Below are 72,089 nucleotides of genomic sequence, written 5' to 3' on the forward strand. Positions count from 1 at the left end.
AGATCAAGATGAAGTGGTCCATTTCAAGTAGTTCAAGTCTTTCCCCATGGAGCCATTGAAATCAAGAACATGAAGAGTAGGGATGTGTTCAAAGTGAATGGCCACCGTTTGAAGCCCTACGTCTCGGCTAGCTTCAATGAAGAAGAGGAAGTCCTTTACTTTAAGAATGCTCCTTGTGCACCATAAAGGCAACCCAAGTGTTGGAGGTCTACAAAGGGGAGTTTTTCTTGACTCTTATCTTGTTTTAAATTTATTTATTTATGTTTTGTTGTTTTATGTGTTGTTGTTGTGTTTTGTGTTGTGTGTTGTGTGTTGTTTATCTTTCACTCTACGCATGAATTTTTCATTACAAAACTTTCAAAATCACTTTTTAACATTGAGTACAATGTTAGATTCAAGTGTGGGGGGAAGGTAACTTTTGTTGAAATTTTTTAATTTTTGTTGTTTAATAAGGGCTAAGAAGAGAATGAGCATGTTTAGGTCTTAGAAGTTCCTCTCTTGTTAATAGTGAGTTATGAGACCTTATTTGAATCTATTTACACAAACTTTGTCAATTTGATGCATTGTAATGAGAGAAGCATAGTAAGACTTGTGTAAAATAATTATGTCATATATGTGAGTTTTGAGCCTAATAGAAGTGCATATATTGTTCCTAACACTTTGTTCTTCATGTGTGATCAATCTTGTGCATATTGCATCTCTAGAACTTGCTTAACATCTCTCAAAGCTTTGTGTCATGTATGAATACATCTTGGAAATGATCTAGGCATTAGGAATCCACCATGGCCAAATGAGCATAATCCCTAAATATGTTATATCCATTAGATTGTCATTTTGTGCCTTTATGTTAGCCTTTCATTTCTTTCCACTACAAATGTCTTACCCTTTTGTTTAAACACTAGCCTTACCATTTTCAAGCTAACTAATGAGTAATATGAGATTGAGTTATGTTAAGGTGCTTGCAAAGAAATAAGTTTGGGGGTTTTGGGAAAAACAAGTGTGGGGGTGTTCTATGTATGCAAAAAAAAAAAAAAAAACAATCGTGATTGTGATTGCATGTCCAATTGTCTAACAGGGTGTGGATGTGATAACTTTGAAAATGCAACTGCATCTCTGGCTTGAAAGGATTGGATAAAAAAAAAGTGTTATTCAAGAAATAAAAAATGTTTTAGTTTAATTTTGGAGGAATGGTTTGAGGGTTGAGTTTTGGCAAGCATCTTAAAGTCTTTAAAGTTCTTAAATTTCAACAAGAGAATTGCTTATTATGTTTGTTTGGAATTTGTAATAACCTTTCCTTTTAATTTCTTTAACCCCTCACCCTAAACCCCATTACAACCTAATAAAAGTCCTTTTGATCCAAGATATTTTGTGCATGATTAGTAGTGGAGATGAGATTGAGTAGCAAGAATATGGAGGCATATGCACAACATTACATTGAGTGTATACACTAACCCTTAAACACTTGTGTCAAAATAGAGAGCATTCCAATGAGTGTTTGGTTATCCAAGTTTGAATTGCATATCTTATGAATGCATTGAATTGACATATGGTTTATAGTGTACACACTCACTCAAGCATGTGTTTCATGTCTTGTTATTAACACTAGAGGAAAATCTAGGAAATATTTTGTGCTTATGAAATTCATAGCTTTATCTTGTATTTTTCTTTATTGAGTGTTTTGTTTGCTCGAGGACGAGCAAAACCTAAGTTTGGGGGTATTTGATATGTTCATAAATTCACATCCTGTTATATTCCTCTTACTTAGTTTTTATAAGTTCATTTGATTCAAAGCTTTAAATTTCATTTAGTTTTGTGTTTTTAGATTCCGAGCAATAAAATGAGAAATTTCACCATTTATTCTCCTTAATAGATTTTAACATGAATTCAATTGGAGATAGAAGCTAACACTTTGAAGTTATTCTAGGTTAAACTTCGTGACATTTGAAGACTTCTAAGGTGTTCATTTTGAATTTCATAGTCAGCCCAAAACTGCACCCGAGGAGAACTGAGTCAGCTGCATTGTGTGGGGCATAACTTTTTGATTCGAGCTTGGATTGAGGCATATAATATATGGTTGGAAAGAAGACATCCAGGGCTTTCTATTGAAATATAAAACATAAATTTCTGAGTTGGTTAGGCCTTCCACTATGGTAAGACCCATTTTTTGTGACCCAAAACCCATTTTGGGTCACAAATAGTGCTGTGACCCAATTCTCACTACAATGGTGCTGTGACCCACCCATTTTGGGTCACAGTGTTTTATAGATATTTAAAATATGACTAATATTAATTATTTTATGTTTAATTTATAATTTATAATTTAAATTATAATAAAAACTAATCTATTGGTCTTATTTTAATGAGACCTTTAAAATAAGGTCAATATTGAATATATTTAAAATAAGAAAATTTCATAAATTAGACAACATAAGCCTTACAACATCGGGACTTCAACAAGCACAAACAATAAAAACAACACGATGATTTAAAGGAAAAACAAGAACAACACGATCACTAAAAGAAAAAACAAGAACAATACGATGATTTAAAGAAAAAACAACAACAACAACAACAACTGCATTCGACATGACAGAAAACGAAGCGAACTTCTTATTCGGAGTCCAATGATGAAGAATTGACACCCCCGTAATTATACTAATCTGAGATCTTCTGTTCGGTTTCACACTCATCACATGGTTGAATCGGAGGGTTCTTTCCGCAGGTGCATGGCACGGGTGGTTTGGGCTCTAGTAGGTGGTTCAACCATTGGTGGCGAAGATTTGGGTGGTTGGCTAGATCCTTGAGCTCCAATCTCATGCAAAATTCACACAAAGGGACCAAAATATCATCCGAACACTTGCAGAACCTCCAGTCTGGTTCTTTTGCACGCTCCATCATTAAACAATAATCGCACAATGGTGCAGCATAGTTAGGGAGGCACTTACACAAGCTTTGATCGCACTGTTGTTTGGAGCTCTTACCAGTGCCTTGCTTGGAGCTCTCACCAACGCCTTGCTTGGAGCTCTCACTGACACTTTTCTTGGAAGAGGAAGCCATTTCTAAACGATAGTTATGTGGATGTGTTGGCCTTATAGTTAAACCTTGGTATTTATAGGGAAAAAATCATGATAACTTGCCCATTGGATTCCCTGATGGATTCACAAACACTACTAAGAAATACCCCATTAGATATCAGTGAAACACCGATGTCTATTAGGTTTGTGACCGATAAGGGCAGACGCGATATCTAATGTACCTTATTTTCAATATCAGTTTTGGGCCGATGTCTATATCAAATTAGACATCCTATTTGTTAAATATCCGATATTGTTAATAAATAATATATATCGATTTTTCAAGTTTCCGCTATCTAAATGAACGGATTCCGATATGTAATATACTTTCAATATCATTATTTTTTCAAGAACTGACATTAAAAGGTATATTAAATATCTGTTTGGTTCTATTTTTCGATATTATAAACTCATCAAAAGCTATATTTGGTAGGTTGTTACATCACTTTTTTTATCAAAGCGATATATAATATTTTTAACACATCGAATTTGTAACTAAAACCGATATATATCTACACATTAGATATCTATTTGCTCGTTGTTTTAGATATTATAAGTCTCTTAAACATCATGTTTGAGTTAGAATGTGAAATAAAAATAACATTATATATCGGTATTATTTGTTATTTCGATGTATATACCTGTATAAATATCAGATTTAATACATATTAGATATCAGTGTTTAACTGATATTGTAAATGTTTTTGAATTAAAAAAAATAAAATAAAATGGGTTGTTAGATATTAATTTTTCCTGCCAATTTGTGCAATTTAAATGCTTCCATAAATTTCATCCAACATTCTCATACATTTCCGACATCCAATTTCAACCCATATTTAAGTTAACAAAAAAGAATTACAAATCCCTCTACAAGTAGGGATAACCATAATCCGTATATAACCCCCTAAGCAACTTAAAAAATCTACACAAAATATAAGGCATATATGACTAGTTCTAAATTATGCACACCTATGACTAATTGATAATTATTATCCAAAACCAATATAGATTTAATATAAGCAAAATTAAAAGGATTCATTTACATAGATAAAAGTTACCTAACTATACAGTAATATTCCTTAGTCCATAAAATTCTGAAGATTACTTCCACAGTTTCCATATCATGTCCTTTTATTGAGAGTGTAATACTTGGGGTCTCTTTCTTTAGCCTAGGGAGCTCAACTTCCTCAAAAGCCTGCAATTATTAAAAGAACTCATCACATTGGCACATTATCCACACATAGTTGAAAATTGTCATAGGACCAAAGCAGCTAGCAACACTAAAAAAACTTCTAACCACAACAAATGTATAACAAACTTATGATTGTATTTTATTCTCTTTATCACATATTTCAGTTAAAGAAATCATATAATAATTATAAAAAAAAAAAAAAAAAGACAGAACAAGCTAAAGGAATTTGAATGTGCACCAAACTAAAGGAATTGTCAAATAAAATAAAGGGATTAATGTCATTTTGCTCCCCAGACTATTACACATGTATCAGTTTGCTCCCCAGACTTCTAATTTGGAAAATTAAGGACCCTGACTTTTTCAATTTTGCCAATTAAGGTTATTCCATCAATTTATCAAGCAAAATTTAGCAAGAAATAAAAGAGGAAAAATGATGCATGAGAAAAAAATGATAAGATCTAATTGGAAGGGACCATTTTGCCCTCAAAGATTTGGATAAAAAATGTGTAAATTGACAAAAAAACCTCAATTGGAAAAATTGAAAAAGTCAGAGTCCTTAATTTTCCAAATTAGAAGTCTGGGGAGCAAACTGATACAAGTGTAATAGTCGGGGGAGCACCATGGTATTAATCCCTAAAATAAACAAGCTAACCTCATCTTCGCTGAATTTATTAGCACTACACATCCTCTTAATTAAAGAGTTCACAATCAGCTGTATATTTGATCAAAATAGCTAAATGAATGAAATTCATCAAACATTATTAATACCATAAATCAGTTCTAGACAACATCTAGAGTGATTCACGGAAAAAAAAAAACCTACCAGCAGAATCAAGAAGAAGAGCCCTGATGTAGGACTATAATCAACATTAAAACCAAATTCAAGATCATTAGAACTTACTTAGTTTTTTAATTGAGGTAGTTCTTCATTAATTAATTGCCACAAAACCAACTGCAAACCAACAACACTAAAACCAATAGGTTCATGTAACACTCGGAATAGACAGAATATTGTATATTTACACACTAAGAGCTTCCATTGGACCAAACGATGATCTAAATTTTACACTAATACAGAGTAACAGAACTAACAATGTTTCATATGAACTTAGCATTTGTGCAATTTTCCATCCAACTTCAGAACTTCCAATTTGCGACCACCCTCTAGTTTATCAAATCCAGTAACTCATGGTCCAGACCAATGGCACAACTTCAAATGACTGATTATTGTGCTCTATATATTCCATTCAGATATATTTCTTCACGTGTAGATTATCATATAGCTTGAAAAGTCTCATGCACACATTTAAGAAACACAAAAATGCCAAAATTAATATGATTATATGATCGTGTCAGCCATATTTTAGTATAATATGCATATGAACATACATATAAACTAGAAATCTAAGTAAAGAAGTAGAAGTAAATGCTCAATAAGATATTCAAGAAATCAAAGGATTGTCATCATATTCAATAAACTAAGAATGAATATTAGCAAGCTCACAACACAACTTTATCAAAGAAAAGAAGCTAAAAGACAAAATGTGTGAGCAGGATGCTTGCTTTATCTAAAATCTATAGTTGAATACTTGCAAATCACTCCTTTTCTTGATTGGAAGAAGAATAGCATCATAGACAAAGTTTGATTATTGTGATTCCATTGAGTAAAATAACATGAATAAAATCAGTATCCACTTTTCGTTTTCCATTTTTCTATTTTAAACATTTACAAACCTCAACAATACAAAACCCATCTGAGGATATCAAATCATCACCAAATATAATCGTCCTAGTTACAATGCCTTATCAAAGAGTATTGCAGCATGGTTAATCAAAAGCATTTCTTTACCTACTCCCCTTCTTTGGAACAGATACCCCATCTTTGGTGTAACGACCCGACCCAAAGTTGACTTTTAAAAATAATGGACTTTCGTCTTTGACTTTGGGCACGTTGAAAAGGTCTCGAGTCCACGAGTTCGTAGACACGCGGCACGCGTCAATCGGAGTTACGGTTTAAAAGATATGGGTGTTTGAAGCGAGGGGCAATTTCGTAAAATGGACAAATTGGGTTTTAAAATTTAATTTTTCTAGAAGTTTCTCCCTCTTTCTAGAATATTCTCTCTCTCATTATTTACATCTCTCTCCCCGCACTCTCTCTCTCCTCTCCCCCCGTGCCAGTCTCTCTCGCCCCTCACCCTCGCCGCGCCTGTCACCGGCGCGTCCGACGGCGGCTGGGCTCGGGTTTTGGCCTGCCGCCATCGCCTCCCTCCCCTCTCTCTCCCTATGGACTCCATTCCACTGGCCGATCACCCACGACGGAGAAACAACACAAAATAGGGCCGAGCCACCCCGCCGGCGATCTGTGTTTTTCGACGGAGTTGCGGCGCCGGACCACCTGGGTTCTCTTCCCCAGGCCACGGCGAGTCTGCCCATGACCTTCCCTCACGACGGTGACGCTCCACGACGACGATTCGACGCCACAAGGGTTGCGGCTGCACCACCGCGATTCCACTGTTCCGGCAGAAATTGGATGGCCGGACCTACTGGGCTTTGTTGCCCTCGTCATGGTGAGTTCAACCATGGTCTCCGTTCGTCCATACGAGGCTCCACGACGGAGCAATGAGCTCGGGAAGTCAAGCCAGCCGCCGGCTTCCGCCGCCGATTCCGGTGAAAATTGGCCATCGATCCAGTTGACAAAATCGATCCCCTAGGTACGAGTAATCTTTCCCCTAAGGTGTTGATGTTCAATTTTAAGATTTTAGAAATTCGATTTTATGGTTTATGTTATTTTCGAATATCTTGAAATTGGACTCAAATTCGTGTTGTTTTTGTGCAATTAAAGGTTCAATTATATGATTAGGATTGTTTGGAGTTGAATTTGGGTATTTTTAAGTTTGTGCCGCCGCTGCCACCGTCGGCTCCGCCACTTGTGGCGGCGGGTCGGGTGATTTTTCCTTGTCAATCAGCCTCCCCAGGACATCTAAAGGCCAATTCTAGGGTTTGTTTGCATATTGGTGAGTGTTTGTGTGTTGTTAGGGCTGGGCAGCCACCGTGCGTGGTGGTTACCGTCCATTTCTGTCGTTGAACGGAAGTTGTGAACTCTGAATATTTAAATGTTGGTTGTCTGGTCTTAACAGGTACATGGGCTCGGGAAATCTCATTCACGATGCCGTTATGCTGCCGGATTTGGTATCTGAGCAATGGCACCGTGAAGGATATTTCTGTCTTTTACGTAGATAAATTGTGAGTGAAACGTATCGGTCTTTTAATGTAGAGTACCGTTAATAAATCGTCGGTTTTGTGTGAGTTGATGCTTTATGTTAAAGGAAGCCCAGTATAGGGTTCAGACCATGAGAAGGAATTGACGAAAATTGAGACTAAGGGATTAAGTGAGGATTTAGCAATTATCATACAATAGACTGTGAGTAGGAATGACAAACAAGTGAGGAAGGGTCGTGAGTAGGGATCAATTTCAGAAGGTTTCAGTATAGTTCAGGGTAGACTGTGAGTGGATCCTTGGTTTTCGAAATGTTTTGTACGTTTTATAATTTAACTCTTTTCTTGATTTATTTGAGTATGGACAGTTTTCTGGAAAAAGGTTTTGGTATTATTTTGGGAAAGTTTTATTAATGAATTTCTGTCCTTTAGAAAATGAGTTTGAATCGAGCAGCTTTCACAATTTGAGAATAATTTTATTTAAGCGGATTTATGGAAAGATTTAAATTTCAGTTTTTATCTGGAGGAGTAGTTTTGAGAGGTGGTTGATTGAGATATACAGAAGCGGTTTCAAACCGCCATACTAGTACCCCCTTCAGCAGGTACATATTTGCTCTGCACTCGCCTAGAGATGACTCGGCGGTGTATGACCAGCACAGGTCCATAATTGCTCTGCACTCGCCTAGAGATGACTCGGCGGTGTATGACCAGCACAGGTACATAATTGCTCTGCACTCGCCTAGAGATGACTCGGCGGTGTATGACCAGCACAGGTACATAATTGCTCTGCACTCGCCTAGAGATGACTCGGCAGTGTATGACCAGCACAGGTATACAATTGCTCTGCACTCGCCTAGAGATGACTCGGCGGTGTATGACCAGCACAGGTGTATATTTGCTCTGCACTCGCCTAGAGATGACTCGGCGGTGTATGACCAGCACAGGTCCATAATTGCTCTGCACTCGCCTAGAGATGACTCGGCGGTGTATGACCAGCACAGGTACATAATTGTTCTGCACTCGCCTAGAGATGACTCGGCGGTGTATGACCAGCACAGGTACATAATTGCTCTGCACTCGCCTAGAGATGACTCGGCGGTGTATGACCAGCACAGGTACATAATTGCTCTGCACTCGCTTAGAGATGACTCGGCAGTGTATGACCAGCACAGGTATACAATTGCTCTGCACTCGCCTAGAGATGACTCGGCGGTGTATGACCAGCACAGGTGTATATTTGCTCTGCACTTGCCTAGAGATGACTCGGCAGTGTATGACCAGCAGTTTCCCGGGTACTAGTGTGGCGTGAGATTTCAGTTTGTGGAGCATTTTGAGAAATGAAATTACAACAGTAAATATTTTAAATGACAGTTTCAGTAGAGTTTTGTGTTTTTATTTCAGTTATTTTAACAGTTTTACAACTTGAAAATACTATTTAATCTTCAGAGTTCGAACCACAGATTTGAGATGACTTAAAAATGGATTTGAGAAATAGTTTTAAAGTTGGAGGGTTTCAAAGAGCGTCGTGAGTGAAATTGGATAGATGTTTGTTTGTACCGTGTGTTGTATGGCTTTTGTTCGTTAGGACTTGGGCTGGTTAGAACTTGGTAAGGTTTAGGCTTGAAGCTTGAGAAGGGAAGCGAGGGTGATTATGCCATGAGGTTATTAATTAGGATGTGAATGTTTGAGGTTGATGTTGAGGTTAATAGTAACGATTAGGCAATTGATTTGCAAGAATACTTTATTATTATTATTGATGAGATTTGATGTGCATATGAGGAGTTTTTGATTACCTTGATGCTTGGATGATTGGTGGTGGAATGTTTTGTGATTAAGTAATTATGGATATTTTGTGGATTGTTTTTGAGTTTAGGGATTGAGAAAATTATTGAGGACAATTATTATGTCACTTTACTCATACGAGCTCTAGTGAGCTTACCGGGTTTGTCGTATAACCTGGTACACCATGGATGTGATGTATGATTTGTGTTTTGCAGGTTAAGCAGGTTGAGAAAGCAGTGGGGAGAAGACGATGCAGTGGGACCCAGAGAGATTTATTTAATTGTTTTTACTAAGTGGTTTGTTTAAAATGTTTTTGACAGAATTATATTTACTTACGTTGTTGTGCATGGCTCAAAAGTAAGAGAAAACAGATTTAACAGTTTGATGTTCAGTATTTTCATGGGCCCGAGGTTCGGGGTGTTTCATTTGGACTTTTCACCTGCCATCCGCGAATGAATAAAAAGGTCCATACTTTTATTAAAGTGTCCCGATAATAATAGAAAAGTATTTTACTTATCCATAGCATGAAATGACATAATATGAAAGCAAAACACTAAGAACTGAAACTATCAAAACTGGAACAAAAGGCAACATAGAGTTCTTCAGATATACTAACCTTCAGAATCAGTCTTCACCTTCTCATTGGGATTGATTGTTCCTCCTCGAACAAATGCCTTCGACCCGGGTGCATTATCCCCTTGAAATGACTCTACGAACTCGGCGTACAATCGAGCTGTTTCATCCTCCGCTCTCTAAAATCAAAGGCCAAAACAAAAGTAATATGTCAGTAAATCTCTCTTCCACATAATCCCACCAGCTCTTGTTGTCCAATTTACTATCCTTGAGCATACAAACACACATTCTCATAGTGTTATTTTACAGTTAATTTTCAGTTGTCAAAATAAATCCAAACCCAGCATCATTTACTTAGTATTAACCATAAACCCAATTATGTTCATAGCCAGCATCAATCACAACCACTTACAAACAGAGTCTTTAAGCCAAATCGAAATTCATCATGGACTATTATGAAAACTCAAAATCGCAACAATAAAACAAAATGATACAAAGAATAAAATGACTAAACTTGGGATTCAGTACTAGTTCATTTTGGCAGGCTTCTTGTATAAACAGAATACAAATACAACACTTGCAAAGTAAGATAAACAGAATTTGTTTGGCATTACTACTGCAATTTTATTTTCCTCAAAAAATCTACAGATCAAAGCCTCTTATTTGATCTTCAGATCTACAAGCATATTAATACCCTCCTCTTTGATATGCAGATATGTGTTTTTGCTACTCAATGAATTTTGTGTGTGTGTGTGTGTGTATTTATTTATTTTTTTTTATGAGAAACAGAAACCTTTCATTAAACAAATGAAAGAGTACAAAACAATGGACAAGAAGTCCACTGAAATGGAATAAGTATCCAGCAACTTGCATTTGCATTATTCTTGGTCGAGCACTTGAGCTTTATATAGGGAATTTGATTGATGATGCTGCACTGTAAGTGTTGTGTTGTGTGAGTGTGAGTGACTGACCTGTTTCTTTTCACGGGCAAGATGCCAAATGGTGCCAGCACATATTCTCAAGCCTATTGCTGCGTTCTCTGGTATTCCTTGTAGCTATCACTTGCATATATGCACCCACACCACACCCTCTGTTAATTCTTTCTTTCTTATTTTTTGGTTGAGTTAGATTTTTGATTTTACACAAACCAAACAAGAGTTAATTAAAACAAACAGAGAAGGGCAAACTATTTAATATGTATAGCCAACAATATCACAACTACTCCAATTTAGTTTTATTCTTTGAATTAATTAAAGAATTCAATCAATTAGTTGATCATCTTGTGTGAGTTTGATTGACTCTGTCCTATTTCAATATTCAAATGCCTAGGAGACAATAATATCACAAGTCCATTTTACTTGTACTCTCTGAATTTAAGAATATATATGCATGTCTTCTGCCATATTGCAGGGGTAGGAAGAATGTTACCATCTTATTTTATGTTATTGCATGTTTTCTATAATTTGTAAACCAGTGGAGTACGTAGTACCAAGATTTTTTGCCCCCCACAAATCTCAAGTATATGCTCATCACTCATCTCACATCCCCATCCTCATCTCCTTTGTTGTTGCCATGTTTATTATTCACAATATCCTCTCTAATTCGTTTCCACACAAAAAGCTTTAAATCTCATTCAAGGCAATCAAATATGACATCAACTGAGAAAAATTTAGTGCTTTTCTCTATGAAAAAAGAATGCATTATATATGCATGAAAACAATCAAACATATTTGTTCCCCAAAAGGTTTTGCAGGACATGTGAGATTTTGAGGGCCACAAACAATAAATGAATGATAAAGTTAGCACGGGAGATGTATAAGCTTTATGAATTACAAAAATGAGCAATACAAAAGTTAGGAGCCCTAAGAAGAATACATCAACTGCCATACCACAGCCCCTTAATCATAAACTCCTCACCCCTATAACACTGATTCTCCCCAATCTGAGAATATTATAGAAAAGTATAACTCTCTAACAAGTCTCTACTAACAAGTTAATCTCAATGCGAAATCGAGTTAATCTCATATGAACACCAGAAATAAAAAAGGAGTTCTTACCTCCGGTCAGTGACTTTCTATCGAGAATCCCAAAACAAGATCCTTCAACTTCCTCAAATACCACTCGGAAAAACTGGACATTAACTCAGAAACGTTAGACTCCTAATGAAATTGTTCTAAGAAAATACAAGAAAACAAAAATAATAAAATCCCATTTAGTTCTGGGAGAGTATGAAACAGAAAAAAACAATAAGATTAAATAAAATAATTTCAATGGAAAGAGAAAGATAGGTACCTTCCGAGGTGGTTGCTCATTAAATAGGGATATTTGGCAAGAACGATGGTCTGAAGGGCGAGTCGTAGGATATGCTCTCGGCAGTCGATGGCTTCGTTCTGGGTAGAGACGGCGCGCCGCTGCCGGGATTTGAACCCCATTCTCTGTCCATATCTTCTCAGTTCTCACTTGCTAATTTAAAGAAGCAAATGAAGCATTAAATTCATAGAAAATTAACCCCTAATTTGAAGAAACAAATGCACCATATCCCTAATTTCATGAAGTATACAAACTTAAGAAATCCCTAATTTGAAAAAAAACCTAAACAATAGAAAATCCCAATTTTTAAACCCTAATTTCAGTAAAGAGAGAAGAGGACAGAGAAAAAGAGAGAACCCAGGATGAGATAGAGAAAAGATCGATGACAGAGAGAAAGAGAGAACCCAACTTACATTTTGGCTGCAACCCATGACGATGAGCGAGGCAGAGAGAGCACTTGAGGGTCGGCGCCGTCGCCAAAGTTAAATACGCGACGGCGACAACGACTGTGACTGTGAGAACGAGGGGTGGGTGAGAGGGAGAGAGAGAGAGAGAGAGAGAGCGCTCGGGCTGAGAGGGAGTGCTGAGAGTGTTTCTGTGTTTGTGTTTGAGATGGGAGTATCGGGTCTAAGTCTAAGTCAAAACCTTTAAGTTGTTCTAAAAATTTGTATATTGATTTTTAGTTGAAATAATTAATATCAGTTCAGGTTTAGATATCAGTTTTATAAAATTTTAATTTCTATCCAAAACTTAAGATATCGGATTTGAAAACTTGACGATATACAAATGTGTTTCGACGTCAGTTTTAAAAAACTAAAAATTCAATTGATAGAAAAAATTTTTACAATATCAATTTTTAAAAGATCGATATCTTTCTAGTGATATCTAATGGAGTATTTCCTAGTAGTGAAATACTCAAATCTCACATGTGAAGCAATAGTGTTGTGCATGGGATGGAGTGTGGAGTCAGTGTATAGTCTTGTCATTGGTTCAGTGAATTATTTTGCAAGCATGTGATGGTTGTGTCATGTCATGTCAGTTAAGAGAAATTAATGTCTTTATTTCATTTCACAAACTGCAACTGACAAACACAAACACACTTAAACAGCAAATACAAAGACAAATAACAAACTTCAGGATCAACAACGAAGATTAACCTAACATACGATAATGAGAACAACATTGATGAACCATGATTCCGATTTCAATGGGTTGGGGCAAGTGGTGGGTTCCCCTCTCGGATCCAGATGTACTCAATCAAATTGGTTTTTAGGGATTCGTTGATATTTCGGTCCCTAAGCAAATTCCGACGAATATTCATCTCAGGTAATGATGATGGAGCGACACCAGTCGGATATGGTTCTACACCTTCATATTCAGCTTCTGCCCTTCTAGTTCTTGCTTCTGGGTCTATTGGGTCATCCCTACAATCATCCTCAGGGCGCTCATCCTCCACGATCATATTGTGCAATATTATGCACGCCTTCATGATATACCCAAGCTCAATCGGACGCTAATAACGAGCAGGTCGTTTTATAATCTGCCACCTGCCTTTTAAAATTCCAAATGCCCTTTCCACATCCTTCCTGTATCCCTCCTGTCGAGCGGCAAACAACTTGTGGTGGGGAAGAACAGGACTGTGCAATGGAGTAATAAGAGTAGACCATTGAGGGTAGATCCCATATGCAAGATAGTATGGAATGGTGTAGTCTATCCCATTCACAGTGAATTTCACCCTGTCGTTCCGGCCAGAAATCATATCATCAAAGAGATGCGAACAGTCCAGCACTTTGATATCATTATTCGACCCAGGTATACCAAAATTTGCATGCCATATCCACGTGTCGTACCCTGCAACAGCTTCAAGGATAATTGTTGGAACACGATAATGCCCACGGTAAATAGCTTGCTCGGCCATTGGGCAATTTTGCCATACCCAATGCATGCAATCCAAGCTACCAATCATACCTGGAAATCCTCTACGGCTCCCCTTTCGCAAAAGTTTTCTCAAATCGGTCGGGGTAGGCCTCCGGAGATACTCCGGTCCGAAGACGTCAGTGATGGCTCTCACGAACTTCAAGAATGACTGTCGTATAATGGTTTGGCTAATGGTCATTGACTCTGAGACCAAATCATTCGGAATGCCATATGCCATCACCCGTAGTGCCACAGTCACCTTTTGGTGAGGTGTGCAACCCGCTCTACTGAAAGCGTCAACTTTTAGACGGAAATACTCATCCTGGAGGCAAACCACTTCGAGAATCCTATTGAATAGCGGTTGGTGCATGCGGTATCGCCTGCGGAAAGTCACAGTGTCCTCGATTGGCGATGGGATGAAGTAATTGTCCATGAGACGTTCGTGGGAGGCTTCTCGATTCCGGTGTGTGTACCGGTGACTTGAAGAAGTACCGCCATGCCTTGGATGTCCGGCGACGACAGTATGACCCATTGACATGATCAACTGACCCACCATCTCCCTTCCATCCTCTTCCCTATCCCATTCAGCATTAGAGTCCGAAGACGAGGAGGAGGATGAATACACGAACAAAGGATTCATCTTAGTGTTTATGGAATGAAAAATGATCCTGAAATAAGATTGAGTGTAACATGTTGATTATGTGGTATTTATATTAAAACCACATGCATGTGAGATCAGGATTGAATGGTCCACATTCATTTGCTTTATGATGGTGTAGTCATTTGATGTACTTTGATTGAGTAGTCATTTTCAACTGTATGCCTGTTATGCAGTAATGATAGCATGCATTAGTCTTATCTACTGTAGAGCATGCATGCATCCATTGGAGTTGTACCATAATAAGTTAGAATCCAATGTTGGGTGGAAATGCAAACATGACTTAAATAAATAGCAAACATGACTTAAAACAAGATTGACATTCAAATTAAAAAATACAATTAAATAGCAAACATAATTTAAAACAAGATTAACATTCAAAATAAAAAAACACAATTAAAGAGCATACATAATACAAGGTCTCATTCTAATTATTAGGCGGGTACCCCTGGTTTGACTGATTGAGGTTGGAAAGATCCGCGTAGTATCCAGATGGAGTGTACTCCGAACTGTGGTTAGCACGCATTTGCCTCTTTGCAATGACTTCAGCCATCTTTTGCTCCCAATACATCCGTTGCCCTTCATTCATTTTGGAGAGGTCTTGGCCCATAATATTATGTTCTTCCCATTCTAGCTACCTCTCGATTCTCACCTTTTCTCTTGCTTCTTTTGCGGCGTCTCTTTCATTTCTTGCACGCTCCATGTCAAGTCTCATTTGTATGAAAACCCTTGAATTTTCATTATAATGATCTACTGCCTCAACCATATGAGCTTGGACGGCATCGGCTGCCTTGGCCCGTTTTGCATGGTTTATCCCTGGTGGCCTTGGCCGCGATGAACCTATTGGTTGGAATGGTGGTGGGTTTTCGTCCTCGCCAAGTGGTATGACTGGATCGGCCTCCTCAGGATCATCATCAACGGGAGTGTCTGCATCATCGGTGGCGGGGGTCTCTGGATCACTAAACTGGACAGGAGCATGAACCGCAGCGTACTTTGCACTTTTCTTTATTTGTTCCCAAATGTGCACCCATGGAAACTTGAATCCAGTCTTGTTTCGAAAACCTTCAAGTGCTTGCGTAAACTACAATAATAAAATAAAAATAAAAATATATAAATATATAAATATGCTTGATAAATAAACAAAACAAAAAATAATAAAACCATTATATAAATATGCTACATTTATAAACAGAACAAAAAAAAAATCATACAAATATATAAATATGCTTGATAGATAAACAAAACAAAAAATAATAATATCACTATATAAATATGCTACATTTACAAACAAAACAAAAAATAATCATATAAATATATAAATATGTTTGATACATAAACAAAACAAAAAATAATAATACCATTATATAAATATGTTTCATTTATAAACAAAACATATAATGATCATACAAATATATATACATGCTTGATAATTTGATAAAACAAAAAATAATCATACAAATATATAAATGCATAAAAACTTACCACATTGGCATCATTTGCACCGCTTGCACACATTCGCTCGGCCTCCAATAAGCAAGCATAAAATTTGTTGCAATCACGCGCAATATCTTTGAATTGTGCTTTAACGCCGCCAACCTTACGAATGGTTTCACCCCCCATGTTACGCTTGAAAATTTGATAAATTTGTTCTTAAAGCACGTCGGCTCTATTTTGGGTACCAAGACAAACGTCGGGAGACCTCTCTAGGTATGCCATCACTAGGGCTTCATCTTCAGCGACCCCCCAAGCATTTCCTCTAGGAGCCATGACGAAGAAAAAAAAAATTTGTGCAAATTTGGTAAAAAAAGTTGTAGTTTGTGATGAAAAACTATGAGTTTTGTATGATATATATACACCCATTTGAGAATATAGCTGTTGGAGGGTTTGGACAATTTTAAACATTTTTTTGAAATTTTTTTAAAAAAGTTCGGGTGTTTTTTTTTAAATTTTTAAATCAATTGTTTTAAAAAAACTAATTAGCTACCATTTGGACCGTTGATAACGGTCCTTTAATCTAGGCCCTGCAATTTGGTTTGGGTTTAAAAAAAAAAAGGGCCCAACGACCGTTTCTTGCTAGCCGCTCATCACCAACGGTCAAGCGATTTGGACCGTTGGTGCATCTCAATTTTCTTGCATGCGCTGGTATATCACTACCCCAGACAGTTTTGGTATTGTGTCAGTATGGCTGCAGGCAAGTGGGAATGAGTGATTTCCTTCACGTGGGTGGGCCAGCCAGCATTTGGCTCTCAACAATTTTGGCTCACAGCTGTGACCCAGAAGTGGGTTTCAATTTGGGTTACACCCCATTTTGGCGCACCTTTTCCGGCCCGCAGTGAGTGAATGTGAGGCAAATGTGACCCATGTTGGGCTTTTGGGTCACAAAAGTCGGTGCATAGTGGTAGGCCTTAAGGCCTCCAAATTGCTCTTCAAAGACAGCTCAGAAATCCTGTCAGCAAAAGAATAAAATGGTCCCAAGGCATCTTTCCATTTTGGGTAATTGCCTATCACATGCTCTCTTTCCTTCCCCTTTGTTTGTCCATTCTAAGAAAAATTCAGAAACCACAATGTGAAGGCTGTAAATGAGGCAAAGAGAACATCTACCTATCTCAACATTCTTTAAGGATCATCCATTGAGGGATAAGATAAAATATTCTCATTTTTGAATTAACCAAACTTTATCCCTTCATTTCCTTTTAATCCTAGCTACATATTCTAGACATAAAAACTCACCAAAACCATAAAACACTCTCTCATTTTCGAGCTCCTCCCTCCATCCTCTCTAATTTCACTCATTCCATCATTCATTCCATCATCTCATCTCAAAAACACACATCTCATCTTCCATATTTCAAAACCCTAGCTTTTTCTCATCTCTCTTCATCATTTCTTTTCTCCATCTTCCCTTCATCAACTCTTCCTCTCCAATAAGCCAAACACCATCACAACACCCATCTACCATATTCACCACCATTATTGCAAGAGGAGCTTTGAGGCACTTGGGACAATAAGCTATTTTGGGCATCCTTAGAGGAGTGACACCCCTTGGGAGCTTGGCTTCAACATCTAGAGTTTTCTCTTTACCTTCTTGTTTCCATTTATGTTTCAATTTGTGATATTGTTTGTAACTTTTATGGCTAGTAAATAGTTTTTTGATTTAGGGTTAGGGATGTAGCCCTAGCCCAACCATGTAATGACTTTGTGATTTGTTATATAAATGCCCTTTTGGATATATATGCTCTTATGCTAGTTAAAGATCATGACTTATATGTGTGAATTTACCACTTGTGCATATGAGAAATGTTGTCATGTAGAAATTGGAGATTGGTAACCTTTATTTTCTAAAGCTTGTTGCATAAGAGCATGGTAATTTAAAAGCATCTTAGTTGAATTGTTTTAATTGCTTGGATTCATCATCCTTAGAACTTTATGCACCAAGGGTTTGCTATGGCATTAATCTTAGGTAGTTTACCTATCACCTTAGTTGGGATAGTTGATAACATAAAAGAGGATGTGTCTTAATTTACCTTGATCGTGGGTTAGGAGGGAATCTAATCTATGTAATTTGACATAATCATTAATTGAAATGTTTGTTACATGGGAGGAGTAGTGTGAACCCCTAATAACCCCAAATCATTCATCATCATTGAATTTATTTTGTACCATAATTTGCTTGTATTTCCATTTGTTAGTTTCAAATTCTAGTGTTACTTTTCATCAATCAACCAAACAACATTTGCACATTCCATTATGTTTAGTCTTGGCTTGCATAGTACATAGTAGGTTGTTTGTTAGGTTTATAACCCTAAAATCAATCTAGCTTGTGATTGAAATCATAATCCAATCTCTTGGATACGATAACCCCTTACTTCCATTTCCATACTAAAACTTGGACAATTTCGGGTGTCACACCCTGAACCCCAGGTATGCGATAGAGGCATCTTTCCTGAATATCCCGAGAGGTCCATGCCAAACCACCAGCATTAATCCCTCAATTTCAGTTGAGCCTTTTGTAATTAAATGGATCGGGTTGGATCAGAGTACTCATTATACAACAAAATCTTTAAGGAAATAATAAGATCAAAATAAATTATAATCAAAATAAAGATTAACCAACCCGCTAGGGTAGAATAGTTAAATCAACACCCCAAAAAGGGAGTTGCCAAAGTATAAGTAAAACCCACATAAGTTTACAAAATGAGTAAATCAAAATAACATTTTTTTAAAATGGGTTTCCAATAGGAAGGCAAGAACCACAACATTATCAAAAGACATGACAACAGAGACCTTGAGACATCGGACAAGAGAATCCAAGTTGTGCACCCCTTCAGTCAAGATCTTCTCCAAGAGGCAAATCTGCATAAGCAATAGTGTAAAAACAAGGAAAACAAAAAAGTAGGGGATAAGCATCTCATACGATCATAGCTTCCCTCAAGGGACCCTGCTAGGTTTGAAAACCCTTAAAAACATTTCTATGTGAAAGATTGATTTCTGAAATCCCAAAACATTTCCATAAAATCGATTTAACACCTCAGCTATAGCAGCATATGGTAAACATGCATAAAAACTCATAAATAACAATAACTCAAATGGTCGATACACATTAGATACAACTACGGCCAGCTATAATCAAAGAAATAGCATCCATGCATAGTGAGAGTGCTACAGTAAACATAAATAGGAACTCACAATTGAGAAACCGTATCACTGTCACCTGATCAATCATGGGTCCCCGTTTTGCACAAGCACACGTAGCCACATGTTAGCCTGCCTAGACTCCCCATAATGTATAGAACAATTCTTCTAGAAGGTTTAGGGATTTGAACCCAAGGTCACGTACTACGCTACCCAAACTGTCAAACCAAACACAGTAATCATAATAGCATGTTATCATAGTTGAAAATCTACACATACACACACAAAGTTCATAGTTAGAAATGTAGGATAAATCCCCCTACTTGGAATAAATACATCATAATAGCATTTTATCAAAGTTAACCAGAAGTCGCACTTTGACTTCTTGGCATACAATGCTTCTCCAGAAGTATATCTAAAACAATTCTCAAGTGATTCTCATGCTCCTCGTGAGTTTTCAAGTAAATCAGGATATCGTTGATGAAAACTACCACGAACTTATCGAGATAGAGTCGAAATACTCTATTCATTAAGTTCATAAACGCAGCTGGTGCGTTAGTCAATCTAAAAGGCATAACTGTAAACTCGTAATGTCCATAGTGAGTACGAAATGTGGTCTTAGGTACATCCTCTTCTCTTACTCGCAACTGATGATATCCAGACCTCAAGTCTATCTTCGAAAAATACTTTACTCCAGCAAGTTGATCAAACAATTCATCAATCCTTAGTAAAGGGTACTTGTTCTTAATCGTTGCTTAATTTAATCTTCGATAGTCAATACACAAACGTAACGATCCATCATGCTTCTTAACAAATAAGACAGGTAAGATTCATTCCAACTTGATAACTACCAAAATTACACTCAAGGGTTCTAGAGCTCCACTCTAAACCTCCATTGGTACAAGTTAGTTACCCAAAAACAAAGGAAACTTCATTCCCTTTATGAAATCTTAAGTTTCTAAGAACAAAAGAAATTCGAAAACATACTACTACAAAAAAGCTCATACATATCACTATATTAATATCAGTTCTAAAGGTATTTGATATAATATGATTTTTAATATCGTTTAAAAGTTTTTTTTTCAAAAACTGATATATAAACTATTTTACATATCATTACAATTTTGAATGTGATATATTATGTTGGACAAATTTATTAACCCTGCTTTAAAAGTGATATCTATACAAATAAATGATGCGAAAATTTAAGAACGGGAAAAACGCGGTACTGTTCACCACTTAAAATTTTTTTGACAACCCGTGTTTACACACACCCACACTCACATCCAAACTGAACCACACCCTAACTCATCATCTTCTTCATCGATCTCCGACTAAGATATATGGATTGAGCTCGAAGATTAAGCTTGCTAGTTGGGCTTCCAATCCACCCAGCCTTAAGATGTTGAGAGCGAAGGCTTGTAGATCGAGATCGATGGGTTGAGCACTCGTGAAGGCTTGCAGAGAGTGAACGACAGAGAGACAGAGAGAAGTCTGAGAAGTTGCGAAGAGAGAGAGAGAGAGAGAGAGAGATAGAGAGAGAGAGAGAGAGAGAGAGAGAGCTCGATCTGGACGACGTCGCGAGATCTAGATCGACCCAGAGAAGCCATCCTGATACCACCATCCAGCCTTCACGATTTCAAGTATTTGATGAGATTGTTTTGTTATTTTTTCTTTTTAATTTTAAGTTTAGATTTCGGATTTAGGGTTCTAATATCTGCAGGTTGTTTGAACATGGGTGTTTTGTTTTTTAGGTGTTTTGTAGTTTGTTTGAACTCGGGTCTGTTTGAATTTGGGTGCTAGAATTCTTTGTATTTACCTGAAATATGGAACATTATGCAATAATCATTCATTTTGGGTCTGTGTTATGCATTTGGCTCTACCTGGGTTTTGTTCCTTTCACCGAGAATTTGGCTCTTCCTGATTTTGGCATTTTGGGCTGCTTATGGATCTCTGTTTGGTTTATTTGAAGTTTCTGGTATTCTGAAGTCTGAATTATGTTCCTTAGTGATGATATTAATATGGGTTAATTACTTGTAATTTTATATAGTCTATTTTATATGCATTCATTTGATGCTTATCTTTGTATAAAGTCTTTTGCACATAAGGTTATAATTTATATGAGCTTTTCAGTCAATTCTCACTCAGTATACATCACAACTGATGATGCCAGCTATCTCTCCGATGGCCTCATTCATAACAAGAGACGCAAAGCCACTCATGATAGAAAAAAGGGTACATCACATATATATATGTACATATACTAAGTGATTTATGTGTACGTGCATCCATATGTTTCCATTCTTTTGATTGATTAGGTAATTTGTTGGAGGATTGATATGTACATTTTCTTCGCTTGTAGTTTGATCTGCCATTAGTGGTATATACTATATATAGTATGTACATTCTACAAGTTTACAATATGATCATACTTTCTTCTTTTTGTATTAATTTTTGTTTCTGTAATATCTCTGCTTTGATGATTTCAATCTTTCCAATCTGTTAATTCGTTCCATTGTGATTTTGTTTTCTTAATGAATTCTTTGTTAACACTTTAATTGTTACTTCTTGTATACATATATATATGTGTATTAGTGTAACTTGATGGATTTTATAAGTTTATTTATTTATTTATTTATTATGATAGACTGTATGAGTCTTCTATGGGGACAATTCAATTCTTCTTTCTTTTTGGTTAAACAATTGTATTCTCCTTTCATTGTTTGCATTTTGCTTATTTAGAGTTTTCTTTACTCTGGCTCATGCATTTTATAAAACCTTGCAGTAGTAATTAAATACCGTAGATGACATGCTGCTCTTCAAATTAATTGATTTGCATTTACTAAACTATGCACCTTTTTAAAAACCCGCTGTTAATTTTGCATCTCCAAGCTCTCTATATTGTAGTAAAATTATTAAATTGATGCAAGAAGATGAGTTTGTTTTAGCATTGATGACAATAAATTAAAAGTTTTGCATTTAGATTGTTGAGATTTGGTAATTTTGGTTGTGAATGGATTTTAAAGAATGAAATCTCCTCAGGGAGGCCATGGACAGGGGAAGAGCATCGAGTATTCCTAGCTGGATTGAAGAAGCTTGGGAAAGGTGATTGGAGGGGAATAGCTAGAAATTTTGTGACCACCAGAAACCCAACCCAGGTTGCTAGTCATACATAGAAGTATTTCCTCAGGCAGGCTACAAATGACGAGGAAACGAAGATCAAGCCTTTTTGACATGCACTTTAAAGACTTTTCTGTAACTCTCTCTCTCTCTAATCTCTCTCTGTACTATGTATATTTTAGTGTCATATAAATTACGAGTTTAGACTTGATGGACCTATACGATCAAGGTCCTCTAGACTCCCCACGATCACCAACATATAAAGCTACTGAAACTTCCTCACAGGTAAGTCCATATATTGTGTCCATATATTCTAATTTAAGGATATAAAATGTCATGTATTGTTTGAATTTTGTATAAAAGAAATACATATGTGACATTATGTTGTAATGGTGTGGATCCAATCTTGTGTATGGGAAAAGAAATTGCTTGAGTATCATTGTTCTTTTTTTTCTTTGGTCCACTTGTGTAAATGTTTTTTCTTTCTTCCCCAGTTTCAGTGCACTAGCCATGTTAGTCTATTGGCCAAGCCAATTATTAATTTATGGGTTAATTTAGACCAAAATTTTTATAAGGGTTCTACTACTGGTGTTGTACTTTATAAAATTGTCTGACTGTTTAAATCTTACTTCTTAGATTTAATAATGGGAAAGGATAAGAATGCATGATTGGTCTATCTCATGCTCCAATCGGATTGTTTAATTTCTGGATTTGCTGTATTGGGTTTTGTTGATGCACAATTCTAATAACTGCCTTTTCTTTGGTATTACAGCTTTCCTTCTCATTCAGACCAAAATTGTTGATTTTTTGTGGATTCAAAGATCTGCAAATTCAACCCAAAAGATAAATCAAGGTGCAATCCAATATAATGTAGTTTAATGGAATTTATATTATTTTTTATTTTTGGGTTCCTTCATAGCAGAGTTTATTTGGGTTCCTTTACTTCATGTTCTTTTATGCTTAATGTAACGCCCCGAACCTCGAGCCCATAAATACACTGAAACCTTGACATTTAAACCTCTTTCTAAAGAATGAGCCATGCACTTAACATAATAAATAAATACTTTTGATAAATCATAGCGTGAGCCCAAAATATTTATGTAAAATTCACTGTATAAAATCGGTTAAACAAATTAAAGTGGGTCCCACTGCCTCGACTTCTCCTCACTGCCTCCTCAGCCTGCTTAACCTACAAAACACCAAAAACCACACTGCACCATATTCATGGTACACCGGGTCATTCAAACAAACAACCCGGTAAGCTCACTAGAGCTCGTATGAGTGAAATGACTTAAACAATAATCCTCAAATAATCCTTCAATTTCCATGCTCAAAAATAATCCACAATAAAACCCATAATTACTCAAATCACATAATATTCCATCACTAATGATCCAAACATCAAAATAATCATAATTCATCATATTCACATCAAATTCCACCAATAATATTAATAATCATTCTGCAATTCAATTGCCTAATCGTCAACTATTACCTCAACCTCAAATCATTCCCGTCTTAATTTAATAACCTCAGTGCATAATCATCCTCATTTCCATTCTCCAAGATTCAAGCCTAGACTTACCAAGTCCTAGTCAAATCAAGTCCTAGCAAACAAATGCACACAAGAAATCCAGCAAATTAACAGTTAAACTAACTAATTTCACTCACAGTCTAACCACGCAGAAAGACCGAAATGCCCTTCTTGGCTCCTTTGCTCGGATATCAAATCCGACAGCATAACGACATCGGGAATGAGATTTCCCGAGCCCGTGTACCTGTTAAGACCAGACAACCCACAAATTCACAAACCAGAAATACAAATAAGCCATTGAACGACCGAAACGGGCGGGCGCCACCACACATGGTGGCTGCCCCACCCCAAACAACACACCAAAATTCATAGAAACTCACCCAAAGCGTCACTGGACAATGAAATTGACTTATGGGACTTCCGAAGAGGCAGAAACGCAACAAATAACCACCAACCCGCCGCCACACAAGGCGGAGCTACAGTGACCGTGGCTGCAAATTAAGGAAATTGGATTCGAATCACAAATGGCTCAAACAAAGTGCACAGACATGAAGAGCATGTCGAGAGGATGAAGAATGATACCTCACTCGACGGAAAACACCGCCAGATTCGCCGGAAAAGCCGTCGGAGCAGCCGCAACATGGTGGCATCGAATTGTCGTCGTGGAGCGTCACTGGGGTGAGAGAAATGCACGGGAAGACTCGCCGTGGCCTGGGGAAGAGGCCCAGGTGGTCCGGCGCCGTGATTTGGCCGGAAAATGCAGATCGCTGGCGAGGAGAGGTTCAGCTGTTCCGCGTCGTGGGTGATCGGCCAGAGAGACGAAGTCCACAGGGAGAGAGAGGGGAGGGTGGCGAGCACGGTGGGCCAAACACCCAGCCCAGCCGCCGTGGCGGCGCGACGAAGGTGAGAGGCGAGAGAGAGACAGAGGCGCGGGGGGAGAAGAGAGAGAGAGAGAGAGAGAGAGAGAGAGAGAGAGAGAGAGAGAGAGAGAGAGAGAGAGAGAGAGAGAGAGAGAGAGAGAGTGAAATTTTGGGTTTTAAAACCACTTTTGTAAAAATTTACAAGTTTGCCCTTTACTTCAAATGTCCGTATCTTTCAAACTGTAACTCCGATTGACGCGTGCCGCGTTTACGAACTCGTGGGATCGAGACCTATCCAACGTGTCCAAAGTCCAAGGCGAAAGCCCACTAGTTTTAAAAGTCAACTTTTTGTCACGCCCAATTTAACACAAAATTTAAAAATTAACCCAAAACCTTTTTAAATTCCAAATAAATTCTCAAAATCCTTAAAATAAATATTCAAAATATTTAAAATAATTATCTTGAAAATACGGGGTCTCACACTTAACTTAGATATAATGTTTCTTTAGTGCTTGTCTCTGCTGTCCTTTCACCTTATATTGATCATAGATAGTTTTATATCTTTATGTTCTATAATTCTCTGACCTTGCTGACTTTTGCTACTCAGGTTCTTGCCTCTCTCCATCATGCATTCATTCCTTATCTATCTAATCTTGTCTTGTTATGGTAAAGTTACATACTAAAGTGGTTTTATTTTATTTTTCATATCTTTTCTTTGTAACTTTGAGTCTAATTCATTGCTTGACAACATGTAGTGACTTCTTAACTAAATTATACAATATTGGTGGTGTTATCAGTGTCATGGCTCTTAGCGTCCCTCATTACGAGCTTGTACACATGCTTCTAGAGCTACTCGATTAGCTACCTAAAGTTCCGCCGCCGAATTGTTGTACAGAATCATCTCCAAAGATCTCGGTCAGAGCAGGCATATGCCAAACGTGAATACCCCCTGAAGCCAATGGCAAAACACCTGGTAGCTCTTCATCCTCATAAAAAATATGGTTTAGACTTTAGAGTACCCCAACTTTTACGAGAAACTTTATGCATTGTTGGTTCCTTTAATTTTTATGGCAAAACATTGGTCAATATCTTTTCAGGTAATGTTAATTACTACTATTGTAACAGTTTTCAGAAGCTAAAGTTGTATAGCTAGTGAGAAATCCCAGAAAATTGACAGAAATTTTTTATCCTTTTAGATATGTTGTGTTCATGATAATCAATTGAATGCAACATAAAATATATTCTATGTGATAGCTAATTATAAGGCCTGATATGGATTATACAATCTACAGAGCTTACCGGCTCTGCCATGGCTGCTGCTCTTGGTGGGTTGAATGCCCACACCAGCAATATTGTTGCTGCAATCTACTTAGCCACTGGCCAGGATCCTGCTCAGAATGTAGAGAGCTGTCACTGAATTAACATGATGGAAGCTGTGAACAATGGCAGGGACCTTTACATCTCAGGCAGCGTGCCTTCCATTAAGGTACAATACAACTAATTGATGCTTCTTTTGAGTGAATTTATCTCATTCTAAATTTTAAATGAGTTTTGAAGTTGATGTCAAATCCATGGCCTAGTTTTTTGGGGAATGTTATTCTTTTGCTTGTGTTTCTTGCATTTTTTCCTTTCTCATGTACACTACCTATCTCCATTGACATGCCCTTTGCAGTATATTGCACTTGGAAATCACTATATGTTTGAAAATTTTCATATATTTTTATTCTTACAAGTTACAATGAATTTAGATAACAATATAGACCATTTGCTATGAAATCTTGAATATTTTAGTAATGTGATTTGGTATGAAAACTCAATTTGCTTCTTTTTAGTACTGTGATTTTGTAATTTTGTTTGATTTTTCCAATTGTTAGGTGATCGAATTTATAAGGAAAGCAGTACACATGGGAGGAAATTGAAGTCAATGAGGTGCAGATTTCATGGGTTAATTTTGATTCAATTAGTTTGTAAAATTATTTTCCCTCATGAACTGCTATGATATATACAAATTAGAACAAGTGTGCACTGCCATGCCTTATATTTGTACATGTTGATGACTATATAGGCCTAGCTTAGATTTAAGGATGGGGTTAGAGATGAGGTCTCCCCCTAATTTTTGTGATATGTAGACATATTTTGGGTACTTGGAGATATTGAAATTTATGTGAATTGAGGATCTTTATTATGTAATGGATATTGAGCATTTATCTCAATGGGTTGGCCACTAAAAAAATATGCAATACAAGTGTAATGGTATTGAGCAATTATCTCAGTTTTCAGGAAAAAAATTGATATCTAAACAGGGTTTACATAACAATAATTTCAAAATATACGAGATCAGTTCTTTCAATGTAAGTGATATCAATCATGCCTTCAAAATCAGTTCCATCACCCAAACTGATGTCTATGAGTATATTTATACCAGTTATATACTCTTAAAACATATAATTCAGATATACGATATCATTTCTTAGAACCAATATCGATATCTATGAGACTATTTATACCAGTTTCGTAATTCAGGAACATATAAGTCTGATCTAAGATATCTGTGTAAAACACACTTATGTAACTAACATATATACCTTCAGACATACATGAATTAGAATACATGATAACCAAATAGCTCATACACATGAAATACCTGGTACTGAAGAAGACATGGCTGAATGGCTGAATGATGGAACTAGTCTTCTACTCTCTCTACAACTTGGCGCAACTGGTATATGGGTTTCAGTTTTCCGCAGTGTGTATGAGAGCAGGGACTAGCTCTATTTATAGAGGTTGTCTCGGCAAGTCCTTCCCATAGTAGACTTTGTGCCGAGATGCAATCCTGCTCCTCTAAGGTTAAGAGTCCTAGTTCATATCTAGGTGAAGTCCTACAACTTCTATAAGTCCCTCATCCCTTAAAACTTGTTAACACAGCTGTCATATAGGGTGAATCCGGATAGACCATGGAGAGCTCAATTCCTTTGTTCTTAGACATGATGAGTTGTTTTGTTTCCTAAGTAAACTAGGTTTGTCCATAAATAATTCTTACATTCTCCCACTTGGACAATACTAGTTTACTCAACAAGAACATCATAATTTGAACAAAAGATCCTTAGTGATCACGTGAGCTGCACTAAGCCAAAACTTACTTCAAGACTTGGTCAGTTTTGACCATCAACCTAGAACTACAGAAAAACATATGCTTAACCAAGCATAAGCACTCTGCAATTACTAAGGCTGAAATCAAAACTACATAAGTCACCACAAAGATATGATATAAAATCTGAAAAGCATTGAACATGGATTATAAAATCTAAAGCCAAAAGTCAAATGCATAGTCCTCTTGAAGTTTTCGAAAAGAAAACTTACTGGTGCTTCAGAAATGAAGCTCTTCCACAAGATCAATTGTGTGTTCCTTTAAGCATTGTCTAAAAAAAAACTGATGACAGAGCTCAAACTTAATGAGTATGAATGGTTTGTTGCAATGATATTCTGAATGCAAAAGATTATCCAAAAACAAAAGGACTTATATTAAAGATTGAAAACAATCCTAGAAGCAAAATGGAAAAACAAGTTCATACAAATTTCAGAAAGAAAACCAAAACAGATAAAAGCTACTCCCACTGATCTTCAGAATCTAAACTCTCAAGCACTCCCATTTTTGGAACATGATCTAAGAAAGCTTTTACTGGCAATGCCTTTGTGAAAGGGTCTGCCAGCTGAGCTTTTGTGGGAATATGTAACAGTTGTAATTCTTCATTTCGAACTCTTTCTCTCACCATCAGGTACTTTGGTTCTATATGTCTGGAACTTGATGACCTCTTATTATTCTTAGCAAAAAACACAGCAGCACTATTGTCAGAAAACAATTTTAAAGGTCTAGAAATTGAATCCACAATCCCAATTTCCTTGATGAAATTTCTAAGCCAAAGTGCCTGCACAGCAGTTTCATGTAGAGCCACAAACTCTGCCTGCATTGTGGAAGTAGTTGTAAGGGACTGTTTAGTGCTTTTCCAAGATACAGCTCCTCCAGCCAACATGAAGATGTAACCAGTCGTTGACTTGTAATCATCACTATCACCTGCAAAATCCGAGTCTCCATATCCTATCAACTCAAGTTTTTCACTTCTTCTGTAAACCAACATGTAATTTTTAGTCCTCTGCAGGTATCTCAACACCTTCTTCCCTGCAACCCAATGTTGATGACCTGGATTGAGCTGAAACCTGCTGAGCATAGAAACTGAATGTGCAAGATCGGGTCTGGTGCACACTTGTGCATACATGAGGCTGCCAACAAGTGAGGCATAAGGCTTAGTGTCCATTGCAGCCTTCTCAATTTGATTCTTAGGACATTGACCTTTATGTAGTTTATCTCCCTTGCTCATTGGAGCCTCCCCTGGTGCACAATTCAGCATTTCAAACCTTTTTAGAACTCTATTAATGTAATTTTTCTGTGAGAGTCCTAAGAGGCCATGCTTCCTATCTCTGCAAATTTCGATTCCCAAAACAAAAGAGGCTTCTCCTAAATCTTTCATATCAAAACTGTTTGAAAGAAAAATTTTTGTTTCATTTAACAAATTTAAATCACTGCTGGCTAATAGTATATCATCTACATAAAGTACCAGAAAAATGTATTTGCTCCCACTCACCTTAAGATAGATACATTCATCTAAAGGATTTTCTATAAAACCATTTGAAACTACAACCGAGTCAAACTTGAGGTACCATTGCCTTGAAGCTTGTTTTAAGCCATAAATTGACTTTTTAAGCTTACATACCATGTGCTCAGTACCTTGCTCGATGTAGCCTTCTGGTTGTACCATATAGATCTCTTCCCCTAAATCTCCATTCAAGAATGCTGTCTTGACATCCATCTGGTGTAGCTCCATATTGAAATGTGCTACTAAACTCATTATTACTCGAAAAGCATCCTTGGTGGAGACAGGAGAAAAGGTTTCTGTATAATCTATCCCTTCCTTTTGAGTGAAGCCTTTAGCCACTAATCTGGCTTTGTACCTTTCTATTTGACCATCAGGACCTCTTTTAGTTTTGAAAACCCACTTGCAGCCTATAGGTTTGATGTTTCCAGGTGGTTCAACCAACTCCCAAACGCCATTATTGCTCATAGATTTCAATTCTGACTCCATAGCTGCCTTCCAATTCTCTACTTGATCACTATTGATAGCTTCTTTGAAACTCAGTGGGTCACTCTCCTCCCCAAAATCTGTTTCTTGTAAATAAACTATGTAATCTTCTGAAATAGCTGATCTTCTCACCCTTTGTGACTGCCTCCTTGGTACCTCTACTACTTGCTGCTCTAATGGTTGGTCTGCTAAGGGTTGATGATCTTCAATCTCTGCTGCTACATGGTTCTACTCATCTAAAACAGTGTTCCTAAGATTAAAATCAAGGATTGTTGGTTCTAGAAAACTTGTAGAAGTGTCAGGTTGTTCTTTTAATTCAAATTCATCTGAAAACTGATTTTGGTCAGAACTAACATCTTCTATGAATCTTGCCTTGTTTGTCTGTACAATTCTAGTATGGTTCTTAGGACAATAGAATTTGTAACCTTTAGATTTTTCCGGATAGCCAATAAAATAAGCACTTATTGTTTTGGCATCTAATTTCTTTTCTTGAGGATTATAAAGTCTAGCTTCAGCCCTACACCCCCATATATGAAAATGAAATAGGCTTGGCTTTCTCTTTGTCCATAGTTCAAAAGGAGTTTTCTGAACTGATTTGCTTGGAACCCTATTAGAAATGTAGTTTGCTGTTTTCAAGGCTTCTCCCCACAAGAAATTTGGCAAGGCAGTGGCACACATCATACTTCTCACCATGTTTAGAAGGGTTCGATTCCTTCTTTCAGCAACTCCATTTTGTTCTGGAGTTCCTGGTGTAGTGTACTGGGCTTGTATGCCTTGTTCTTGTAGGTAAAGAGCAAAAAGTCCTTTATTTTGCCCTGATTCATTATACCTACCGTAGTACTCTCCTCCCCTATCAGATCTCACAACTTTAATTGATTTATCCAGCTGTTTTTCCACTTCAGTTTTAAATATCTTAAAAACTTCTAAGGCTTTTGATTTTTCTGAGATAAGGTATATGTAACAGTATCTAGAAAAATCATCTATGAAAGTTATGAAGTACTGATTTCCACATATTGTTTTGGTCGGAAAGGGACCACAAATGTCTGTGTGTATAATTTTTAAGAGTTGTAGGCTTCGGTTTGAGTTCTTCTTCCTAGAGTTGGTCATTTTGCCTTTTATGCACTCTATACAGATATCAAAATCTGCATAATTCAATTCTGGAAGCATATTGTCTTTTTCTAATTGATGCATCCTTTCTTTGGAGATATGTCCTAGTCGTTTGTGCCATAGGAAAGATGAACTTTCCTTACATCTAGGTCTCTTAATCCCCACTGTATTTTCAATTAGATAGGTTTCATTTGGCAATTCATACATTAGTTTCCAATATCCATCAAACATTAAGGCTTTTCCAACAAAAACAGAATTTAAATAAAAGTGAAAGCCTAATTTATTGATATTAAAAGAAAAACCAGAATCAATAAGTTTGGAAATGGAAACTAAGTTTCTTCTCATAGAAGGAATGACAAAAACATTGTCCAACTCTAGTAAATAACCTGACTCTAACCTAAACCTAAAAACTCCTATGGCCTTCACAGCTACCCTCATTCCATTGCCTGCACATACTCGTGCTTCCTCTTCACTTGGTTTCCTTTTTCTTTCCATGCCCTGCATAGTATTAGAAATATGTATGGGTGAGGCAGTGTCAATCCACCAAGTGTTCGAAGGAATGTTAATTAAATTACTGTCAAGGCAATTAAATATGTGTGTCTTACCCTTCTTGGCTAGCCAACCCTTATAGTTGGAACAGTTCCTTTTCATATGGCCTTCTTTCTTGCAGAAAAAACACTTGAAAGGTGTTGTTTGAACTGGTCCTAGGTTGTGAGAGCTGCTAGATGGATTGGTGGTTTTGGCAGCCTGAGAGTTGTTCTTTAGGAGCTGATTGTCTTTAGCAGCTTTGTTCTTCCCTTTCTTGAACTGGTTTTTGACAACTAGGTTGACAATAACTTCTCCATTTTCTTGTCTGATCCTTTCCTCTTCTTGGACACAAATGGAGATGAGTTCATTCAAACTCCATTTGTCTTTCTGAGTATTGTAAGTGGTTCTCAGTTGTCCATACTGCTGTGGCAGAGAATTCAGTGCCATATGAACTAGAAAAGGATCAGATATAGCAATTTCTAAGGCTTGGAGCTTAGAGGATATATCTATAAGCTTCAAGATGTGCTCACGCACACTTCCTTGTCCATCATACTTGGAAGAAGTTAAAGCAGTCATCAAATTTCCAGTTTCTGCTTTTTCAGATTCTTTGAACTTCTCACCTATAGCTTCTAGGAAATCCTTAGCATTATCACAAGGACCTATGCCTCCCCTAACAGTATCAGTCATGGCCTTTTTCATAATCAATAAGGCCATCCTATTTGATCTCTCCCATTTCTCCATCTTCACCTTTTGCTCAGTTGTGCTATCAGGGGTGATTGGCTCTGGTTTGTCTTCTCTCAAGGTTAGGTCATGCTCGGATAAGCCTAGGTAAATTTCTATGTCTTGCTTCCATTTCTTAAAATTGGTGCCAGTGAGAGTTTCAATTTGAGAGAAGTTTGAGGTGGCTGGAAATAAAACAAGAACATGCAAAAAGAAACTAAGAATCTTATATTGCAGGAAACCATTCATACTAATAAAAATATATATATATATATTGTTTATGCAATAACAAGTAACACTTTTGAGTAAGATGACTTGATTTGCATTTATTTATTCTTGATCATATTACCAGATTATGATAAAAATATTTTCTAAGTAGTTTCTACACCTTTGAGCAAGAAGATAACTACTAAGAGTATCCTTTTATTTTATCCAACCTGCAACATGCTAGTATCAACTCTGGAAGTTTAAATCCTTTGGGAAGTGAACTATTAATATGATACTACAAGGTTGATCTTATAGACTATAATCATTAGAAACTGTAATCGATGTGTATTACTTTGGTAGTACCAATCAATTAAAAAACCAGATTTAAGATCAAAGAATTCCTTTAAGCAATTATTTTGTAAAACATGTTATAGCAGCGGATTACAAACAAGTTTTACAACTAAACTTGATTGCTTAAGTATGTATGTGATATATGTATACTGATATGCAAATATGCAGAAAACGCAGCTATGACATAGATTTATCCCAGAATCAAAACATAGCAGTTATACATAGTCACACCAATTCCATTCAACACAACAATGGGGCAGCATGCTTAGACATAAAGTAAACCTATTTGCACCCCCATATGTGCTCTAAAAAGGAAAGATTTGAATTGGAAAATCATAGAAAACGAATAACTTACCTGGTGCATAGAGCTCCTGCTGCACCAGTTAGCCAAAATAATCCATAGAACCAAAATCGAAAAGGAAAAACCAAAATTGCAGTAGTATAGCAAATAATTGAAGCCCGATTAATATGCAAGATCGATTATTGTGAAGTAGTAACCTAAAACCTTAATAAATTCATTCATGTTCTTTTTCTTCTGAAGTGAGAAACAAAACAGAGTCTTGTTCCACAGCTATATGGGTCGGGTCATACTGTATGAGCCATAAAAATAAGTTGGGCCTTTTAAACTTCAAGACCAGGCCCAATTAAGAAAACAGAAATTGTACAGTTTGATTGTTCTTCGTTCCTTGTTTAAGCAAACATTGATTTGAAAAACTTTTGATTCTTAAACATGTATGTATTGCTCTGATACCAAATGTAAAACACACTTATGTAACTAACATATATACCTTCAGACATACATGAATTAGAATACATGATAACCAAATAGCTCATACAAATGAAATACCTGGTACTGAAGAAGACATGGCTGAATGGCTGAATGATGGAACTAGTCTTCTACTCTCTCTACAACTTGGCGCAACTGGTATATGGGTTTCAGTTTTCCGCAGTGTGTATGAGAGCAGGGACTAGCTCTATTTATAGAGGTTGTCTCGGCAAGTCCTTCCCATAGTAGACTTTGTGCCGAGATGCAATCCTGCTCCTCTAAGGTTAAGAGTCCTAGTTCATATCTAGGTGAAGTCCTACAACTTCTATAAGTCCCTCATCCCTTAAAACTTGTTAACACAGCTGTCATATAGGGTGAATCCGGATAGACCATGGAGAGCTCAATTCCTTTGTTCTTAGACATGATGAGTTGTTTTGTTTCCTAAGTAAACTAGGTTTGTCCATAAATAATTCTTACAATCTGTTCTTATACACAATAAAGATGTCTATGGAAATTGTTATACCAGTGTTGGTAATTTTTAACAACAATATTAAAACCTTGCAAGTGCACAAATCAAATGATAGTATAGTAAGCAAGCAAGGGTCATTCCCACATAGATTGTAATCTAAAGAGATGTTTATCAATGTCACACAAAGAAAACTAGAACACAATTAAACACGAAAATAAAGATTGAAATCACAAGGACTTCCACACACACACCAACACCAAAGGGGTTTTGATTTAATTTTGTAAATAAAACAAAACAAGGAAAAGTAAACAAAACAGAATTTAAATTAGAGTTTCAGAGAAATTGGTTTAAAATCAATCAAGAACAATAGCTAGGACTCACTATCCACCTCCAAACAATCAATCAATCCATAAACAACAATAGATAATCAATTTCTAGCAAGCATATGATGACGACACTCACAACAAGATCATGGCATTTGACTCTAGTTGTATGATTCTCTCTTAAGTGTATGTAAGGTGTATGGCATTTACATCAATACGTGTATTCTTAATTGAAATCCAGTATGGCATCTACTCAAATTAACAATCAAAAATCCATTAAGATCAAAGAGAATATGAGTGTCACAAAAACCCTAAAACATGGCATTTGTTATTAGGAATTCAAGAATCGATTTCTCATAATTAGTTCTTAACCCAATTATTCGTTGCAAACAAGAACACATTCAATATGGCAATTGACCTATGTTCTACAACAATTTAATTCCGATACATGCTTCAAAGTTAGCTGCTCAAAGAATCAAAATGTCAGAATTCACATAATATAGAGAAACCGAAATCATCACGCTTGTAGAAACTGAAAAATCCATTCAAACTTGTGTATAGAATTGAAATCATGTTTAGGGCTTCAAGATTAAGCCCTAACTAACAAGAAATTAGTTACTCATGTTCTTGGATGAACTCAAAAATAAATACATAAGAACTGAAAATTCAAAGAAGAAAGGAAAAGAAAGAACTCGCTGGCAGCTTTCTCCTCTTGCCGTTGATCTCCTTAGGACGTGATTCCCCTTGTATGGGGCCTTGGCTGGCTTTTTATATGACTTACATCAAAGTCCTAAACCCTAAAATTGACTGAAAAGTCGTCCAAGAAGTCTTGGTAAACAAGGAATCCAAATAGGAAAGTAAAGATCACAATTCCTAACTCCACAGGGAAATACAGCTCAGCCCAATTGTCACACGATTTGGGGATCTTCGGCCTTCTAGAAAAATCAGTAAAAATATATTTTAGAAAGATAAATGTCTTATCTTTCCAACCATATATGGCACGTAACTTGGAAAATTCGGGAAGGCTTCCGTTTCTTCATATTCACGTAACATGTACGAAACTGTCCTGTCTGCACGTGGGCTAACTTTACTTGTAAAACTGTACCAATTGGCTCGGTAATAAATTCTAGAAAAATCACAGATTGAACTTCAAGGTGTTAGCTTTCATTTCCAATTGGCCTTGCGCTAAAATTCCTCCGAAAAGTTGATTTTCCCTTAAAAACCTTCTATGAGCGCAGAAAAGCTGAAAATCAGAAAAGTGAAGTAATAAGCCCTTTTTAAATCTAATTCTTCTACAAAACCTAAGTAAAAAGAGTACATAAATGAGTATATTTATGGACTTATCAAATACCCACAACTTAGATTTTGCTAGTCCTCGAGCAAAACAAAACGAAAAATAAAAACAAAAGAACAAAGACTCAACGCAAACAAGCGATCGACTAACTTCCCAATATTGATCTCAAAGATAATCACAAACCGTTAGCTAACTTCCAAGAAATAAGCAACAATAACTCAAGACATTATCAAAGGATTAACCAAACTTGAATTGAAAAACTTGGATGTAGTGTGTGAAATAGCCAACATTAATACAACCCACGACTTAAGCTTCACAGAAGTTAAATAACCAAATAAGAACAAGCTTCTACTTCAAATCTCATCACGGATGTTCACTCCAATAAAAGCACTCGAAATTTGACTAGTTATTGTCACTCATAAATATGTGAGAGGAATCAAAGCAATATGATATACTCACATAATTGAAATAAAGGCTGATCAAGACAAATATAAAAAGATCTCATGGAACGATATCACATACTTGAAACATTGAAATCATCCGACCATAGTACTTCCACACCTATTCTCCACATGAGGAACCACACTTCTCCTTGGATCAAGTAGGACTTTCACTAAGGTTGTAATGGGCTTAGGGTGATGGATGGAACAAGAAAAAGATATGGATGAACAAATTCTAAGGAATTCATAGAGCTTTCCATTATAACATCTTGCACTCTGAGCACGAAACTTCATATTGATATTGTCTTGAATATTTTATTTTTTTTTTTAAAACTAACTCCATTAGCTTTCTAATCAACCCATGTAACAAGTGTTAGGCCAATAACTCCCAAGCTAGATAGCTTTAGGGTATTAAGTGTAAAACACTCCTCGGGCTTAAAAACTCGAGTTGAAAAGGCTTCGAAATTAGCTTTATTATTATTATTATTATTTTTTTTTTTTTTGATAGTATCCTTTACTTTCCACATGATTGAACAATTTGTGCAATTTTCCCTTAACAATGAAAATACTCTATAGAACTCCTTAGAAGGGTATAGGATAAACATATAATAGATTAAGGTGAGGAAAAATGGGTAAAGAACGAAAAAGCTTACATAAAAAGACACAAGGGGGTTAACTAGGGTTAAAAGTGATATGTGTTGGCTAAAAAGGCTCAAACGAAAGAAACAAGGCCCATATCACTTCCTTGGATCCATGTGGTTCATGAAATATGCCTCGAATAGATAATGAAAGTAGTTCTAGCAAATAATTTAAACATCCTCAAGTACTTGACCAAAACAAAGAATACTGAGATCACAACGACTTGTAGACAAGAAAATTATCGAATAGTATATAACACTCAAGAACGAAAGGCACAGGCTCAAAAGCTTACATAATAAGGGTTATATAAGTCTACACTAGCCTTATTTGGGAATTTAAATCATGTGAACTCCCCAATTGAACATCATATTAATATGGCCATGTGCAAAAAGATTTACCAAGTTAAATCACAAAATTATGGTTAACACAAAGATAATGTAAAGAATTAATGTCATGCTCACAATTCCTTGAAAGTTAATGGCAAATAAAATTCAATCTCATCATAGAATTGGGAAGTGACCACCGCAAACAATTAGAAACAAAACCCTAAATGAAAACAAAACTAAAATTTTTTTATTTTTTTTTAATTGCTCTAGAGGATCGGTCCTCAAAGGAGAGGACCGGACCTCCAGAGAGCATGGCTCTAGGAAGTGCACAGAAGGACCGGTCCTCAATGAGAGAGGACCGGACCTCCAGAGGCGAAGCTCCATTCCAGCTACAGAGAGGACCGGTCCTCACATTTGAGGACCGGACCTCCAGAGAGGTCATCTTCTTCCAGCAGTGTAGAGGACCGGACCTCCAAAGAGAGGACCGAACCTCTGGGCCAAAATTTTGAAATTTTTTTTTTTTTTTTTCTAACACCCTAGAAATCTAAGAACAAAAACGAAAGAACTTGCCTTTCCCCCCAAACTTAAATGACACATTACCCTCAATGTGAAACCAAAGAACTCAATCACCCACAACTTAAAACAAACATTGTCCTCAATGTTGAAAACAAAGAAAACTAATTCATGCAAAGTCAATTAAAGAGAGAGAGAGGGTGTGAGAACTTCCCGGGTTTGTGTAGGTGTCTGGATGAGCAAATCATATGTCGAAGTGGGAGAGGATGGACAATGTAACGAATGCTTGGGTTGCCTCCCAAGAAGCGCTAAGTTTAAAGTCTTCAGCCAGACGCAGTTCTTTAGATGATTAAACAATAGATAGGGGCGGTGCATGCACGTGCATGCTCTCTTTTCCAAGCTCAAAAGATTCATAGTATGGCTTCAAGCGATGTCCGTTCACTTTGAATATGTTTCCCGTCTTGTCATTTTGAATCTCAACTGCACCATGAGGGAAAACATTAGTAACAACAAATGGACCGTACCATCTAGAACGTAACTTACCTGGGAATAGCCGAAGGCGTGAATTGAAGAGCAAGACTTTTTGCCCAATCTCAAAGTTCTTCCTTTGAATGGATTTGTCATGAAATGCCTTAGTCCTTTCCTTGTAAATCCATGCACTCTCATAGGCATCATTCCTCATCTCATCTAACTCATTCAATTGGAGTCGCCTTGCATCTCCAGCCTCTTTCATATCGAAATTGAATTTCTTGATTGCCCAAAATGCTCTATGTTCAAGTTCAACCGGAAGGTGACATGCTTTACCATAAACCAAACGAAAAGGAGACATACCAATGGGGGTTTTGTAGGCTGTCCTATATGCCCATAATGCATCATTAAGTCGCAAGCTCCAATCCTTCCTCGTAGGACTCACAGTTTTCTCCAAGATTTGCTTGATTTCTCGGTTACTAATCTCAACTTGTCCACTTGTTTGGGGATGATAAGGTGTTGAGACCCTATGTGTAATTCCATACCGCTTTAAAAGTGCCTCAAATGACCTATTACAAAAGTGACTGCCTCCATCGCTGATAATGGCTCTTGGTGTTCCAAACCTAGAAAAGATGTTGTCCTTCACAAAGCTCAAAACAACTTTTGAATCATTAGTCCGGGTAGGAATTGCTTCCACCCATTTAGAGACATAGTCAACAACAAGGAGAATGTAAATAAAGCCATAAGAGGAAGGGAATGGTCCCATAAAATCTATGCCCCACACATCAAATATTTCAACAATAAGGATAGGCGTTAAAGGCATTTGATTCCTAGAGCTAATGTTACCAGTTCTTTGACATCTATCACATGTGGAACAATAAGTATATGCATCTTTGAACAAGCTAGGCCAATAAAAACCACATTGTAATACTTTAATGGCTGTTTTCTTAGGACCAAAATGTCCACCACATGCAGATGAATGACAAAAGGTAAGTATAGAATTAAATTCAGATTCGGACACACACCTTCTAACAATCTGATCTGGACAATATTTCCATAAGTATGGATCATCCCAAACATAATACTTACTTGTTTTGACAAGCTTATCCTTTTGAGGTCGAGTGAGATCCTCCGGAATCAGTTTTGAAGCCTTATAATTGATAATGTCAGCATACCAAGGGTCCTTGGCATCGAGGGTAAAGAGTTGCTCATCGGGGAAACTTTCACGTAGAGGAAGCATGTCCTCTTCTTCATTGGATCCGTGCACCAGCCTACTCAAATGGTCAGCCACCACGTTTTCACTCCCTTTCTTGTCTCTAATCACCAAATCGAATTCTTGAAGCAAGAGAGTCCACCGAATCAGTCGCGGCTTGGCGTCCTTCTTGTGGAGGAGGTACCTAAGTGCTGCATGATCAGAGAATACAATTACTTTAGTGCCAATAAGATATGATCTAAATTTCTCTAAAGTAAAAATAACAGCAAGCAACTCCTTTTCTGTAGTTGAATAATTCAACTGAGCATCATTCAAAGTCCGGGAGGCATAATAGATGGCATGTGGTACATTGTGCACCCTTTGTCCAAGCACGGCCCCCACTGCATAATCTGAGGCATCACACATCAACTCAAAGGGAACATTCCAATCTGGCGGCTGCATGATAGGGGCAGATGTCAAAAGCTCCTTAAGCTTGTCAAATGCAGCCAAGCACTCTTCATTAAACTCGAATTCCACATCTTTGCCAAGCAATCGACATAGGGGCCTTGATATCTTTGAAAAATCCTTAATGAAACGCCTATAGAACCCTGCATGTCCTAGGAGTGACCTAATTTCCTTCACGGTTTTGGAGGGCTGCAAGCTTCTCACAATGTCGATTTTTGCCTTGTCCACTTCAATTCCCCTACAAGAGATAATGTGACCTAATACAATACCCTGCTGTACCATGAAGTGGCACTTCTCCCAGTTGAGCACTAAATTGCATTCCTGACACCTTTTTAACACTAAAGAGAGGTTGTGAAGACAAATATCAAATGAATCACCAAAAACAGAAAAATCATCCATAAATACCTCTATTATCTCCTCCACCATATCAGAAAAAATTGACATCATGCAACGTTGAAAAGTGGCAGGTGCGTTACATAAACCAAAAGGCATACGCCTATAAGCAAACGTACCAAATGGACAGGTAAAGGTGGTCTTTTCTTGATCTTCCGGAGCAATGGCAATTTGATTGTATCCAGAGTATTCATCCAAAAAACAATAATGACTATGACCTGCAAGACGCTCAAGCATTTGATCAATAAATGGTAACGGAAAGTGATCCTTACGTGTCGTGGTATTGAGCTTTCTATAGTCTATGCATACTCTCCAACCCGTTTGAATTCTTTGATGCACCAACTCATTGTTTTCATTCTTCGCAACGGTAATTCCGGATTTCTTAGGAACAACTTGGACGGGACTTACCCACTTGCTATCCGAAATGGGGTATATAATTCCCACGTCCAAAAGCTTCAAAACTTCCTTCTTAACGACTTCTTTCATCACCGGATTCAGCCTCCTTTGGGCTTCCCTTGTAGGTTTCGATTCTCCCTCTAAAAGGATCCTATGCATGCACTTTGTAGGGCTTATTCCTTTGATGTCTGCAATGGTCCAACCTAAGGCAGTCTTGTGCTCCCTTAGAACTCGAATTAGTTTGTCTTCTTCGGATGTGCTCAAATTTGAAGCAATGATCACAGGTAGCGTCGTTTCGTCACCTAAATATGCATATTTCAAGTTCTCCGGAAGGGGTTTTAGCTCAACCTGTGGTGCCTTCACAATAGAGGAAACAAGCTTATTAGTAGATAACGAAAGAGGCTCAAAAATAGAGTTAGACTTACCTCTTTGGGGAGGCAAGGCCTCAAGCATGTTCACAGCTTCAAGCTAGTACAGCTGTGTTTCCCTCTTTGTTCACAGTTTTAGGGCTTTGGATGAGTGCCCTTTCCAATGGAGTCTCTCCTTGTGATACATTAAACGTTTTTTGTACCATCTGCTCAAGTACATCTATGGAAAAACAAGCATAATCGTCATTAGGATATTTTAAAGCATCAAATACCTTAAATTCCACGGTTTCCTCATCGAATACCATTGTGAGAGTGCCTTCATACACATCAATTTTTGTCCTTGCTGTTCTCATGAATGGACGTCCTAGAATCAATGGAAGGTCTTTTCCAGGAATAGGAACTTCCTCCATCTCGAGCACTAAAAAGTCGGCTGGAAAAATTAGCTCATTCACCTTGACCAAAACATCTTCCAACACTCCCTTAGGATACTTGATTGATCGATCAGCCAATTGTATGCTCACGGAAGTCTTCTTAAGCTCCCCTAAATTTAAGGATTCAAAAACAGAAAAAGGCATCAAATTAATTGAAGCACCTAAGTCTAATAAAGCATGTTCAAACCTTTGATTTCCAATGAGACAAGGTATAGTAAAACTCCCTGGATCCTTTAGTTTAGGAGGCAATTTACGCAATAGCACAGCTGAAACTTCTTCACTCAAGGCCACGGTTTCATGCTCCTTGAACTTCCTTTTATTTGTATAAAGATCTTTGAGGAATTTTCCATAGCTCGGAATTTGCTGGATTGCATCGAGCAAGGGAATGTTCACTTGCACTTTTCGGAAAGTCTCTAGGATATCCTTTGAAACTTGCTCCTTCTTTGAATTCAAAAACCTACGAGGAAATAATCGAATGATCCAAAAGAGAACTTACCTTAGAGTTGTCACTTGGAACCGTAAGCTTGGGAGAGGGGGCAGCCACAGTTTTGGTTGAATTTCTCTCTTTACTGTCATCCTTTCCCACCTCCTTTCCACTTCGAAGAGTAATCGCCTTTACAGTTTCATAGCCTCGATTAGGATTTGGAATTACTTGGCTTGGAAGCTGTCCTGGCTCTCTTTGACTCAAGGAGGCTGCAATTTGTCCAACTTGGTTTTCAAGGCTCTTGATTGCTGTAGACATTTGTGCATGTGTTTGCCTTGTTTCCTGCATAAAACCTTGAGTGCTTAATGCCAAAGAATTAACTAACTCTTCTAAAGACTTACCTTGCCTAGGAGGTGGTGGTGGTGCAATTTGTTGAGGAACAAACTGATTTTGTTGAACCGGTGTTGTTTGCACGTTTTGGTTGTTCTTCCATCCAAAGTTAGGGTGTTGCCGCCATCCCGGATTATAGGTGTTAGAAAATGGATCATTTCTTGGCTTTTGTTGCTGCATATAGTGTGCTTGAGCCATCTCTTCTCCATCACCATACAAACTTGGACAAGACTCCGTAGGATGTCCGGGATTAGCACACACAGTACACACAGCACACACTTGTGCTTGAGGGATTAACTGCTTAACAAGGTTAGTCAAATTAGCTATTTGAGGACCAATATCACTAACACTTACCTCATAAACACCTGCTTTCTTTGGGGGAGCTCTCCGGTAATTAAACTGTTGAGAGTTTGCTGCAATGTTCTCAAACATCTCCTTAGCTTGAGTAGCACTCTTATTCATCAAGCCTCCTCCACTAGTAGCATCAACCATCATCCTCTCTAAATCGAGTAATCCCTCATAAAAGTATTGCATAAGTAGCCAATCTTCAATTTGGTGATGAGGGCACGAAGCTAGGAGTCTCTGAAACCGATCCCAATACTCATGAAATGATTCTCCATCTAGTTGCTGCACTCCCATGATCTCCTTCCTAATACGGTTTGTCTTTTGAGCTGGAAAGAACTTTGCAAGGAATTTGGAAGCCAATTCTGTCCATGTAGTGATAGATGCACTAGGTAAAGAATAAAGCCACTCCTTGGCTTGTTCCTTGAGTGAGAATGGAAACAAACGCAATCGGATTGCCTCATCACTAATCCCTCCATTGTGCATAGTCGCGCACACGGCAAAGAAATCCTTGATGTGTATGTGAGGATCATCCCCAGGCTTGCCATAGAATTGCGGCAAAAGGTGAATGGTGCCACTCTTGATCTCAAAGGTGGTCGTAGTGGCTGGATACGCAATGCAAGACGGCTGGTCCAATGCTCTAGGAACCGTGAAATCCTTCAAAGGTCGGGTGAGGTTGTTAAGTGCCAACTCGTCTCCCATCTTGATTGGAAGTGTAGCTTGCGTATTTTTATCTCGGCGGAGATAACGAAGTGTGTTCTCTAGTTCAGGGTCGTATGGTATAAGCTTGGAACCTTGCGAACGACGACCCAGCATATACCTGAAATTGAAAACAAAACTTAATTAGATAAACAATCCCCGGCAACGGCGCCAAAAACTTGTTGGTAATTTTTAACAACAATATTAAAACCTTGCAAGTGCACAAATCAAATGATAGTATAGTAAGCAAGCAAGGGTCATTCCCACAGAGATTGTAATCTAAAGAGATGTTTATCAATGTCACACAAAGAAAACTAGAACACAATTAAACACGAAAATAAAGATTGAAATCACAAGGACTTCCACACACACGCCAACACCAAAAGGGTTTTGATTTAATTTTGTAAATAAAACAAAACAAGGAAAAGAAAACAAAACAGAATTTAAATTAGAGTTTCAGAGAAATTGGTTTAAAATCAATCAAGAACAATAGCTAGGACTCACTATCCACCTCCAAACAATCAATCAATCCATAAACAACAATAGATAATCAATTTCTAGCAAGCATATGATGACGACACTCACAACAAGATCATGGCATTTGACTCTAGTTGTATGATTCTCTCTTAAGTGTATGTAAGGTGTATGGCATTTACATCAATACGTGTATTCTTAATTGAAATCCAGTATGGCATCTACTCAAATTAACAATCAAAAATCCATTAAGATCAAAGAGAATATGAGTGTCACAAAAACCCTAAAACATGGCATTTGTTATTAGGAATTCAAGAATCGATTTCTCATAATTAGTTCTTAACCCAATTATTCGTTGCAAACAAAAACACATTCAATATGGCAATTGACCTATGTTCTACAACAATTTAATTCCGATACATGCTTCAAAGTTAGCTACTCAAAGAATCAAAATATCAGAATTCACATAATATAGAGAAACCGAAATCATCACGCTTGTAGAAACTGAAAAATCCATTCAAACTTGTTTATAGAATTGAAATCATGTTTAGGGCTTCAAGATTAAGCCCTAACTAACAAGAAATTAGTTACTCATGTTCTTGGATGAACTCAAAAATAAATACATAAGAACTGAAAATTCAAAGAAGAAAGGAAAAGAAAGAACTCGCTAGCAGCTTTCTCCTCTTGCCGTTGATCTCCTTAGGACATGATTCCCCTTGTATGGGGCCTTGGCTGGCTTTTTATATGACTTACATCAAAGTCCTAAACCCTAAAATTGACTGAAAAGTCGTCCAAGAAGTCTTAGTAAACAAGGAATCCAAATAGGAAAGTAAAGATCACAATTCCTAACTCCACAGGGAAATACAGCTCAGCCCAATTGTCACACGATTTGGGGATCTTCGGCCTTCTAGAAAAATCAGTAAAAATATATTTTAGAAAGATAAATGTCTTATCTTTCCAACCATATATGGCACGTAACTTGGAAAATTCGGGAAGGCTTCCGTTTCTTCATATTCACGTAACATGTACGAAACTGTCCTGTCTGCACATGGGCTAACTTTACTTGTAAAACTGTACCAATTAGCTCGGTAATAAATTCTAGAAAAATCACAGATTGAACTTCAAGGTGTTAGCTTTCATTTCCAATTGGCCTTGCGCTAAAATTCCTCCAAAAAGTTGATTTTCCCTTAAAAACCTTCTATGAGCACAGAAAAGCTGAAAATCAGAAAAGTGAAGTAATAAGCCCTTTTTAAATCTAATTCTTCTACAAAACCTAAGTAAAAAAAGTACATAAATGAGTATATTTATGGACTTATCAACCAGTTATACGATTAAAACTCATATTATTCATTTATAAGATATCAATTATAAATATAATACTGATATAATATATTATAAATATATCATTTATTGTGTTTTTAACCATCCGGGAAGGAAAAATATATCGCATTTAAAAAAGAAACTGATGTAAAAAATGATATAGATATAAGTTCAAAACTGATATGTAAACCAATGAGAATAAATATCACGCTTTCCAATATCAAATTTTAGGGGCCTTAGATATCGGTAAATTACTGATATGTATGAGCTTTTTTGTAGTAGTGGCACGTGTCAAAACACGATTGGATTGCAAAAATCCAGGGTGTTACATCGAGTACCTATCTTTGAGACCAATTATTTGGAGTTTTAACCGTCCATTTGAGTGATCTTTGTATGGTTGTAAAGAGATGATGTAGAGTTTTAAAACGAGTATAAGTTTGGTGATTTTCGTGGAGGTTTGATAGGGTAAAATGCGAGCCAAAGTATAGAAGAAAAACTAGAATTTCTGGAAGTTACAGGCTGAAGGAGCAGGATGATGAATAGTGACTGTTCACCTTCCCCACTCACACCACCTGTGTGTGGTAGCGCATACGACTCCTGTTGCCGGGGAAAGGTCTCTCTCATTCTATTTTTATTCCGAGTCCGTTGGTGGCCTCTGTTTTGCGATTTGAGGCTTCCAAATTAGCAAGTGCACTATATACACTAAAGTTAGAGAGTGAGCGACTTTTTAATGATTATTTAATTGTGGTTTTTGTTATTTCTTGTAGGGGATTAGGCTCGGAAAACGACCTGGAGACACAAGACTATTTCTAGTGGCAGAGTGAAAGTTTGTATTAGGTGATTTATCTATCTAATTAACTTGATTAAAATTGCAGTTAGTAATCGGACCCCAAATTTTTGTTTATGTGATGACTAAGGGACTAATCAAAAAGACTTAAATCTGAAGTTTTAGATTGACACTTGCAAAACAAAATACAAGTTTTGTAACCAACACAAATCAAACACACCAAAAGATCATGTGACAACCTATACGTTTAGATGACCCATCACAGTAGGCATATCAGTGTTATCCACAACTACAATGGTGTGTGATTAACTAGATTGTTTTAGATGACATATAACAATACCAAACATAGATATTCAAAGCAGATTTGTGTTTAAAACTTGAGTAAGATATTGAACATAACACCACAAAATGAAGATGAAGGCACACATGATGTTCACCCAGAAAAATCACAAAAGGTAAAAACTGGGGGTCTTTTTCAGCTGACCGGGCAATCCACTATATAGAATGTTCAATACAAAGGGAGCATACAACACACAAGCTCAATCACTAAGTCCTAAACTAAGTGGCACCTTCTTACCCCTTCATATTTGAATATGATAGTGTTTATAAATTTGTGAAAAACTTTATAACACACTCAAACACATTCAGATTTTAGAGGATGAAAAACAAGTCAAGAAAATTATTTTAGTTTATCAAATTCAAAACCATTTTCTTACTTGAAAAACAATGAGCACACACCCAATTAACCCCAGCACTCATGCAACCAGTATGCCCAAAGATAATGTGCATGCCCTCTGCAAAACCATGATTTAGAAAACAATCTTCATAAGAAAAATGATTTTTCCTCATAGGTATAACAAAAACACACTCTCTCTAGAAATGTACAAGACATAAAATCAGAAATAAAAGAGGTGAAGAGAAGTGTGTGTGTCATACCCAATGTTTTGATCAAAACCAATTTCACCAACTCTTGCACACGTGGAGGATTCCACTTGGTTTGAGCTAAAAAACAAAATGATAGCAAATGGAATATCCAAGAATAGAATCATAGGTTGGTTGTTGATAAGAATGATGATGTGGAGAAAAGATAACATTGGGCAGCAAGAATTTCAGCTGTGAGAGTGTCTCCAGCTATGTGCGTGAGTGTGTGAACAGGATGATGAATAATGCATGTGAGATGTATTAAAAACATGTGAGTGAGAACATATGCATGTCACATGACTTATTAAAAAGAATCTGGGCTTACAGATATGGCATTGTATGACTGGTCCAACTTTAACACAATTTAACACATGTAATGGGCTGAAAAAGAAATGGGCTTTAAAAGCTAATTCATGAAATGAGCTCTTGAAGTATCTACAATTAAAAGTGATAAAAAAAGCATTGCAGTGCACGTGTGAAAAAAATTTTCCTTATGATCAGTAAGTGACTAGTCAAATAGACACAAAACTTCATGAAGTGCATTATACCTTAGAGCCTTTTGCATTGCAACTTCATTCTTGATTTCTTCAACACAAGTGTTCTTAACCTTAATTCTAGCCTAGAGTTGTGAGTGAATAATTAAAACATAAATACATTGATTTTGACAAGGAATAACCAATTCAGAATCCTAAGAACTAACAATCTCCCCTTTTGGCTTTCCTTGACAAAACAACAACTTATTCACCTCAAAAGACTTTCAACACTCATCCCAACACTTTGGTATAAGTTTCCGAAAAGTGTACCTGCAAGAAGAAGCACTAGCACAACATAAAACATGATAGCACAACAACCAATGCAGTTTAAACAACAAATTCTCCCCCTTTTTGTTATGGGAAAACAAAAGAGTACAAAAGAAATAAGGGTGAAGTTCAATAATACATAAAGTTGGAAAACATGCGAGAAAAATCAATGGCAACATGGTCAAAAAGAAACTAAAGTAAATGTCATATCTTCCCTATAATTTGAACTTCCCCTAAATGCTAACTCCTCCTAAATTGTGACTCTCCCTTTGTGTCATGGAAAGGCAAAAGGAAACAAGTGAGTAACATGCATAAAATCTTTCCAAAGGATGCAACAAAATATGCAACAAGCAAGCCAAAGAGAGTAATGAGGCAACAAAATGTTTTCAAAGAAACATAGGCAGCCATGATATCAAGTTAATACAACCCAAGTCAAAGCAACAAATCAGCTAAATGATCAAAAGAGAAGGAGAGAAAATTAGATAATACAGACTAAAAGCCAAAATGAATTGAACAACAGTTTCGAAAGTCTAAAAGACCACTCCCCCTTAATAAGAACTCCCCCTAAAAAATAAGATTCCTTTTTTGTCCAAGTTCCAGATGGTGCGCGATACAAGAAGGAATAGAAGACCTTGCAAAAGGAAGGCTCATTGACAGACAATAAACCCTTTTTTCAGACATAGGAGAGAGTGAGAAACTCAAAAAAAAAAAAAGGGTAAAAGGGAACACGTGACCTGGCAGGCGTTGGGCAGACAAATATCCTCAGATTAACAAAATACTTGTTCTACCCTTAATGAAACCGAGTCAACCAAAATTACTCTTGTATGACCAGTTACTGAAGCAGTCAAAACATACAAAATTTTGACAGAAGGCTTAGAGACACTCACATTTTCAATTCACCCATATTTAGCCAAGTAAAGCACATATAAGATGATTTTCTGGAGAGTATTTACAAAAAATGCACTTTAGTTTATATAAAAAAAAAAACAAATTTCAAAGAAACAATTGACACATATAGAGAACTTAGGAATTAAATATTTTACTTCCAAACACTTGTGCTTCATTGTTTTATTAATATTTAGAACTAAAACTTGACAATTTAATTGAAACCAAAGGACACTAAACGCATGAAATTTTCATGAAAGGATTTGAAACATTTCTATCCTACTCCAACTGATATGAAAAAGGGAAACTTGCAAGATTTTACTATCAAACGAGCACATTTGGGATATAGGGAGGTCATGGTAAGCAAACAAGACTCTTCAAAGGAGAAAACAACGACAAGGAAAGTCAAAACCAATGTTGAGCAAGTTTATTCAATAAAGTGAGTGCACAAGCTGACCAGTCAAGTTAATTTCTGATTTGATATCAAAACTTAAGCATACATTTTTTTTTAGCATACTCCTAGATTCAGTGCAATGTTTTGGTCCAATTTTGCGACTCTTTATCCTAGAACTCCATAAGGACTCCTTAGCACTCCCTCTAGGGATGTGACTTCTTTGGTCACGCTTCTTGAAATTTGATTTTAGAACATTTTGTTCGTGACTTCATTGGCCACCTTTTTTAAAAAAAAAATTCTAAGTTTAAAAAATGACACAAATGAAGAATTAACCCAAAAGATCAAAGCTCATACTCAATCAAATTATCTTTGAAAGTTACCTAACAATTTTAACTTAACTTGTTAAAATTTCTAAGAAAAAGAGACCTCAAGGCTTACATTTGACAAGAAGAAGGGATTATGCTCACTGACATATTAAAATTTATGTGGAAAGATCCCTTTTTGAAATCAAGTAGAGTGTGAGTGTAGTGTTGAGATTCTCCAATTATTATGTAAAATGCAAACCTAGACATAAAATAAAATTGACATTTAAGTACAAATATTGGAAGATAAATCAATCATTGGGTACACTAGAAATATGAACCACTCATTTACCACACACATAAGACTTTTCACCACCATCGAAAGTGACACTACCACTATCATAGGGTGCTAGTGAAGTGAATACTTCCTTAACACCTGTCATTTTTCTTTTTGTGGTTGAAAATGCAATCATGGGTACAAGACATTTGGTGGTATTTTTCTCAACCCATTTTTTCTTTGAACTTGACTTTTGTTTGGGTATTGGGGTGACAAGCATGTCAATCTTGGTTACCTTTTGAGTAGGTGGTTCACTTGATCTTGAAGTGAAATGTTTCTCTCAACCCGAATTGGTTTCTTCCCTCTAAGTTGATTACAATTTGGTCTAATGTGACACTTGATATTACTTGGTTTCCAAATTGAGGTGAGGCCATTATTTGGTATGACACTTGTTGTAGCTTAATTGAACTTAGAGTGGGATGCAACTAGACGAATATCTATGAAACCTAGACCTTTCTTGTCACCATGGTTAGATTTTGACTTGACAAAATTGGTCTTTGTGTAAGACAAACTAGGACTATTTTCACTAAAACCCAAACCGGTCTTGTCCTCATGATATTTTCTCATCCCAAGCATCCTATCAATTTTTTCAACTCCAAAAGTGAGCTCAACAATGCTCTCATTTGCAGCTTTCGCTTATTTTTTAAGTTTTCATTCGAAAATTTGAAGAAAATGTTGCTCTCCTTGAGCACTTTGACTTGACTTTCTAGATCTTGTTTCAAGATAGCCAATCCCTCTAATTCACTCTCTAATGACTCAATATTCTCACTAAATTTCAATTTAGCATTCTTAAGTTTCAAATTTTCTTGCTTTATGCTAAGGGTTTCGGTGAAAAGTAAGTCATACTTTTCACACAGTGCAATGTAAGACTCGTCATTTAGAACAAATTCTGAGTCAGACACACCTTCAACATGATCAATCTCCTTGATTGATGCAACAAATGTAACTTCATCATCCTCATTGTCTAATGAAGACTCACAACTATTTGAGTGTTCACTCTCACTATTACTCCAAGTGATCTTCATAGCTTTATTCTTGCCTGAGGAGTAATTCTTTCTATTATTCGCACATTCAACCGCCATGTGACCTACTCCACCACAAGTATAGCATTTCACATCTCTCTTGGAAGTTCTACCTTCTCTAAAGTTAGGTTTCCTCTCTTGTTTTCTCTCAAATGAATTCTCTCCATGAGGCTTGAACTTGTAGTCCTTGGAGTTGTTACCACTAGTCCTAGATTCTCTTCCTTTTTTCCTAAGAATTCGCCTAAACTTTTTGACAAATAAGTCAACCTCATCATCGGACATTGATGATTCTTCAGCCATTTTTTCATTAACCTCTTTTACACTATGCAAGGAAATATCCTTAGATTTCTTGTTGTCTATCTCATCCATTTCGAGCTCCATCTCAAAAGTCTTGAGTTTTCCAACCAATTTTCCAATTTAAGTTCATCTATGTTTTGGACTTCTTGAATTGCATATATGTTTCTTAGATTGAAACCTTTTTGGTAAGGATCTTTTGGACAATTGTAGACTCATCATAAGGTTTCCCTAAGAACATGACTTTATTTGTAAGGGCTTCCAACCTTTCATAGAACTCTGAAAAGAACTCGAACTCTTTCATCCTAATTTCTTCAAATTTGGCATGAACCATTTGAAGCTTAAATGACCTAACTTGTTTGTCCCCTTCATGAACAACCCTGAGCTTGTTCCAAGCTTGCCTAGCCGTAACACAATGTTGTATGTGTGCAAATTGTGAGGAAGATAGTGCAGTGACAATAGCATTTCTAGCCTTCTTGTTGGAGCTAGAGGCCGTGACTTCGGCTACAGACCATTCGGACCTAAGCTTAGGTGTTTCAATCCCATCAATAGTTCGAGTGGGAGGAATCTACTTAATAGTGAGATACTCATAAACCAATTCATTATATACATCTAAAAAAATTTCAAATTTCTCTCTCCAAGCAAAATAGTTGTTGCCATCAAAGAAAGGAGGGGAGTTATAAGACCCTGCAACTTGATCTCTTTTCATCTAGACTCACCTAAAAACAAACGACACCCTAGGATCTCTCTCTTTACTTTTAGAGTAGCGCTTTGATACCAATTGAAAGTTTGTATTAGGTGATTTATCTACCTAATTAACTTGATTAAAACCAAAGTCAGTAATCAAACCCCAAATTTTTGTTTACGTGATGATTCAAGGACTAATCAAACAGACTTAAATCTGAATAACTAGATTGACACTTGCAAAACAAAATACAAATTTTGTAGCCAAAACAAATCAAACACGCCAAAGGATCATGTGACAACCTATACACACAGATGACCTATCACAGTAGGCATCTCAGTGTTATCCACAACTACAGTGGTGTGTGATTAACTAGATTGTTTCATATGACATATAACAATACCAAACATAGATATTCAAAGCAGATTTGTGTTTAAAACTTGAGTAAGTCATTGAACATAACACCACAAAATGAAGATGAAGGCACACAAGATGTTCACCCAGAAAAACCACAAAGGGTAAAAACTGGGGGTCTTTTTCAGCTGACCGGGCAATCCACTATATAGGAGGTTCAATACGAAGGGAGCATACAGCACACAAGCTCAATCACTAAGTCCTAAACTAAGTTGCAGCTTCTTACCCCTTCATATTTGAATATGATAGTGTTTATAAATTTGTGAAAAACTTTATAACACACTCAAACACATTCAGATTTTAGAAGATGAAAAACAAGTCAAGAACATTATTTTAGTTTATCAAATTCAAAACCATTTTCTTACCTGAAAAACAATGAGCATACACCCAATTAACCCCAGCACTCACGCAACCAGTATGCCCAAAGATAATGTGCATGCCCTCTGCAAAACCCAGATTTAGAAAACAATCTTCATAAGAAAAATGATTTTGTGGAGAAAAGATATCATTGGGCAGCAAGAATTTCAGCTGTGAGAGTGTCTCCAGCTGTGTGCGTGAGTGTGTGAAGAGGATGATGAATAGTTGTGAGATCTATTCAAAACATGTGAGTGAGAACATGTGCATGTCACATGACTTATTAAAAGGAAGCTGGGCTTGCAGATATGGCATTGTATGACTGGTCCAACTTCAACACAATTTAACACATGTAAAAGGCTGAAAAAGAAATGGGCTTTAAAAGCCAATTTACGAAATGGGCTCATAAAGTATCTACAATTAATTAAGTGATAAAAATGCATGTGCAATGCATGTATGAAGAAAATTGTCCTTATGATCAGTGATTGACTAGTCAAATAGACACAAAACTTCATGAAGTGCATTATACCTTAGAGCCTTTTGCATTGCAACTTCATTCTTGATTTCTTCAACACAAGTGTTCTTAACCTTAATTCTAGCCTAAAGCTTGTGAGTGAATAATTAAAACATAAATACATTGATTTTGACAAGGAATAGCCAATTCAGAATCCTAAGAACTAACACAGAGTAAGGTCGTAAATCAAGTAGGGGGTCTTAGGGAACCTTTATAGTGAAGTGATTTGACTTTATTTAAGTTTGTGCAATACACATTGTGTTTGATGAAATTTTTTGTTTTTCCATGATTGTGTAACTTGTTTGATTATGTGTGTTTAATTTTATGTAGTAGCCTTACTTGAATATGCACGATATTAGGGATCAGTGATTGTCAATTAATCTATGATTATATTATTACTATTTATTTTTATAATATATGATTATCATGTTCATACATCATTAAGAGGGATTGATAGTTTTGGTATTTGATATGATTTGGAATTGGTCAGGGACTATGTGTTTAAAAAGATGATACAAATGTGTGGATTTATGCAAATAGTCTTTTGTGTAGTTGAGTCTAACTGTTGTAAGGGGCCAGCATCGAAGGAGTCCATTGTGCACAATGGCTATACCGATTGGCGACCAACTGTTAGAACAATATGATTATCAAAAGAGGGAAATGAGATGAATATTAGTATTAGTTCATATAAAAGAGCACTCAGGCCACAATGGTAAAATGCATGGTGTGGGACGTGCAGGCCTGTTTGTTCTATTATATGAATTAACTCGAATAGAGGTGGAGTCACCATTGCATTCATGCATTATCATTTAATTTATTATTTGATAACATGTTGTGTGTCACTTAGTTTACTTTGGTTAATTATCTATGAAGGTCTTTGTCCCTACTGAGCCATGGTTGAGCTCATCCCTCATAGACTTTGCAGGTTTTGAGACAAGAAGTTATACGAAACCGATCGAGAGTAGTTAAGGTGATTAGGCGTGAACCGAGTCTAAGTTGGTTTTGATTTTGAGACTAAGAGTGTGTAAACATAAGTGTAATTTATTTTACAAATTAAGCTTGAATCAAGTTTTGTTCTATAATGGAATTAAGAATTTTTCTAGTTATTTATTTTCTTTAGTCACATTCTGATTATAGGAGCTTATTTCCTTAATTAGAGTGTGAATCACTACTTAATCTGTGATTTACTCTTCATCTCGGATTGGGGCGTGACTGAATAACACTTTGACTTTACAAATACAATAGCAATTAGATTCGAACACTGAAAGTCTTGGAATGCCCAGGCATAGAAAAGAACCCTAGCTGAATTGAGTCATTAGCTAACAATTATTTGTTCTCTTTTATTTTGATTTTACTTTATTTTTATTTTTATTTTTATTCTTTTTATTTTCGTCCAAGTACAACCATTGATATGTTCATTAATTCACATCCTTTTATATCGCTCTTACTTAGTTTTTGTGAGTTCATTTGAATAAAAACTTTAAATTTCATTTAGTTTTGTGTTTTGGCCTTCCAAGCAATAAAATGAGAAATTACAGCATTTATTATCTTTAATAGATTTTCATATGAATCCAATTGTAGATGAAAGCTAACACCTTGAAGTTTTCTCAGGTTTAATTTTGTGACATTTGAAGACTTCTAAGGTGTTCATTTTGAATTTCAAACTCAGCCCAAAACTGAACCCGAGGAGAACTGAGTCAGCTGCATTGTGTGGGGCATAACGTTTTGGTCTAAACTTAGATTGAGGCATATGATATATGGTTGGAAAGAAGATATCCAGAGCTTTCTATTGATGTATAAAACACAATTTTTTGTGTTGGTTAAGGAATTCAAATTGCGCTCTAAATACGGCTCAGAAATCCTTTCAGCAAAAGGACAAATGGTCAAAAGACATCTTTCCATTTTGGGTAAAAGCTATCACATGTCTTCCTTCCTACTCTTGGTCCGCCCATTTTGAAAAAGGCTCTTCTCAACAATGTGAGACTCCAAATGAGGCAAAGGGAACATCTACCTATCTCCACAGCCATCAAGGATTAACCCTAGGAAGATAAAATATAATATTCTCATTTTTTTGAACTCACCTAACCTTTTCAATTCATTTCCTTTCATCCTAGCCCTTCATCTCATCCTAAAAAGTCAGCCACAACTCTCATTTAGACATTCTCTCTCTCAATTTTTGAGCTCCTCTCTCCATCATCTTTAATTTCACTTTCCATTTCATCATCTCATCTCAAAAACACATATCTCATCTTCCATATATCTTCCAAAACCCTAGCATTTTCTTATTTCTCTCCATTATTTATTTTCTCCATCTTCCTTCCATCAACTTTTCCTCTCCGAAAAGCCAAACACCATCACAACACCCATTCACCATACTCACCACCATTCTTGCAAAAGGAGCTTGGAGGCAATTGGGACAAGAAGCTATTTGTAACGACCCGACCCAAATTTCTTTAGGAATTTAAAATTTGTATTAAACTTTGTTTATTTTAAGAGACTTTATAAGAAAACAAAAATTGAAAGACCTTCAAAAAATTTTTTTCTAAATTACTTTAAAATATTTTAAGAATTTATTCGGTATTTTCACTGAAATTGATTAACTCTATCAAAAACTTATCAACTAAAAGTGTTACATTTTTTTTAAAAATTGTGAGACCCCATATTTTTCAGATAATTATTTTAAATATTTTGAATATTTATTTTAAGGATTTTGAGAATTTATTTGAAATTTAAAAAGGTTTTGGGTTAATTTTTAAATTGTGTTAAATTGGGCGTGACAAAAAGTTGACTTTTAAATGTAGTGGACTTTTGATTTTGACTTTGGCACGTTGGATAGGTCTTGAGTCCATGAGTTCGTAGACACGAAGCACACATCAATCGGAGCTACAGTTTAAAAGTTATGGATGTGTGAAGTTGAGGACATTTTAGACTTTTGGAATTGAGGATTTTAAATTCAGAAATCTCTTTCCCTTTCTAGAACCTTCTACCTCTCTCTCTCTTAAATTTTTTCAATTCTTTTTCTCTCCTCACACACCCACGAGCTGACCACCCCCGCCCCCCCCTGTTCTCTCTCTTTTTCTTTGGCCGATGGTCTTCTCCGGCGACCAGAGGCGGCGAGACCACCACCCAGTGACTCGCCATCCTCCTCTCTCTCTCTCTCTCTCTCTCTCTCTCTCTCCCCAAGACTTTTTCTCTCTCCGAGTCACTCTTCTGCAACACACCCCTGCGCACGCACATCAGTCGCCCAGACTGCACCGCCAATCACCACCACTGGCCTTCGCCGGCCACCACGACCCACCGGCGTGACCCCCTCGTGCCGACCATCCTTTCCCCAGCTCCCCTCTCGCCGACATAAACCACCACGGACGTCCCTTGGTAGCCCAGCCCCACGCGCACAGTAACGACGCCAGAGACACCCCTCTGTCTCGTTAGACTCCGGCCAAGCTTCGACGCCATCCACTTCGAAAATAGGTTGGTTTTCTTCCCTTCTCAGTGGACTTTCACTCTCTCATGATTTGGTTGTCTGATTTTGAGAAATTTCTGAAGATTAAATATGGGGTTTTAGGGCCATTTCAGGATTTACCTTGGGTTTTCGATTAGGGGCGAATTATTGTTGTTGTTTTGGGACAATTTCACTTCTAGAAATCTCAATTTAAGTTTCGAACTGAGAAATTGAATGGGCTTTGTCGAGGTCATCTTTATTTGGCTATTTTGGTCTTGAAAATGGCCACCTTGGGCAGCACCATTGTTAGTCTTGTTCACCACGATTATTACTTGAGATTAGGACTTGTTTTTAGAGCGATCTCTAAGTAGGTCGCCGTTTTGACTAGGTCTGAAGTTGTTGGAGAAGCCGAGAAGTGTTGGATAGAAATTTGTGACTTTGCCGATACTAAACTCATCTTAGGACGAATTTTCGATCGAGGTAAGATCTTGCGCTGTTTTCCTTAAGATTAAAATGTGTTTTGGTTTTGTGGTTGAGGTTGGTTTGGGCCGAGGAGGTTTCGAGGAAGAAGGAAGTGTTTATAGGGTAAATTTGAGTAAGTAATCTTGGGGTTGAACTAGACGACGAGCGTGACGATTAGACTTGTTTTACACGCACACACTTTAAATTTTGGTGAGTTGAGACTAATTGTTTTTATTATTTATTTCTAGGCGAGACGACGGTTGCTGGTGACGATCCAGTGGAGGCTCGAAGCTAGACTTCTCATTGTGAGTGGACTTTGAATTTTAATAATTTATGTTTTTATGTGGTTTCAATTTCTTTGGCTTAACTTGAATTCATTTTGAGTTTTAAATTTTAAATGTCTATCAAATAAGCATTTATATTAACTAAATACACTTATCTTGGATTTCATAAATTTCACAATCAAGAAATATTTTAGTGTGCTTTCATATATAAATTTATATTAAAAGTACGTACTATGATTTGGAATGGCGTATTTAATTTCAACTTGGTTATGGAAAGATCATTTATATTTCGTATTCTTCGTCTCAATGTTTATTTATATTTGTTATGGGATATTAAAATTTAAGGAAATGTATTTTGATGAGTTTGGTTTTGTTAAGAAGAGTTTTGGAAGAAAAATGAAAGGATTTGAGATTTGGATTATGTGTTTATGAGTTATTGATTTTCAAAGCACCCACTTCAGTACCCTTCCAGGTTATCAGATTAGATAGGTCTTTGGGACCCATTGCGGCACACACATAGGCTTTGGGCCGTGTGTCGTGATGCTTGACCCTTTGGGGGTTGGCTCTGCGTGCACGTACGACAGAATTTATGGCTCTGCATGCGTATGACAGATTCTCGGCTCTGCGCATGTATGACAGATTCTCCGGGTAACTGACTTGGTGTGTTGTATATGTATTATACAATTTTATGGTGATAATTTATTTTAAAATTATAAACTATTCAGAACTTTAAATATTTGAATTCTATTTGATAAATAGTTTATTTTCTATTTGGTTTTGAAGGATTTCAGAGAGTGACATGAGATCTTAGTGCTAAATGTGGTTTTGAAGGATTTTCTGAAACAGGAAGTTTACTTTTATTTTCGTTTTCATTTAACTGTCCACTCACTGAGTTTGTCTCACGGTTTGTTTTGTTTTGTCTTAAATTGTCCCCCCAGGTAGTAGCTTTGGTGGAGGTCGAGCCAATAACGTCGAGGCATTCGCGTCCATCTCCCTAGTCGGACCCTGTAGGCGACATTTTATTCTTGTAAAAATTTCCTTGTAATAGAATAGGAGCTCTGATAATCATTCTACAATTTTAAGTTGGATTTCTGTGAAATTGCTGGGTCTGAGACCCTATTTTGGTTGTGGTAGAGGTGGTTGCTGTTTAGAAGTGCTTTTTAACAGGTTTGAAATTTCTGGGTTAGTCCATTTTAAGGGGAGGTTCTGCCAAATTTTCGGTAGGATTTTCCTTGAATTTGGATCCCGCAGGATCCTTCCGGGTTTCAGGGTGGAATCCGGGGGCGGTCCTGTCAACTTGGTATCAGAGCATTAGGTTTTGAATCTCTGTAGACATCTAGGGTGTAACTTTTAGTGTACGAAAACGGTTTTCACTTGTGACAAAGTGTGGACATGCCTCTTCGACGTGGCCGACCTCATGGAAGTTGTGGTAAGTTTTGGGGGTTATAGTTTATTTGTTTAACGCTACGTTTATGCATTTAGCAGCTTGCTCGTGTTTTAGTCTAGACTCGTACATGTGATGACCCTTCGATAATTAGTACATGAGGTACTGAGATGGTGGAAACTTCCTTGATTTCAAGTTTGGAAAAGTTGGTTAATTGTACTCATTGAGTGTGCACTTTAAAAGTTTCGGCAAGACGCCACGAAGTCGATTCGAGCATTTAGGTTGAGTTTATAGATAGTGATTGGTTGAGTAGTTTGGATTCGTCCTAGAGGGATTAATTTTTATGGTGGCAAGACAATGGAACTCAGTTGATATTTGGATGAAGTGGGAACTGTCTCCATGCAATGATTGTGATTAGAGTAAATTTGCTATGTAGATAAAGGATAAGTAAAATTTGTGTATTTGTTTGGATGAGGTAGTTAAGTAAAACAAAAGTAGTAAATAATATCCTTGTTGATTTTTATGTGAGTGAAAGGAAAGCTTTGTGACTTGAGTTTGGACTATACATTTGGATAGATACTAAGTGTTGTTATGGAGTAATACTTGTGAATCTAGAGTTGATATTTGAGGGGTTAGAATAAGGACTATGAAGGATAGATATTTATGGATTGGAATAAAGATGCCATAAGGAGAATTAATAGTGTTATGGTTTGATTTTATTTGGATGTTCATGGATGAAAATTTAGGAAACTGAGTAGGGCGACACAACCTTAGATGAGGAATGTAGAAAAATTTGGATGTAGTAAGTATATGGAAGTGACTACCCTAAAGTAATGGAGTCAAGTAAGTAATGAGAATAGAAGATGGAAGAACATCACGTGTGGATAGCATGTAAATAAACAAGTGATTTAGGCGTGAAATTAAATTATTTGCTACAAATACTCCACGTATTGAGGTGAATAAGGATTTGATGGTCGGCATGGTAGGGTAGACTCTAAGAGTGGGCATGTGGTCAGGTAATGATAAGTGTGATATAATGACGCTTGGAATTGGAGACGAGAGATGTTATGTTAAATTTATGCAACGGAACAAAGATATCGAGTTTAAGTTGGAGGATTAATAGGAATTAGTGTTACTTTGGAAGTTCATGAATTTCAACTTAAGAGTTAGGGTAATGCGGCATGACCTATGACGAGAATGATAAGAGGAGAGAAACTAACATGGGTACAGACAATAATGGATTCGAGGTGAGAATAGAAAGTCCATTGTAAGTTGATTTCATGTGAAGTGGTGAATTAAATTAAGAGTGAACTTGAGGTTTGTGGTGATGCCTCTAACTTTTCACAAGTTGGAGTTTGATAATCACTTAGTGGTTTGATAAAAACCTAGAACATTAAAGATGTGGTACTTATATGGGGCAAGTTTTTGTTGGGCACTCGAGATGTGAACTCTATATGTCTTATATCCCTCATTGAGGAAGATAGATTACGATAAATATTCTTGAGATTGTGTAGAGATGTTATTTTGAATACTATAGGATACAATTAGAGATCAGAAGGTCAGTCAGAGTGGCGCAGCGGAAGCGTAGCGGTACTCAATCTAGTCACGTCGACAAGTGATCAGCGAAGAGGTTAACGAGGTCACCCTTGTATCCAAAGATTACGACTCTTGGATGTACTTTTGGACTGTTTTTGGGTTCACACTTCTTAATATCACGTGGTGATTACGCCGGAGAATCAAAAGTTTTAAACTTTAGTTAATTTCAGCACTAGCGACACCTTGTGGGTATATACTTAAAAATACTTGATAAGACCCATCATGGACTACATAGACTAATCGCTTGGAGCGAAATTTCTTGTTCCTTCAGATAAAGCGAAGGGTTATATGGTTTGCCACAATTAATAGCGAAAAGGACTGACAGGTCAATACAAGTAAATTAGTTAGAACTTCAAGCGTATTTGTCATGGACAGACAGAATAGTACATGATCATGCTATTAACGATCTCGATTTTTCACCTCGATTTTCGATGGACACAAAAACACTCACTCGTCATTTATTCGTAAGACCTACTCCTTGGGTAGAGTGATGAAATTTTTGATGGACCATCTAACACGTCAAAAGGGCGCACCAACACTATGTTTTCGAGACGGAAGTTTGTGGCTCACCTTTTGGATTTCGATATAGCGACAACTCACTTCGACATTGTTTGGACGAAGGAAGCGAGGTACTACACATAAGGAAAGATTTTTCTTGTTCAAATATCAAGTTGGATCGTACATTGGAGGAATCAGCTTGCAACTTGACAGGAGTTACGAGTTCGGGATTCACTTGTCTTTTACGATACATGCTAAATTTCGAGGACGAAATTTTTGTAAGGGGGGAAGGTTATAACGACCCGACCCAAATTTCTTTAGGAATTTAAAATTTTTATTAAACTTTGTTTATTTTAAGAGACTTCATAAGAAAACAAAAATTGAAAGACCTTCAAAATTTTTTTTTCTAAATTACTTTAAAATATTTTAAGAATTTATTCGGTATTTTCACTGAAATTGATTAACGCTATTAAAAACTTATCAACTAAAAGTGTTACATTTTTTAAAAAAATTGTGAGACCCCGTAGTTTTTTGATAATTATTTTAAATATTTTGAATATTTATTTTAAGGATTTTGAGAATTTATTTGAAATTTAAAAAGGTTTTGGGTTAATTTTTAAATTGTGTTAAATTGGGCGTAACAAAAAGTTGACTTTTAAATATAGTGGACTTTTGATTTTGACTTTGGCACGTTGGATAGGTCTTGAGTCCATGAGTTCGTAGACACGAAGCACACATCAATCGGAGCTACAGTTTAAAAGTTATGGATTGTGAAGTTTAGGACATTTTAGACTTTTGGAATTGAGGATTTTAAATTCAGAAATCTCTTTCCCTTTCTAGAACTTTCTACCTCTCTCTCTCTTAAATTTTTTCAATTCTTTTTCTCTCCTCACACACCCACGAGCTGACCACCCCCGCCCCCCCCCCCCTGTTCTCTCTCTTTTTCTCTGGCCGATGGTCTTCTCCGGCGAGTGTCTCACCATCCGGCGACCAGAGGCGGCGAGACCACCACCCAGTGACTCGCCATCCTCCTCTCTCTCTCTCTCCCCAAGACTCTTTCTCTCTCCGAGTCACTCTTCTGCAACACACCCCTGCGCACGCACATCAGTCGCCCAGACCGCACTGCCGATCACCACCACTGGCCTTCGCCGGCCACCACGACCCACTGGCGTGACCCCCTCGTGCCGACCATCCTTTCCCCAGCTCCCCTCTCGCCTACATAAACCACCACGGACGTCCCCTGGTAGCCCAGCCCCACGCGCACAGTAACGACGCCAGAGACACCCCTCTGTCTCGTTAGACTCCGACCAAGCTCCGACGCCATCCACTTCGAAAATAGGTGGGTTTTCTTCCCTTCTCAGTGGACTTTCACTCTCTCATGATTTGGTTGTCTGATTTTGAGAAATTTCTGAAGATTAAATATGGGGTTTTAGGGCCATTTCAGGATTTACCTTGGGTTTTCGATTAGGGGCGAATTATTGTTGTTATTTTGGGACAATTTCACTTCTAGAAATCTCAATTTAAGTTTCGAACTAAGAAATTGAATGGGCTTTGTCGAGGTCATCTTTATTTGGCTATTTTGGTCTTGAAAATGGCCACCTTGGGCAGCACCATTGTTAGTCTTGTTCACCACGGTTATTACTTAAGATTAGGACTTGTTTTTAGAGCGATCTCTAAGTAGGTCGCCGTTTTGACTAGGTCCGAAGTTGTTGGAGAAGCCGAGAAGTGTTGGACAGAAATTTGTGACTTTGCCGATACTAAACTCATCTTAGGACGAATTTTCGATCGAGGTAAGATCTTGCGCTGTTTTCCTTAAGATTAAAATGTGTTTTGGTTTTGTGGTTGAGGTTGGTTTGGGCCGAGGAGGTTTCGAGGAAGAAGGAAGTGTTTATAGGGTAAATTTGAGTAAGTAATCTTGGGGTTGAACTAGACGACGAGCGTGACGATTAGACTTGTTTTACACGCACACACTTTAAATTTTGGTGAGTTGAGACTAATTGTTTTTATTATTTATTTCTAGGCGAGACGACGGTTGCTGGTGACGATCCAGTGGAGGATCGAAGCTAGACTTCTCATTGTGAGTGGACTTTGAATTTTAATAATTTATGTTTTTATGTGGTTTCAATTTCTTTGGCTTAACTTGAATTTATTTTGAGTTTTAAATTTTAAATGTCTATCAAATAAGTATTTATATTAACTAAATACACTTATCTTGGATTTCATAAATTTCACAATCAAGAAATATTTTAGCGTGCTTTCATATATAAATTTATATTAAAAGTACGTACTATGATTTGGAATGGCGTATTTAATTTCAACTTGGTTATGGAAAGATCATTTATATTTCGTATTCTTCGTCTCAATGTTTATTTATATTTGTTATGGGATATTACAATTTAAGGAAATGTATTTTGATGAGTTTGGTTTTGTTAAGAAGAGTTTTGGAAGAAAAATGAAAGGATTTGAGATTTGGATTATGTGTTTATGAGTTATTGATTTTCAAAGCACCCACTTCAGTACCTTTCCAGGTTATCAGATTAGATAGGTCTTTGGGACCCATTGCGGCACACACATAGGCTTTGGGCCGTGTGTCGTGATGTTTGACCCTTTGGGGGTTGGCTCTGCGTGCACGTACGACAGAATTTATGGTTCTGCATGCATATGACAGATTCTCGGCTCTGCGCATGTATGACAGATTCTCCGGGTAACTGACTTGGTGTGTTGTATATGTATTATACGGTTTTATGGTGATAATTTATTTTAAAATTATAAACTATTCAGAACTTTAAATATTTGAATTCTATTTGATAAATAGTTTATTTTCTATTTGGTTATGAAAACAAATTTTGAGCTAGTTTCTGAAAGCGTTTTAAAACTGGGAGATTTCAGAGAGTGACGTGAGGTCTTAGTGCTAAATGTGGTTTTGAAGGATTTTCTGAAACATTAAGTTTACTTTTATTTTCGTTTTCATTTAACTGTCCACTCACTGAGTTTGTCTCATGGTTTGTTTTGTTTTGTCTTAAATTGTCCCCCCAGGTAGTAGCTTTGGTGGAGGTCGAGCCAATAACGTCGAGGCATTCGCGTCCATCTCCCTAGTCGGACCCTGTAGGCGACATTTTATTCTTGTAAAAATTTCCTTGTAATAGAATAGGAGCTCTGATAATCATTCTACAATTTTAAGTTGGATTTCTGTGAAATTGCTGGGTCTGAGACCCTATTTTGGTTGTGGTAGAGGTGGTTGCTGTTTAGAAGTGTTTTTTAACAGGTTTGAAATGTCTGGGTTAGTCCATTTTAAGGGGAGGTTTTGCCGAATTTTCGGTAGGATTTTCCTTGAATTTGGATCCCGCAGGATCCTTCCGGGTTTCAGGGTGGAATCCGGGGGCGGTCCTGTCACTATTTTGGGCATCCTTGGAGGAGTGACACACCTTAGGAGCTTGACTTCAACATTTAGAGTTTTCTCTTTTCTCTCTTGTTTTCATTTATGTTTCAATTTGTGATGTTGTTTGTAACTTTTATGGCTAGTAAGTAGTTTTTTGATTTGGGGTTAGGGATTTAGCCCTAGCCCAACTATGTAATGACTTTATAATTTGTGAAATAATGTCTATTTGGATATATATGCTCTTATGCTAGTTTAATGATCATGACTTGTATATATAAACTCATCACTTGCATGTGCATATAAAAAATGTTATCATGTAGAAATTGAAGATTGATGAACTTTAGTTTCTAAAGCATGTTGCATAAGAGTGTGGTAATTTAAAAGCACCTTGATTTGATTGTTTTAATTGTTTGAATTTCTCATCCTTACAACTTTATGCACCTAGGGTTTAATATGACATTAATCTTATAGTTAGCTATCACCTTGGGTGGGATAGTTGATAATATGAAAGAAGATGTGCCCTTTATTCACCTTGATAGGGGATTAGGAGGGAATCTAATATATCAAATTTGACATAATCACTAATTGCATTGTTTGTTACATGGAAGGGTTAGTGTGAAACCCTAACAACCCAAAATTTTATATCATCATCAATTTAAACTTGTACTTGAATTTTCTTGCTTTCTATTTAAATTAGCTTGTCTTTAATTTTAGAGTTACTTGTCATCAATCAACTAACCAACAATCAAATACTACTCATTTGTGTATATCATGATGCTTAGTCATGGCTTTGCATAGTACATAGTAGCTTGTTGTTAGTTTAATTCCCTAAAATCAATATAGCATGTGGTTGAAGTCTCAATCCAATCTATTGGGTACGACAACCCCCTACTTCTCAATCCATACTAAAACTTGACAATCTTGTACTTGAGGTAGAGAAATCAACAATCATTACTTGGTGGAACGCCCTAATCCCAGAAAGAACCAATGGTATGGATCGAATCCCAGCCTGACACATGGCAGAGATATTTTCGACTATAACATAAATTGGCACGTCTAGTGGGACACGTGCTAAGTGTTCAATATTTTTGCTTATTGTTTTGTTTTTGTTTGCGTTTTTAGTAGCTTTTGTTTATGGTTTATGGTTGAAACCTGCCAAGGGTTTGTGTGAAGAGTGTTGCAAGAGATTAATGAGGGAGGGCTGACTGTAATCCAACTTCAAAACATGACCGAACCGATAAGAGCTTATGGGGTTTCGGGACCCATAGAGGTGATCAAGATGCATCCAGACGTAGTGATATATCCCGATGAACAAGTCCCAGCCGAAGGCATAAGGCAACAAATAGATGAAGTTCGTGCGGCGAACATCATAATTGAAGGCATCTTGAAAGTGAGATTTAGAGAAATGATCCAAGCCCTCCAAAACATGCGGACAGCTATCGTTCAGGCCATACAAGGTCAAGGACAAGCGCATCCAAAGGAGCCACTCGAGCGAATGGCATAAGAAATCTCAACTATACAAGCTTTGGGTGTAAGGCCGGCTCGCATAGTGCATGGGTACCCTTTACCTAATTTGCAACAAGTGGCCGACCCCGAGCAAGCCGTCCCAGTTCAACCCTAAGGATGACCTTATGTTCCTCCACATAACCGAGCTCCACTAGCGAATTGAAATGGGGCGAGGTTGGAGGTTCAAAGGCACAAACAGTACCAGAATCATAACCATGTTCCTCGGTAGCAAGTTTGCCAGCAGCTGAGAAATAACGGAAACCATGGTAATGGAAATGGCACATGAATGGTTGTAAATGAGAACCATTTCTCTAGACAAAAAATGCCAAGGCTTACGAGAGCTGACGTTGAAAACATGATGGTGGGGTTAATGGCCAATCACGAGCGAAGACCAAGGCCAACCTATCAATTGCCATTCCCACCGAAGGTCAGGAACATGGACTACCCAGGGGATATCTCCTACCAGACTTCACACTATATTCTGGATTCAAAGGATTCTCCACCTTAGAGCACGTTGGGAGATTCACAGCCCAATGTGCAAAGTATGCATAGGATGAGACTTTAAAGACGAGAATTTTTGTCAATTCTTTAACAGGGGCGGCCTTCACCTGGTTTAATAATCTCCGGCCGAATTCCATCCATTCTTGGGTAGAACTGGAAGATCAATTCCACAAGTATTTCTACCACCCAACTGAGGTTGTCGACTTGGTTGATTTGGTGAAGATGTACCAATATGACGTAGATACTGTTTTGGGCCATATCCAAAGATTTCAAGAGGCAAAGTCAAAGTGCCTTGTTGTTCTTCCTAAAAAAGAATTTCCCGAATGGGTTTGGCTGGGCTTCATTTTAAATATAGAGAGAAGTTCAACAATGAGGATTTCAGAGACATCTTTGAGGTGGCAAAGAAGGTGAGGCGCTACGAGGCAGTTCTGAAGGAAGAGTCCCCAAGGAAAGAATTCTGGAAAGGGGACGTACTACTGAGGTGTGACTGCTCACATCGCGTATGTTTATCCCATCCCCATGGAGAATGAAAAAATTGAAGAAGCTGAGGTAGTGGTCGCACAAATAGTTTTTGACAAGCCTTTCACCTGCAAGGCATTGGCAAAATCAAAGAGGCCAGGTCAGAAACAAGTGGTAGTAATGACAGGGCCTGGTAAGAAAAAGCGAGAAGTGTCTATGCCAAAGGAATACTCCTTCGATATATTGGCAGCAAATAGGATCTTCGATTGTTTATATGCAACAAGGAAGATCAAGCTCGAGTCAGGCAAGAAATTTCCTTCGCTCGAGGAGTTGAGAGGAAAAATCTTTTGCAAGTTCCACGAAAGGTGTTATCATCATTCTACCACTAAATGTATTACATTCCGTGAACACTTGCAAAAGAATATTGAAATAGGCAAGGTAGAGTTTCCTGCTAAAGATAAGCAAAAGATGAAAATTGTTGTTTTTTTCTTAGAGCAAAATTAAATCAATCAATTAAAACATATTAAGACTCTAAGTATACTCGCAAGTGTACGAATCGCATTAATAGCAAAGGATGCAAGTACGAGGTCGATCCCACGAGGAGTAGTTAAATACACAACAAACCAATTTTACTTATCAACTAGAACTCACTAACACACACACGGCAGGGGCGTTGTAGGTTTTGAAACACACACACACCACCAAACACGCACACACACACACACACGATGATCTTGCAATATTGAGAATCCAAAATTCATTTCAATCATGTAATCCCCTATCACAAACCTTACTAGCAATCAGTTTGAATACAATATAGCAAAGTTTGACTACTAAAAGTTTTGATTATTATCTTTTGAGTAAACTTCATTTTAGTACCTCAATTATGCACTAATTTTCAATTTAGTACCCCAACTTTAAAAATTTGACAAAAAGTACCTCAACTTTCATTTTGTGTCAAAATAGTACCTCCGTTAGTTTTTCTGTCAAATAAACCGTTATCTGCTGATATGGCAGGGGTATTTTCATCTTTTTCTCCACATTTAAAATATAATAATATTTTTAAAATTTTTTGAATAAAAAAAATGAGTAAACTTCATTTTAGTACCTCAATTATGCACTGATTTTCAATTTAGTACCCCAACTTTAAAAATTTGACAAAAAGTAAAATTTTTTGAATAAAAAAAATTAAAACTTTAAAAATTTTTAAAAATTTTTTGGGGCCCTCCCCTCCCTGCCCAACTTTCATTTTGTGTCAAAATAGTACCTCTGTTAGTTTTTCTGTCAAATAAACCGTTATCTGCTGACGTGGCAGGGGTACTTTTGTCTTTTTTCCCACATTTAAAATATAATAATATTTTTAAAACTTGTTGAATCAAAAAAATTCTTAAAAAAATTAAAACTTTAAAAATTTTAAAAATTTTTTTGGGGTAGATAGGCAGGGAGGGTCGGGGGCTGGGTTGGGGTTGGGGTTGGGTAAGGAGGGGTGAGGGGCGATGGGACTGGGGTGGTCGGGCAGGGAGAAGGGGAAGGATGGCTAGGGGCGGGCTGGGATGGCTAAGGGAGGGCTGGGGAAGGGCTGGGTGGGGGCGGGAAGGGAAGGTGATGGGGCTGGGTAGGGGCAGGGAAGGGAGGGGAGGGACTGGAGCTGGGGGGGAGGGGTGTGCGACGGGGGCTGGGGGTGAGATGGCGCTGGTGCTGGGGGGAGGGGGTGCGACGGGACTGGTGGGGGGGAAAGGTGGGTCGGGCATGGAGAGGGAGAGGGGGAGGGGGAGGGGTAGGGGTAGGGATGGGGGTGGGCTGGGCAGGGGGGAGGGCAGGGGGCGATCAGGCAGGGAGGGGGGGCGGGCTAGGGAGGGGAGGGGTGGGGGCTGGCTAGGAAGGGGGGAGGGCAGGGGCGGATCGGGTAGGGAGGGGGGCGGGCTGGGGAGGGGATGGGTGGGGCTGGCTAGGGAAGGGGGGAGGCAGGGGCGGGTCGGGCAGGGATGGGGGGCGGGCTGGGGAGGGGAGGGCCCTAAAAAAATTTTAAAATTTTTAAAGTTTTAATTTTTTTAAGAATTTTTTTTATTCAAAAAATTTACTTTTTGTCAAATTTTTAAAGTTGGGGTACTAAATTGAAAATCAGTGCATAATTGAGGTACTAAAATGAAGTTTACTCTTATCTTTTAGCAATAGTTCCTCTATGACATAACTAGGAGCTTCCTAAGCTTTGCCCTAATTAATTAACTACACATGTTTCCTAAAGCTTGATTATACTTCGGATTGTTAGCCATGCAAGAGTTATTATTGTTCTTGGGGAACGTCAAACACATAAAGCACATAGTATCTTGATTGTCGATCTATATGAACTTCTATGAATTCTAATTATCATGGATAGGTTCTTAGGTTACCCACTTGTTACCAATTGAAATTATTATTCTTCTGAGCTTATTTAATTTCATAACTTAAACTAGATGCAATTTCCCTTAGGTGGCCAGTCAAAGGAATCATACAAATAGGATCAATTCTAATAGATAATATAATTTTGTTACATGCAAACATCAAACCAAAAACTAGAAGACTGATAGACTCGCGGTTAATCACATAATTGAAACTTCAATTTTCATCTCAACATGCAAGAATAATCAACTAACTAATTATAATAAACAAATTCAGAAGATAAACTACAAGATTATAAACAAAATCCCAATCCATTGTTAAAAAACTAAACTAAACTAAACAATTGAAAAAAAAAAAAAAACAAGAGAAAACATTAAATAAACACACAAGGAATTTCGGCACAAGAGAGAAGCAAGAGAGAGACCACAAGCAAGGAGGCTCATGGTTAGGGTTAGCTAGGGCTTGCGGCTAACTCTCTTTCTTCTTCCTCTTAGTGTCAAAATCCTCTCTCTCTTCTTCTCTCTATTTCTACTGAAAATCTAAGACTCCTTTTGTGATGAGGAAAGGGTCCTTATATAGAGTGAGGAGGTGGAGAGTCCTTAAGAATCAAGGAAAGATATTTTCCTTGCTGCAGAAGAGAAGGCTTGGGCGGTATCACTAGGGTTTTCCCTTGTTGGGCTTTCAACTTGGGCTGTTTTGGGCGTCACTTATTTTTTGGTCAACGAACTACTGCGCTACCTCCACTAAAATGGCCATATCATGAGTTAGGCACCTCGGAATCGAGATCCGTAAAATTTCCTGCAAAGTTAACATCCGTACCTTTCCAACGATATATGGAATGCTATCTAGTTCGATCTGGAGAAGTACATAATTGATGTCGAAATTGCTATTCCATTTTCCAAGGTGAAACTTTCCTTGTGAGATTTGATTTCCTTGTAATCTTTGACTGAATCTTCCAAGATCTTCCTTCTAAGACTAGGGTAGCTTGTGCATGGCCCATGGTTCATGGCTCTCATGTGAGGTCCATGTGACTTGATGAGATGGTATGGTTGACCATTGACTTTAACTTTTGACCAAAAGTCAACCTTGACCAAAAAGATTCCCCTAAAGATTTGTCAAAGGTTCTCTAAAGATTCTTTCCAGATTTTTTTTCCATTTTTTCCATTTTTTAGCTCCAAATCACCCCATTATGCTTATTTTCCCATATTTGCTCTAATTACATACAAAATGCTAAAATAAACTAAAAAGACACAAAATATCGAGTTCTTGCACTCTAGGTTAGGGAGTTACTAACATAAAATGTCATAAATTGCACACTAAAACAAAATCGATGAAGAACCTTTCTTTGCTGAGGTGAGCATGCTAGATGCGGCAAGACGCAGCCTTGCCACCGAAATAACCGGAGGCGAAGAATGCGGAGAAAGGGAAAGCTAAGGACAAAGGACCTGTTATCCTTTGTAAAAGGTGTAGATACGAAGTCAAGTCTGAGGATTTGATGAAGTCTGGTGAGAGCGAGCAAGAAAGGGTATCAAATAATATGGAGAGTAAGAAGAGATATGAGAACAAAGAGAAGTTTGAGGTAAGTAGAAAATACGTAGCCAAACTCTCGACTAGAAGAAGCTCGCATGGGCGAGGAAGAGAATATAAGCGAATCCCATCTCCAAAAGTTGAAAAGAGAAAACGTGAGGAATCTAGAAGAATAGCGAAATGGGTGCCTATGGAGAGCCAGGTGAGCACTGAGCGAGAAGAGGCTCGAAGGCAAGTGTTTGGCAGGCTTCGTTCGCCCAAAAAATCTTCGCCATGGCGAGAAAGAGAAAAATCGAGACCTTGAAGGGTGATTTATCCTCACCAAAAACGAAGATCTCTAATTAACCTTCGCCAGGTGGAAACCCAAGTACAGAGGGAGGTAAGTCCCAGATCCTTTAAGGTTTCAGTACCACAAGGCAGGAAGTGGTATCAGTTTAACAAGGCCACTATAAATGTCAAACATATGTGTAGAACCTAGAAGAGAAGGCAACAACGGGTAGAGCAAATGGCTCGTGAAGCTGCAAAAGTGGAAGAAGCTGGAGATGTTGAACCTCGAATACTCGGGGGGCAATATCAAGAAGTGAAGAAGAGAGAGGTGGTTGGAGTTGAGTTGAAAGAGAAAATTCCACTAGTTACCATTGTCAAAGTCACGTTAGACAAAGGCAAAGGTTTGATGGTAGAAATTAAACATCTAGTCGAAATATCAGATGTGCAAGTTCACCGAAACATCTAGCCGAAATATTAGAGGTGATTGAGGCTGACCCTTGGCCTTTCTTGGCTTCAGCTAATTTTTTGCTTGCAAGGATATACGATGAAGATATTGGAGTTATGAAGTTGGAAAGAGACAGCCAGGATGGTTGGCCAACCAAGATCTCCTACGCGAAGACCGCAGGGGGCATCCCATCAAACTTCTCTGACATCTACCATTTAATCGATCTTCATAAGCGGATACTAGTCCTTTGGGCAAGCCCTATTGAGGTTAGTGAAGTCAACGTAGACACACGACTTTTCGTTCTTCTTTCTTACGACGACCACATTAGAGATCCATTATAGACCCCATATGTCTCTGATGAACCCTGCCTCCAACAACTGATCAATTTCATCGCTTATGATCAGGTTTCGTTCCAAAGCGAATCTCCGTAGCCTCTGTTTATAGGGAGGATAGCACGGGTTGACGTTCAATCTGTGACAAGCTATACTTGCATCGATCCCTGGCATGTCCTGGTGTTTCCATGAAAAAATATCTCTGTCCACTCGCAAAAACTCGAGTATTTCCTTCCTCTCGTCCTCTGCTAAGAAGTTACCCACTAGTACACTACAACAAAAACTCAAGTAGTTCCGGTCGAGTCCTCCACCAGCACCTCCATCGATTTCCCAGATCAAAGCCAATAAAAAAAAATAAAAAATAAAAAAGAAAATCCCTAATCCCCAAAACAGAGAAAAAGAGACAAATGGAGAGGGAGAGAGAGAGAGAGAGAGAAGGAGAAAGAGATAAAGAGAAAGATAGAAAGAGAGGAATATAGGAGATATAGGCGAGCTGGGGCAGCTCCGGCGAGTATGGCTGCCGCCGGAGGTAGGTTAGGGATGGGTGGGGATGTAACGACCTGGCTCAAATTTCACTAGGAATTTAAAAATTTTATTCGTTGTGGTCTTAATAAGCACAAAGGAAAGTTGAGTGGAGGAACCATCAAAATTTTTCTCATTTAATTTGGAGACAAAAATAAATGTTTGGAGACTCATGAAAATTTATTGGAGGTTATAAGGGTTTTTGATGAATTAAATTAAGTAATTAGGATTTATTGGAATTTATATGGAAACATTTAAATTAAGTTGAAGTTGAGGCGATAGAAAATTGGTAGAAGTTGAGAGGAACCCTTAGAAATTTTGAAACATTATTAGGACTCGGATTCATGGT

At 37.3% G+C, this 72,089-nt stretch overlaps 3 protein-coding genes, 1 long non-coding RNA gene and 2 pseudogenes across 7 annotated transcripts; 2 read left to right on the forward strand and 4 right to left on the reverse strand.

Annotated features, from left to right (window-relative positions):
* LOC147283274 (uncharacterized) overlaps positions 1-12 on the forward strand; it is a 3,584-nt pseudogene extending 3,572 nt beyond the window's left edge.
* Positions 13-4,060: 4,048 nt separating this feature from the next.
* Positions 4,061-12,659, reverse strand: LOC147283275 (uncharacterized). 3 transcript variants are annotated; one of them, XM_086244596.1, is made up of 6 exons: positions 12,561-12,659; positions 12,130-12,300; positions 11,895-11,967; positions 10,809-10,892; positions 9,881-10,016; positions 4,061-4,269 (listed from the first exon to the last, which is right to left on the reverse strand). In XM_086244596.1, exons 1-4 carry the CDS (start codon positions 12,576-12,578, stop codon positions 10,819-10,821), a joined length of 336 nt encoding a protein of 111 aa, XP_086100722.1. In that variant the 5' UTR covers positions 12,579-12,659; the 3' UTR covers positions 4,061-4,269; positions 9,881-10,016; positions 10,809-10,818. The 3 variants fall into 3 exon arrangements, with proteins under 3 accessions (XP_086100722.1, XP_086100723.1, XP_086100724.1); XM_086244597.1 differs by having other exon boundaries at positions 10,809-10,975; XM_086244598.1 differs by lacking the exon at positions 10,809-10,892.
* A 1,001-nt stretch (positions 12,660-13,660) lies between these two features.
* Positions 13,661-15,275, reverse strand: LOC147283276 (uncharacterized). The gene is made up of 2 exons (XM_086243835.1): positions 15,169-15,275; positions 13,661-14,732 (listed from the first exon to the last, which is right to left on the reverse strand). The coding sequence occupies exons 1-2, from the start codon at positions 15,273-15,275 to the stop codon at positions 13,661-13,663; spliced, it is 1,179 nt and encodes a 392-aa protein (XP_086099961.1).
* Positions 15,276-20,656: 5,381 nt separating this feature from the next.
* Positions 20,657-22,910, forward strand: LOC147283277 (uncharacterized). 2 transcript variants are annotated; one of them, XR_015122393.1, is made up of 3 exons: positions 20,657-20,997; positions 21,488-21,589; positions 22,397-22,910. It is a non-coding gene; the product is annotated as an uncharacterized LOC147283277 (long non-coding RNA). The 2 variants fall into 2 exon arrangements; XR_015122392.1 differs by lacking the exon at positions 20,657-20,997 and having other exon boundaries at positions 21,269-21,589.
* Positions 22,911-31,515: 8,605 nt separating this feature from the next.
* LOC147283278 (uncharacterized) lies at positions 31,516-33,782 on the reverse strand. The gene is made up of 3 exons (XM_086243838.1): positions 33,764-33,782; positions 31,716-32,543; positions 31,516-31,608 (listed from the first exon to the last, which is right to left on the reverse strand). The coding sequence occupies exons 1-3, from the start codon at positions 33,780-33,782 to the stop codon at positions 31,580-31,582; spliced, it is 876 nt and encodes a 291-aa protein (XP_086099964.1). The 3' UTR covers positions 31,516-31,579.
* Positions 33,783-38,996: 5,214 nt separating this feature from the next.
* Positions 38,997-43,257, reverse strand: LOC147283279 (uncharacterized; annotated as a pseudogene).
* Positions 43,258-72,089: the final 28,832 nt, after the last annotated feature.

Source organism: Dryas octopetala, chromosome 5 (genome assembly GCF_963921425.1).
Source record: "Dryas octopetala chromosome 5, drDryOcto1.1, whole genome shotgun sequence".
Classification (NCBI taxonomy): domain Eukaryota; kingdom Viridiplantae; phylum Streptophyta; class Magnoliopsida; order Rosales; family Rosaceae; genus Dryas; species Dryas octopetala.

Bases quoted from the DNA above. Each gene is read 5' to 3' on its own strand.
- LOC147283275 (XM_086244596.1), bottom strand. The intron at 11,968-12,129 runs GTACCTATCTTT...GTTAATGTCCAG, and splicing joins ATGAGCAACCACCTCGGAAG to TTTTTCCGAGTGGTATTTGA. The intron at 10,893-11,894 runs GTAAGAACTCCT...TGCAAGTGATAG, and splicing joins TAGAAAGTCACTGACCGGAG to CTACAAGGAATACCAGAGAA.
- LOC147283276 (XM_086243835.1), bottom strand. From the start codon at position 15,275: ATGGCTGAAGTCATTGCAAAGAGGCAAATGCGTGCTAACCACAGTTCG. The intron at 14,733-15,168 runs GTACCCGCCTAA...ATCTTATTTCAG, and splicing joins CTCAATCAGTCAAACCAGGG to GATCATTTTTCATTCCATAA.
- LOC147283278 (XM_086243838.1), bottom strand. The intron at 31,609-31,715 runs GTAAGACACACA...AATACTATGCAG, and splicing joins GGGTTGGCTAGCCAAGAAGG to GGCATGGAAAGAAAAAGGAA.